General features: G+C 32.8%; 6 protein-coding genes and 1 pseudogene across 10 annotated transcripts; 3 read left to right on the top strand and 4 right to left on the bottom strand.

Moving 5' to 3' along the window:
- Window positions 1–19376: 19376 nt before the first annotated feature.
- Window positions 19377–27731, bottom strand: LOC144575831 (sec23/sec24 transport family protein). Its single transcript, XM_078326076.1, has 15 exons — window positions 27294–27731; window positions 26498–26566; window positions 26263–26316; window positions 25831–26003; window positions 25646–25724; window positions 25429–25539; window positions 24794–24939; window positions 23638–23792; window positions 23246–23327; window positions 22837–22952; window positions 22666–22740; window positions 22218–22341; window positions 21369–21643; window positions 20615–20829; window positions 19377–19822 (listed from the first exon to the last, which is right to left on the bottom strand). Exons 1-15 carry the CDS (start codon window positions 27628–27630, stop codon window positions 19608–19610), a joined length of 2226 nt encoding a protein of 741 aa, XP_078182202.1. The 5' UTR covers window positions 27631–27731; the 3' UTR covers window positions 19377–19607.
- Window positions 27732–32298: 4567 nt separating this feature from the next.
- Window positions 32299–35512, top strand: LOC144575940 (F-box protein At4g22280-like). 3 transcript variants are annotated; one of them, XM_078326197.1, is made up of 4 exons: window positions 32299–32465; window positions 33246–34224; window positions 34668–34817; window positions 35159–35512. In XM_078326197.1, exons 2-4 carry the CDS (start codon window positions 33283–33285, stop codon window positions 35345–35347), a joined length of 1281 nt encoding a protein of 426 aa, XP_078182323.1. In that variant the 5' UTR covers window positions 32299–32465; window positions 33246–33282; the 3' UTR covers window positions 35348–35512. The 3 variants fall into 3 exon arrangements, with proteins under 3 accessions (XP_078182323.1, XP_078182325.1, XP_078182324.1); XM_078326199.1 differs by having other exon boundaries at window positions 32325–32465; window positions 33276–34224; XM_078326198.1 differs by lacking the exon at window positions 32299–32465 and adding an exon at window positions 32472–32594.
- A 2127-nt stretch (window positions 35513–37639) lies between these two features.
- Window positions 37640–39506, bottom strand: NF-YB11 (nuclear factor Y, subunit B11). The gene is made up of 3 exons (XM_078325669.1): window positions 39141–39506; window positions 38582–38700; window positions 37640–37940 (listed from the first exon to the last, which is right to left on the bottom strand). Exons 1-3 carry the CDS (start codon window positions 39401–39403, stop codon window positions 37804–37806), a joined length of 519 nt encoding a protein of 172 aa, XP_078181795.1. The 5' UTR covers window positions 39404–39506; the 3' UTR covers window positions 37640–37803.
- A 7868-nt stretch (window positions 39507–47374) lies between these two features.
- On the bottom strand, window positions 47375–51298 carry LOC144575532 (GDP-Man:Man(3)GlcNAc(2)-PP-Dol alpha-1,2-mannosyltransferase-like). Of its 3 annotated transcripts, none has more exons than XM_078325712.1 (9): window positions 50996–51298; window positions 50782–50875; window positions 50395–50704; window positions 49814–50100; window positions 49143–49329; window positions 48941–49009; window positions 48552–48760; window positions 47941–48050; window positions 47375–47790 (listed from the first exon to the last, which is right to left on the bottom strand). In XM_078325712.1, exons 3-9 carry the CDS (start codon window positions 50680–50682, stop codon window positions 47552–47554), a joined length of 1389 nt encoding a protein of 462 aa, XP_078181838.1. In that variant the 5' UTR covers window positions 50683–50704; window positions 50782–50875; window positions 50996–51298; the 3' UTR covers window positions 47375–47551. The 3 variants fall into 3 exon arrangements, with proteins under 3 accessions (XP_078181838.1, XP_078181835.1, XP_078181836.1); XM_078325709.1 differs by having other exon boundaries at window positions 50395–50699; XM_078325710.1 differs by having other exon boundaries at window positions 50395–50699; window positions 50782–51298.
- A 3524-nt stretch (window positions 51299–54822) lies between these two features.
- LOC144575929 (GDSL esterase/lipase At1g28580-like) lies at window positions 54823–57777 on the top strand. Its single transcript, XM_078326186.1, has 5 exons — window positions 54823–55384; window positions 56128–56343; window positions 56612–56760; window positions 56906–57182; window positions 57331–57777. The coding sequence occupies exons 1-5, from the start codon at window positions 55084–55086 to the stop codon at window positions 57666–57668; spliced, it is 1281 nt and encodes a 426-aa protein (XP_078182312.1). The 5' UTR covers window positions 54823–55083; the 3' UTR covers window positions 57669–57777.
- Window positions 57778–58456: 679 nt separating this feature from the next.
- On the bottom strand, window positions 58457–60426 carry LOC144575263 (putative pectate lyase 12; annotated as a pseudogene).
- A 1125-nt stretch (window positions 60427–61551) lies between these two features.
- LOC144575832 (uncharacterized) lies at window positions 61552–62745 on the top strand. Its single transcript, XM_078326077.1, has one exon. It carries the CDS (start codon window positions 61658–61660, stop codon window positions 62495–62497), a length of 840 nt encoding a protein of 279 aa, XP_078182203.1. The 5' UTR covers window positions 61552–61657; the 3' UTR covers window positions 62498–62745.
- The last annotated feature ends 9344 nt before the right edge of the window (window positions 62746–72089 follow it).

Genomic DNA, 72089 nt, shown 5'->3' with positions numbered 1-72089 from the left:
AAATTTAGCAATCAATTCAAGCACAATTCAAAAAGTGCAATTACTATAATATTGACTATAACATCTATAGACCATAGTATACCCCAACTTGAAGTGAACGGATCTGATTAAACTATTAAACTACGTATATTCAATAGGTTGTTAGTAAACCGAGCTAGCTCGTGCTGAAACAGGTCTAATTCAAACTAATTAATTTTGGCTCGAGTCTATAGCGAGCGGGCTCGTTTTAGCCCAGTCCACTAATGAACAAGCTATTACCAATCGAATCACATGCTGATACCAAGCGACCCACGAGCCACGAATTTTTTTGTCAACCCTAATTCTATCACCCCCACCAACCGGTTAATTTGAAATGATCTAAATAAATTATTTGGTTAATTAAAAGCTGGAATTTTGTTTTTCTTTTCAACTTGTCTACTCTGTGAAGCCCGTAAGATCAGATTTTGGATTTGAACCGGAATTCCAGTTTACTTAGCTAATTTTAGCCGAAGCTCACTAGATTTTGATTTAATAAATAACATGCAGTAATAGAGGATATATATTTTCTTCCTTCCATTTTTATATGTTTCATTCTTGTTTTATATAAAACTGACATTTCAGATTTACCGGCTAATGTGATATTCTCGAATTTTAATAATTGATAAAGAACATAAATACAATTTTATTAATTGAATAAACATAATTATCTGATATTTCTGGTAATATGTTTTTTAGGCCAATTATATGGAAGGAAATTACATGTAAATTATAATATTATGGATCAAGATGCTATTTTAAGTTGTAGGAATATTTGTACAGAATTTTATTAGAGGTGATTTGCTCTAATTTTCTCTCTATTATTTCTGAAAATTGCTATTTATGCAAATTAATTATTTTGAGAATTCACTCTTTCAACTTTTTCTAATTTCTCTTTGTTATTTACAGAAAATGTTGTTTTTAGAAAACTGTTGGAAGGTCTTAATAAAGACGGGATGATATATATAGAATGAGCATCCATCAATTGCTCATGGGCATTCAGAAATGCAAAAAAGAAAAAGCCCTATTTCTTTATCTTTCATAACCTGCTAGAGAGAGAAAGTGAGGAGGAATTTTAGGAAAATATACAGGAGGGGATCGACTGGTAGTTCGTGGTACTAGTATATTGACTCACGAAATTCCAACCGTTCGTGTGGAACTTCGACCATTTTCCCAACCTTCAAAACGAGAGGAGGAGAGAGGAAGGCTATAATTGCGGTGCTTAATTCTTTACACTTCTAGTGGTAAATTATATCTTATCTCATTTATACAAATGAATCTTGTTCCGTATACAGATTTTCTACTATCTATTCAATTTTCAAGTAACATGCATATGCATAATCATATATACTAGCGATCCGTTTGCATCATTAGAAAATATAGGACTTTAAAAAAATGCAATTCTGAAATCCATTTCTTACAAATTAATAATGAAACTCAGATATTTTATTATGTTAATTTGATTCCAAATAGAAATAAGACATATAATTAAATTGATTGTCCCAAAATCAAAATACAGTTTCCAAATCAACGATAGATATAATTAATCTAGCATGGTAATTGATTAGATTCCCAATTTAGAAATTGCTTGCGCCATCTACCTCCTAAAGTCCTAATTAAGGGAATTGAAAAGGTGGAGCTCCAATCTCTCTCAAAATTACATTCAGTTCATAAATAGACCCTTTTAAAAGCTAAAGGAATATATATATGAGGAGGGATCTAATTACACCTTGCCTTAACAACTTAACAAGTATTCTAATATACATTTATTATATTGGAAATTAATAGGTGATTATATTGATCAAAGAAGGTAGTAAATATGGTCTGGTGTGGTTTGAATGATCAACCTTGGCTGATTGGAATATATGGTTCAGATAAAGAAACTCAAACCTTGATCAATCCCTTGAGTGGAAGTATTGAAGAAAGAAAAATCCCTGAACTGGAGAGGCAACTATGCTTGGCTTACTTTGAAGAGTGGTTATTTTTAATCAGCGATCTAACTGACGACTGTTTATTGTTGAACATCTACTCGCTTAAGAAGATTCATCTCCCGCCTATTGATGAGGAGTTGTTTGCATCCCTTGGAAAGTGCATTTTAACATCATCACCAACTTCTCCTGACTGCACCATTATATTCTTTGGCGAAGAAGATAATTTTCTTTTGTTTTGCCATCCGGAGGACAATGAATGGACTGAGTTGCCTGTTGACTTAGATGTCACTCATGTAACGACGATGCTCATGTACAAACAAGAGTTATATGTTATGCTTCTAAACAGTATAGAGATAATCGACATAACATCCCTTTCGACGAACGCCAATACTACTCATGTGGAAACTATAAGCATGAATAAACCTAATCACTTTTTTTCCTTTGGAATTGGAAGTCTTGAGCGCTTGGTGGAGTCATGTGGAGATCTTTTCATTGTAAGAACATGCTTTCCTGGTTCCACAAAAACTGTTATTGATCTAGATATTTTCAAGTTAGAAGAAACAGAAACTGATGATTGGGTGAGAGTAGAGAGCATTGGCGATTGTGCATTTTTTCTCGATTCGCATGGTAAGGGTAGCCAGTCGTTTCATGCACATGATGCTCGAGTGGACCGAAATTGTGTTTATCAAATGCTACCGTGCTATGATGGAGAAAGGCTCTACAAAATATGTTTGGATAATCAAACCATCAGTTTTAAATTACTATCTAAAGAAGCAATACATGGCCAATATTATTGCTCTTTCAGTTGGTTACTACCTTCGAGGTATTTATATATATGTCTCTATATCTTTTAAAGACTGCATGCATAATTTTTTCCTTTTTGCTTGGTGTTATTACATAAACAAACTAACTATAATTTTAATTGTAGGCAACCTGTGCTCAAGCCTGAGCTCAAGCTTGAGCTTTGTATTTCATCTGAGATCAATATGTTTAATGTTGAGGTATGTTTAATTATATTTGTTCCTATTTTATTAGTAACGAAGAAATTATTATTCTTATCGTAATTAATTAGTTTGTAATTACCAAGTTAATTTATTATATTCCAGCAGGGTTCTAAAAAAAGCTCACAGTCACAGGTAAAAGACCATGAAAATAAGGAAGATGTTATTTCTTTGCAATTGGCTAATTATCTGCCCATACACATGGTGGAGTTAATTTCAGAAAAATTACCTTTGAAAGATTCTGGTCGCCTTCGAGTCGTTTGCAAGCCATGGTCGAACATATTCAATCCGATCAAAGAAGAACGAGTATGGCTTATGTATTGTCCACAAATATCTGGTACATGTCGAATGTACAATCCTTTCAAAGGCAAAGAATTTAAGCTAAATGTTAAAAAACTTAATTCAAATGAGCCAAGCCGCTTGCTCTTCTCCAAAGACGGGTGGGTTCTAGCACTACAAGGTTACAATCAGCTTTGTTTGCTAAATCCGTTCACCAATGATTTTCATCAACTCCCGATATTAGAATATCCTTATTCCTACGGTGGTATCGCAATGTCTGGTGCGCCAAACTCTTTGAGTTGTGTGATATTTGCACTTGTTGGTCCACCTGAACATACGACAATTATCACATGGCATTACGGACAAGATAAATGGTGTCGTATGGAATTCAACAACAATTGCCTATTCTCAGTGGCTGACAACAATCCTGTTTTCATTGATGGGGAATTCTATTGTTTGGGTAGATTGGGTAGCCTTGGTGTTTTTAATCCAGAAAACAACACTTGGAGAATTCTCGATAAGCCGTTGCCTATTTATTCAGATCTAGATCAGGCACCCGAGCTTGCCTCAGAATATTGCTATTTGCTAGAGTGCAATGGTGACTTAATCTCCGTGTTTCGAGCAGTTAACATGGATTATATCCGAGTTTACAAGTTGGAGAGATCAACGATGTCTTGGACTCAACTTGAAGATTTAGGGGACCTTACATTATTTTTGGATTTTAGAACTTCTATTGCAAGAGCTTTACCACGTAAGAGTTATAATAATAAGTTGTACTTGCCACGGCTTCGTGATGAAACCAGCACAACAACATTTTACTACAACATGAAAACCAAAATGCATAATCCTGATTTCAAGTGTTTGAAGGAACTGTACAATTGTGTTTGGTTAGAACCCAATTTACGTAGTTATATATAAATTTCCAATTAGTTTATATAATTTTTTTAATTCTGTTTTGTTGGGTGTGCTTCAATTAATTATATTGGAGGTCGGTACCTGAAATTATTTATAGAAAGTGTAATTCTATAATTTTGTTATTTGGATTTATTTCATAAATTTAATTTAACACAATTTGAGTTATATGTAGATGTTTGAGAATCAACGAATATTGATTTCGGGTTTTTAATTTGTTGTCAAAATAGATGAAACACAATTAGTAAAAAAATTGAAAATTAAAAATTTTAAGCCCTCTAAACGGTTTGTGATAGTCCATAATATATAGATTCCATCCAATGTTCAAACAAAGCTGTGATAATCGGAAAAAGAATTTGTCTTAGTTTCCTTCAAAAAAGAATTTAGTTCGTCCTTTCCAAAAAGAATTTTAGGTCATAGTCCATAATTAACAATTAACGTTAGCGGCTTTAGTTTTTCCTTCCAAAAAGAATTTGTTTGGGAAATTTTACAATCTAACCCACCTTTCGAAAAAATCAAACAAAATGTCCTCTTACCAAAATTCTTGACAAAATAAAAATGTGAGCTTAACAACTGAATAATTTTCCTGCCGTATGATCGTGCGTTCGTCCTTTCCCATCTTTGTCAAATTTAATTCGAAATCGGTAACTACAACAAATGAAAGAAGATTTCATTAAGGCAAAACAAACAAGACAAAATATTTTGCAAAATACAAAATGGCATATGCAGAAGTGCGAAAATTAAAAAGAGAAAGATGGACAAAGATTTTTTTTTATTATTTTGCGTGAAAAAAAATATTAAGAATAATTTGTTTTATTGAAACATGTTACCTATTAAGTAGCAATAAATAAATAATATTAAGATTAATAAAGAAACAAATTAAATAATATTAAGCTTGTAGTTAATGTTACCAATTAATTAAGGATTACATTTCTGCACCATTGGATTAGCGATTTTCAAAATTGCTTAATAAATAGTAAAAAAATTTCAAAAAATGTAAAGTTTGGTCTCCAAGCAGATATTAATATGGAGAATAAGATGAACGGTTCGGATCGACCGTTTGGATTTTGAAAACTCGAATATTGAGCCGTAGCATAGAGGCCACTATGCTATCCATAGCACCCCAGCCTAACTCTATATATATATATATACATATATATAGAGTTAGGCTGGGGTGCTATGGATAGCATAGTGGCCTCCCGTGCTACGGCTCAATATTCAAGTTTTCAAAATCCAAACGGTCGATCCGAACCATTCATTGTTTAATCCATATTGAAATGTGCTTGGAGACCAAATTTTACATTTTTTGGAATTTTTTTGCTATTTATTAAGATGGTTTAAAAATCGCTGTTTTTATTAAAATTCTGCACCACTGGAAAACAGCGATTTCAAACCATCTTAATAAATAGCAAAAAAATTCCAAAAAATGTAAAATTTGGTCTCCAAGCACATTTCAATATGGATTAAACAATGAACGGTTCGGATCGACCGTTTGGATTTTGAAAACTTGAATATTGAGCCGTAGCACGGGAGGCCACTATGCTATCCATAGCACCCCAGCCTAACTCCATATATATATATATATATATATATAGAGGTTGGCTAAGATCAAAGTGGTAGTTCCTGAGCTTTGGTGCTACCAATTCGTTTTTCAATTTTCAAAATTTAAAACGTCGATCCGAACCGTTCAAGTTGTTCTCCATATTAAATTGTGTTTGGAGACCAAATTTTACATTTTTCTGAATTTTTTTACTATTTATTAAGCCACTTTGAAAATCGCTGATCCAACGGTGGCTTAACAAAACAGTAAAATCAGAAGCCACCGTTGGATCAGCTGTTTTCAAGGTGGCTTAATAAATAACAAAAAAATTCAGAAAAATGTAAAATTTGGTCTCCAAGCACAATTTAATATGGAGAACAACTTGAACGGTTTGGATAGACGTTTTAAACTTTGAAAATTGAAAAACGAATTGGTAGCACCAAAGCTCAAGAACTACCACTTTGATCTTAGCCAACCTCTATATATATATATATATATATATGTATATATATATATATATAGTTAGGCTGGGGTGCTATGGATAGCATAGTGGCCTCTATGCTACGGCTCAATATTCGAGTTTTCAAAATCCAAACGGTCGATCCGAACCGTTCATCTTATTCTCCATATTAATATCTGCTTGGAGACCAAATTTTACATTTTTCTGAATTTTTTTACTATTTATTAAGTATTTTACAAAATTGTTGATCCAACGGTGGCTGCACAAAACAGTAAAACCGTTGGATTAGCGATTTTCAAAGTGGCTTAATAAATAGTAAAAAAAAATCAGAAAATTATAAAATTTGGTCTCCAAGCAGATATTAATATGGAGAATAAGATGAACGGTTCGGATCGACCGTTTGGATTTTAAAAACTCGAATATTGAACCGTAGCATAGAGGCCACTATGCTATCCATAGCACCCCAGCCTAACTCTATATATATATATACATATATATATATGAGTGAGTCTATGGTACTATGCATATCACGGGTTGTTACCGTGCTACGGCTCTATATTCAAGTTTTCAAATCCTAACGGTCGATCCGAACCGTTCATCTTGTTCTCCATATTAATATGTGTTTGGAGACCAAATTTTACATTTTTTGAAATTTTTTTACTATTTTTTTAGATATTTAGAAAATCACTTGATCTGAAAATTCTGGACCATCCAAAAACAGTTATTTTCAATAAATCTAAAAAAATAGTAAACAAATTTCAAAAAATGTAAAATTTGGTCTCCAAAAACATATTAATATGGAGAACAAGATGAACGGTTCGGATCGACCGTTAGGATTTGAAAACTCGAATATAGAGCCGTAGCACGGTGCCAAATCGTAATATGCATAGTACCATAGACTCACTATATATATATATATATATATATATATATATATATATTCATTGTTGAAAATTTCTTAACGTAACATTAGCAATCAAAACTAATGACTAGTCAGTTTTGTCCTAATCTTTGTACTCTTTATGAAAAATAAACAATTCATTTATAAAATTTTATCACAATATAACACCGAAATATACTTCATTATATCATATTATATAAAGTGTTGAGTACTAGTTAGTTTTTATCACAATATAACACCAAAATATACTTCATTATATCATATTATATAAAATATAAAGTGTTGAGTACTAGTTAGTCCAATACTTGAGCATGTTATGCTATACTATATTAATCTTCAGCCATTGTAAATATATCAGTTTAATTATTGTATCATAATAATAGCATTAATATGCCATAATAACATTAAACAATTTTATACTAGTCTTATTGATAAATGCATTTTATAAAATAGAATATTTACTTTATCAGTAATACAATCTTTAGTTGAATATCATCTACTCTAATATCATTACTATAGATAAATAAAAAATAAAATTTTAATCTCGTAATATCAAAGGTTATTCCTTTCTTCTTTGGTGATCAGTCAAAGAAGAAAAGATATTTGTTTCCATTTATAAAATTAGTAATCAAAACTAATGACCAGTTTGTTCTGCCAAAATCTTCATATTTCTATGAAAATAAACAGTTTACTTCTAATAATTTATCACAATTATAGTAGCGAAATATATTTCATTCAATCATATTATCTGTACAATTGAAAAATACTGATACACAGTAAAGATTATAATCTTAATTAACCATTGTTAGTTTAATATTAGTTATTGCAAATATAACAGTGTAATATATATTACATGTAAAGTTCTACATTAGTTAATCAATAATAATTGTAGACATAACAGTGTAGTTAACATATTATGTAATACATTACTACATTTTTTTTTCTATTATTCAAAAGTAATAATACAATATAGGTTACTATTATTACCAATTTTCTTTGATTCATGTCAGAAGGCAGTAATACATCAACATTAACTAATACCAGTGTCAAGATAACAGTAACCAGTACAGGAAGAGACACTTAGAAAAAAATATTACTATAAAACTGAATTTTTTCAGAAAACTATTATTCTCACATTTACAAAGAGAGGTTGCAACCTCTTACAGATTAGTTAAGAATATAACTTATCAGGACAACAATTATCATCACTTTCAAGTTTCTCAGAACAATTGTTCTTAGCTTTTATAATACATTTTCAATATGCTTGTAGTTCATACTCAAAATCTGAATGCATTTTGATAGTCATTCAAACTTGCTTGCTCTTACAATAAATATTATAGTACTTGCCACAATTGCTTATCATAAATCTTAACCCATTATGCTTCTTTAAAATACTTATCGCAACCTTTTTCAAAAATTTCAATTACGCATCTCAAATTATAATAACTAATTCATACAGAGAACTAGGATTTCAGTCAAAACCCTAAAATTTTAAGCCCCCAATCCCAATAGAAATGTAATATTGAAATCAAATTATTATAAATCCTATAGACATAAATCACAGGTAATCCTTTATACGGGTCCACACAACTTTTATTTCCAACTCACACCGTAGTACTACTAGTTTGTATTTATATATAACCCTAAGTAATTGGTACACAACCGGTACTAATAGAAATACCCAAAACCCATTTTACCAATTTACTCACTCAAAAAAATCATATTCCATAAAATAAATAAAATAAAATAAAAACTTTAGATGTGAAGGACAATATAAAGTTTAAAATTATTCATTACCTTTCTATTTGCAGCTAGAAACTATTTAATTTCTAATATTAAAATATTTCTATTTTTTATTACATCAATTCATCTGTTAACACTAAACGATTACATATTTTGGATATACACGAATAATTTCTTCTCATTTGGTTGTCACTACTAATGCCATACTTATTTTGTAACATAATTATATTATTAACAATAAACAATATTTACTTCTTGAGATTATCAGTACTTATCCCTTTCTTCACTAAATGGAGGTTAATAGGGATGATCAGTATTCATTTTCAAAAATTATAAACAATATTTTCCTTGCAAAATGTCGAGTACACTTAACTTTAATTAATATTTTCTATATCAATATTTTTAAATTAAAATTTTCAGTCCAGTTGTTTCGATAAGATCTAATCAGAGAACCCTATATAAAGTACCTCAGTAGATATTAATTTTCATAGTTTGATCCTAAACAAATTACAATCCATATTAGAAAAACAAGAACAATACCAATACTAACTGGTGTCAGTGTCCATAAACAATATCATAATGAGGAACTAAATATACAATCTCAGAAGGAATCTAGACAGAAATCTGAGATGATATAAGAAATCAGAAGTCTGTATCAAAGTGACTACTTTGATAATTCAGTTTTAACACTTGAAAAATCATTCTCAATATATATCATGTTCAGTTTAACAAGTTTAGTGTACTTGTATATTCAATATACTTTGATAATCAATTATTTCAGATTTATGCACTAATTTATCCATGTTCAGTTTAATAATTTATAACAACATAGTAGACATTTTTCGCGAGAAAAAAAACGCATTTATGATAGTACTCCGTCGCGAAAAGTACCATCGCGAATAGAAAAAGCAGAACAATGACGGTACTCCGTCGTGAAAAGTCACTTTTTTATCCTCGCAAAAAGTGTCTCATTCTTGTTGTCATTATGATATGATTTAGTTTATAATATATTTTCATATAAACATACCTATGTCATTCATTCCTATAATTAATCGTGAAAACTACACTTTCACATTCATTTCACTAATTCATTAACAATAGTATCATATTTGTAATAATTTATGTTTATCGGATGTAACTATTAATTAATCTGATCCGGCCGATTTTTTCTTCTATGGTCTAAAAAGTCATTTGAACCGCTCATCGTGATCCCCATATAAAAATGTGCTTAGAAGCCGAATCTTATATTTTTTTTAAAATTTTTTTACTTTTTATTTAGATAGTACAAAATCATCTTACCTAAAGATTTTGAACCACCCAAAAGTAATAATTTTCTACCTATAATACTTAGATGTAGATCCATAGTTCAGGTCAAAGTGCAGTATGCATAGTACCATTGTCTCACTCGTAATGTAGCATTACGTAATGAGCCAGCATTGCAAATAAACTTGGTACAAAAATTGTTTTTTGTGTTTTTAAATTACAAATGGTGCATCCAGAATGTATACTTTTGTCTATATGTGACTTAAAATTAGTTGCAATTGAAGTATGCAAAATTATGGGTTGAGTTATGTTTATCATGTTGATTGATTTTTTTAGTTAGTAGGTTTAAATTTGATTAACTATTTAAATCTAATTAATGTTTTATCTTGACAAAAATTCTAGAATCGATCTTGAACACGGCACGTGACAAATTGACTTGATCACAGCACAGCATATAACAAAAGTCATAATCTAATAATCATGGCACGACACGTCTTTTTTTTTCTACTTGGTAGTAGGAAAACTAAAAGAAGATATATATATAACACCAACTATACCACATAAAATGTATTATATTTGACAAGGAAAAATAATTGGAAACCTAAAAATATGACACATCATGTTTTTTCTACTTAGTAGTAGGAAAATCAAAAGAAGATATATAACACCAACTATACCACATAAAATAAATTTGACAAGAAAAAATAATTGGAAGCCTAAAAATACGACACAACATGTTTGTTCTACTTTATAGTAGGAAAATTAAAAGAAGATATATACACCAACTATACCACATAAAATATATTTGACAAGGAACAATAATTGGAGGCTTCAAATACGTGACGGTGGCACGACACATCACGTTTTTATCGTTACTTATTTATTTTTTTGGTATCTGTTACTGTTATATTTTTGTGTTGGTTTTATTATATCATTCTATTGCATACTTACAACAGTTAACAATAGACAATTAATATACGAAATTTGAAACGAACAAAACTTCAAACAAATGACATTTCCTTTTATCACATTGAATTTTTTTTATTTAATTAAAAAAAGTTCAACCTGTCCGCCCAATTAAATTGGCAACCCGGTTAATGAGTGGGTCGCCAATTTAACAATTGGCAGACCGATATCTGGGAAAAATTCTGATTTAAAAAAAAAAATAAAGTTATTTGATTTGTTTATTGTTTGAGATGGTATAATTAAAAAAGGAAAAAATCGGATTCAGATAATACAATATATATTTTATTTTTGCTTGAATAAAAAAAATATATTATTGTATCTTTTTTTTTTATTATTCTACAATTAATATTTGTGGTATCTAAGCAAAGGAGCTTGACACCTGTCACTGTCAGCGGCTATTTATATAAGGTCCTTCAACTAAAAATTAAAATTAAACTTCTCACTTACTGTTTATAGAAAATTTCAAGATGGTGAACAGACGCCAAGCGTGCAAGAAACCAATATTGAAGGACCCGAACAAGTCCAAGGAAGAGCCAGTACTACACTATAGATGCGACCGCTGCTCTAGTAAATTCGACAAGCTCCAAGAATTGACATTCCATCGTAGCATTTGTTCGACTGCGGAGCCAGAGCCAAATAGCAAGAAAGGAACCAAGAAGAAATGATCTAAATATTTTCAGGTTTTGGTTCGATTGTATTAGCTGGACCACTGATGTAGACTTCTAATTGCAGTTCTAAACTAGATTTGATTCTGTTGTTAGGTCTTCATTGTATACTGTTTAACTGTTCCAAAATGGTAGACTGATTTGTAGTATGAATTTGGTTAAAAAATGGTGCTCTTTGATTGTTTCTTGATCTTCTTTCTTATATTTATATTCCTTTTTTGTTCTCGATCCTCATCTTTGACTAAAAATATTCAAAGATTCATTATTTCAAGAATTTGTGCAAACACATTTCTTGATTTGGGTAATGATAATTAATGAATTGCTAAAAATGAGGTTGTTAAACCCTGCTTCCTGTTCCTAGCTCTGTCTTGTGACTTGCATGTTAAGATTAAATTGTCAATTAAATGGATGTGTAACGTTTTGGTGTGATTGCAGAACTTTTTTTTTTTTTTATTATTATTAAGAGATGGTTGTAAATTTGTAATTGTGAATTCTGTGGATGCTGCAGCGATTCACCAGGGGCAATTTTTTTCTCTGGTTTATGTGCTATGCATATGGCACCAATTTGAACAGTGGGTTCATTTTCATTATATCTTTGTGAGGATAGATTCATTAATGTAATATAGGTCGATCGGTAGTGTTATATCTTATATATACATTTAATTACGAATTAGTTTTCCTTCTTTACATTGAATTACGAATTGATCTTCTCTCTTTCGGGCAGAAGCGCCTCGGTTAAAAAATTTCGATCCGTCCTATTGTTGCTTTTAAACTGTTTAATTATGCATTTATTAGTGAACTTTTTTAAACCTTAATATGCATTTATTACTGCAGCCTCGCTGTAGTTTTTTTTATTTTTTTTTTAAAAAAAAATCTTCGCAGCTGTGAAGTAATGCGCGGAACGAATTCTCGAGCGCTCGAGAATTGATCCACTAGTGAGCTTTGGGTAGTCAGTCTTAAAATTATTTTTTTTCTAAGCAACTGTACTATTGTTCCAAAGTCATACTGTTAAAACGCTCTTAAGTCAGTCCAACTTATAGCCTCACCAAACCTTTCCCGACACAACATATCCGTTTATGGCAGCTATATCTAACTGTGCTCTTTTAAGTCTTATCTCCTCTATTCTATCTAGTAGGGGTGATAACAAGCTGCTAAAAAGTGAGTTAGTTCTAACTCGTAATTAGCTTGTTTATTGATTAAACTGAGCGAGCGAATTTTGAACTTTTAAGTCCCGAACTGAAACTGCAGTTCAAGACTGACTCGTAACTTGCCATGCCAAACTGAACTGGCACATTACCAGCTTGGTACACAATAGATATGGATTCAGTAATTGACAATTTAAGATTTAATTATCTTAATAAAAATAATTCACATCTTAATAAAACCAAGTACAGTCTTACTCTTCTATATCATATATACGAATGCATACCAGATCATAATTCATACAAGTTAACTTGCTTACTTAATTCATACAAACATAGTTTATATCAAAATATGAAATCTTCAAATTCATACAAATATAGTTCACAAAAATAAAATCATGCATATCAAAATCAAACAAATTCATACATATTAACTTAGTTGATTATAATTAATTCGCACATAGTCCATACTATAATTAATTCACACATAGTCCATACAAAATTACCAATCAACTTAAGCACAGTCCAAAAAGTACAACTACTATAACACTGGCTGTAACATCCATAGACTATAGTATACCCCAACTTGAAGTGAATGTATCTGATTAAAGTATTAAACTACGTATATTCAATAGGTTGTTAATGAACCGAGCTAGCTCGTGCTAAGCCCGACCTAACTCAAACTCATTAATTTCGACTCGAGTCTATAGAGCGAGCGGGCTCGTTTTAGCCCGGTCCACTAGCGAATATTCGGCCGACTAAACCGACTTTTAAAACACTGAGTTCATTAGACTAATTTAAATTTGGTTTGTAACTTATAGATCAGATATGTGACATATGAATTTAATGTAGGAAACACCGAATTCTTAGGTTTTTTTTCATATTTAATTTGAATGTCTCTTTTCTGCGTCAAAATAAAAATTCAATATATATGATTGGTTGCATCAGTAACAAAAGTGTGCGATTAAGGAGATAATAATTTGGGGCTTTTAATTGGTTTCTGCACAGCGAGTGCAACTAAATGCTACATAATAAGTTTTAATTGGTTAATTTCTAAGATTTTCTTCATCATTGACTCCAACATTTTAATTTAGTTTAATGTGTTGAAAAGTACTAGGCATGTCTCTTGCCATTATTAGCTTGAGTTATAAAAAATTATATTCTTTGACATATATGTTAGTTTTGTGATAATTAATAATTTTAAAATGGATTAATTAACGATAAATAATATGTAGTTAGTAATAATTGACTTGACAGATGTTACGAATGAGTAAAAAAAAATTAAGGTATTTAAATCCAACGTACAAGTAAATCAATAATAAATTAGGAATAAATAAATTTAAAAAAAACCTAACAATTTAAAGTTGTGGATAAACGTAACTAAGGCTTTTTTTTATCTATAAGATAAAAATAATCTCAAATAATGTAAACTGAATAGCATTTAAATGAAGGGATTAAATGTCTAAGCAACAAACACTTAAATACACGGAAATATGAAAGTTAAAATCAGATTAAGGGAGTCCCATGTGCTTCATTTCAGATCGGATTGATTCGGATTCAAATCGGACGGTACAGATCTAAACACAAAAATTAGGTTCCATTAGGGGATCCGGACTCTCCTCTGCTCCCCATTATATATATTCCTTTTGTTTCACGCTTGGGGGGTGGTTTTTTATTTTTTTAACAGAAACCCTTAGGTGTAATTCAGTAATGAAAATTGTCCAAAGTTACATCAGAGTACATTAAGCTTACAAATTTATAGATAGGTCAAATTAAAGGAAAGAAAAATTAAAACATCCAACCACGGGGAGCCTCAGAGTCTCCTATTTAATCCATACAAACATAGTTCATATCAAAATCAGTGTTGTAAATAACGGTTTGCGGTCGTCGGACAAACAGAGTACCGTCAAGCGATTAATTGAAAATAATAGAAAATAATCAACCGATTAGTCGGAAAAATTCATGACGGTTTGGTCACCGCCAACGACTAATTGGCCGATTAATCGGCCTAAACGGACGTTTTTTACAACACTGATCAAAATATCAAATCTTCAAACTCATACAAATATAGTTCACAGAATAAATTCATGCATATCAAAATCAAACAAATTCATACAAATTAACTTAATTGCTTATAATTAATTCACACATAGTCCATACAAATTTACCAATCAATTCAAGCAGAGTCCAAAAGATACAATTACCATAATATTGACTATAACATCCATAGATCATATATAGTATACCCGACTTGAAGTGAACAGATATGATTAAACTATTAATTGCGTATATTCAATAGGTTGTTAGTGAACCGACTAGCTCGTGCTGAACCATGTCTAATTCAAACTCATTAATTTGGACTCGAGTCTATAGCGAGCGGCCTTATTTTAGCCCGATCTACTAACGAACAAGCTATTACCGATCGAATCACATGTTGATACCAAGCGACCCAAGAGTCACGAATTTTTTTTGTCAACCCTAATTCTATCACCCCGCCAACCGGTTAATTTGAAATGATCTAAATAAAATATTTGGTTAATTAAAATATGGATTTTTTTTTTTCTTTTCAACTTGTCTTGTCTCTCTGAAGCCCGGTAAGATCAGATTTTGGATTTGAACCGGAATTTCCACTTTAGCTAATTTTAGCCGAAGCTCACTAGATTTTTGGTTTGATAAATAACATGCAGTAATAGAGGATATATATTTTCTTCCTTCCATTTTTAAATTTTTTGTTCTTGTTTTATATAAAACTGACATTTCAGATTTACCGGCTAATACGATATTCTCGAAATTTAATAAAAGTCGTATTTTATTGATAAAGAACATAAATATAATTTTATTAAATGAATATACATAATGAGTAAGGCTATCATACATTGCAATGTATAGGCATTTTTGTACATTAGACTATAATTAAATCAACGGATTCAAAGTCCAAATAACTAATCCTAACGTTAATCTTGTTCTCCGTATTAATATGTATTTGGAGACCAAATTTTACATTTTTTGTAAATCATTTTTTTTTAGATTTATTGAAAATCACTGTTTTTTTTTCTTAATGAGGAGAGATAATTTAAATCAAATTTGTAGAGAAAAATAGTTAAATACTATATTTATCTACAAGATAACACATGTGAACTCTAGTGTAGTGGTAAGAATTTTGGCACCAATAGAATCCAACTGGGTTCGAATCCCGCCTTCAGTAGAAAAAAAGAAAATTTCAGCAGAAAAAAAAAGAAAAATTCCGCCTTCAGCAGAAAAAAAAGAAAAGAAAAAGGGTGCGCGATGCACAGGCTCGGTCCGCAAGTGTCGTGCATGGTTCAGAGGCGCGTTCCATGGGTGCGCTGGGATCATATGCAACCAGTGCATACTTAAGTGTTGAAGCTCATAATTTGGAAAATTCATCTATGTGCGATCTGAAAATTCAACGGCTGAGCATCATTCCGAAAAAAAACAGTAAATCAGGACCTTTGCAGGATCTAGACATTAAGCTCCTTAATAAGGAGGATATATATATATATAGAGTGTGGCTAATTTGCTACCGGAAGCACTTCGGCCGAGGTGCTTCCGGGGTTATATTTTAGTGTGTGATGATCAAACAACAAATCTAAACAGTTAGATGTTCAATCTATTATAAAATCTGCTTGGAGACCAAATTTTACATTTTTTGGATTTTTTTTACTATTTATTAAGATGGTTTGAAAATCGCTATTTTTATTAAAATTCTGCACCATTAAAAAACAGCGATTTCAAACCATCTTAATAAATAGTAAAAAAATTCCAAAAAAATGTAAAATTTGGTCTCCAAGCAGATTTTATAATAGATTGAACATCTAACGGTTTAGATTTGTTGTTTGATCATCACACACTAAAATATAACCCCGGAAGCACCTCGGCCGAAGTGCTTCCGGTAGCAAATTAGCCACACTCTATATATATATATATATATAGGGTCTGTCTAAATTGCTGCTGGCAGCATTTCGGCAGAGGTGCTGCCGGGGCTATATTTAGTCGTGTGATGTCCAAACAACAAATCCAAACCGTTAGATGTTTAATCTATATTATAATCTACTTGGAGACCAAATTTTACATTTTTTGGAATTTTTTTACTATATATTAAGCTGGTTTGAAAACCGCTGATTTCAGTAAATTTCTGCAGCATTGAAATCAGCGGTTTTCAAACCAGCTTAATATATAGTAAAAAATTCCAAAAAATGTAAAATTTGGTCTCCAAGTAGATTATAATATAGATTAAACATCTAACGGTTTGAATTTGTCGTTTGGACATCAAAAAATAGAAAAAACAGTGGCAGCACCGCCGACAGAAATGCTGCCGGCAGCAAATTAGCCACAGCCTATATATATATATATATATATATATATATATATATATATATTGTGTGATTATTAAAATTAATATATATATATATATATATATATATATATATATATATAGAGTACGGCTAACGCGCTTCCTCTAGCATATGGGCCGAAATGCTTCCGGTGGAAAGTTAAAATTTCAAAATCCAAAAAGTCGATCTAAACCGTTCATCTTCTTCTCCATATTAATATCTGCTTGGAGACCAAATTTTACATTTTTCTGAAATTTTTTACTATTTATTAAGCCATTTTGAAAATCACTGATCCAACGGTGGCTTACCAAACAGTAAAAATCAGAAGCTACCGTTGGATCAGCGATTTTCAAAATGGCTTAATAAATAGTAAAAAATTTCAGAAAAATGTAAAATTTGGTCTCCAAGCAGATATTAATATGGAGAAGAAGATGAACGGTTCAGATCGACTTTTTGGATTTTGAAATTTCAACTTTTCACCGGAAGCATTTCGGCCCATATGCTAGAGGAAGCGCGTTAGCCGTACTCTATATATATATATATATATATATATAGTGTGATTATTAAAATTATCATTTCGAAATTTATTAAATCTTATTACCTATTCCATCCTATATTTTGACTCCGTAAATAAAGTTTGTACCGAGTTTCGGTACACTACCTCTGCCTGCCTGACCTGTTCTGTGATGTTCTTTTCATCTCAGACAAAGTCTCGCATCCGTTTGGACTTATTTAGTTATTAATATATACATTTTATACTATTAAAGAATTTATACTTGTGGTAATTAATATCATAACAACGAAAAATATGTCAGTTTAATACGTACATTCTTTTTATACATATGTTTAGTTATGTTCCGACTTCATGGCTTGAATAGCCGACTAGATAAGTTAAAACAGTGGATTTTACTTTGATTATATTTTTATTAAGCATGGAATAGAAAGAAATTTGCAAAGGAAAAATATGTACTTTTTAATTCAATATTACTATTTAGGCACTTACATATAGGTCCCTAATCTATTTTATAGTAGGGCTGTAAATGAGCCGTGTTTGAGCGAGTTATCTCCAACTCGAACTCGGCTCATTTAATAAACGAGCGAGCCAACTCGAGTTGAGATGATAATAACGAGTTGTAGAGCCAATTCGAACTTAGCTCGTTATCAACTCGAGTTGGCTCACAACTCGTTTATAACTCGTTTAACCAGTGATAGTATTACAACACAAATTCAAACTCAGCTCGTTATCAACTCAGGTTGGCTCACAACTCGTTTAACCAGTAATAGTATTACAATACAAATTCAAACATATTTTACACGAATCTCAAAGCACAAATAACAGTCTAGAGATTCAGGTTTGATTATTTTGAGATTTATTGTGACCAAAATTATGTAACTTTATATAACTCGAGTTATAAATGAGCGAGTTGGAGCCAACTCGAACTCAGCTCATTTATTAAACGAGTTGGTCAACTCGAGTTGTAAATGAGCTGAGTTATAAATGACCCGAGTTAAACGAGCTGTAAATGAGCGAGTTACGAGTTCGAATTTTTTTGCCCAGCCTTATTCTATAATTTCTCTTTCACAAATATTTAATCAGGAAAATAAAAGCAGACACAGGCCTCCATTCCTTGTACTTAAAATCAGCCTACTATCAGGTCCCGACTACCGAGTAGGAAAATCAGGCGAAGATATATAACACGAGTAAAGCTAGCGTGTGACATGCTCACCAAGAAAGTTTGGTGAGCATAACTTCAAAAGTATATCGGATCGACATCAAATGCCAAATCCAAACCATTGAAATCCATGTACTTCATGAGTGATGCATATACATGCAAAATTTTGAAAGTTTCGAGTTTATTTGCTACACGGTCAAGTGGTCAAAGAAATGAACATTTTATTATAAGTTATTTTATATATTCAATTTTTATTATTTCTTTGACCACTTGACCGTGTAGCAAATAAATTCGAAACTTTCAAAATTTTGCATGTATATTCATCACTCATGAAGTACATGGATTTCAACGGTTTGGATTTGACATTTGACGTCGATCCGATATACTTTTGGAGTTATGCTCACCAAACTTTCTTGGTGAGCATGTCACACGCTAGCTTTACTCATATAACACCAACTACCAACTAGACCCCATAAAATACATTTGATAAGGAAAAATAATTGGAGGCCTAATAATCAGCCTATGAACAAGTAGAAAAAAGTTACTAATTTATTATCAATGACTTTTGCCTTGGACAGTGTACTGATAATACAAAAAAAAAAAAAGAGTATATATGAAACTCTACCACTAGGGAGGGTTTTTTTTAATGACAAATAGATCATCAAATGAAAACAAAACTTCCATTGACAAAGAAAAACACTAATTAAAGCTACAATTCCAGACAAGATTTATTACTCTAGGACCTAATTAATTAATATTCAACTTTATTTAAGATATTCCAAAACTTCTCGCAATATATCTTGCAGAAAGGAAACAAAACCCATCACATTCACTGCAGGAATGGATCCATCGACCTCTTGTTCTTCAATGAGAAAGTTTTCAAAAAGAGCCACATCATCTTTCCCTCCCTGGATAAATGTGAGCTTAGGAGTAATACACCTATCTTGCTTTAGCTTGTTTATGGCTGCTCTCAGAAGACCTTAAAAGTTAAAACACAACATATCAGTAACATGACCAACCAACCAAAAAAAGGTGGGAATTTCATGTATATCCCGCAAAAATCTCAAGATTACGTATTTCCCCCCTCTAAAATTTGATATCATATTTACCATTCTAAATTTCAGAAACTCAAAAATTTACCCAATTGATTGGCTTTTCTATTAAAACTCTTTCAAATATATGAAGTACCCATTTTACCCTTCATTAAAAAATAAAACTTTTAGACTTCAAATGTGACTCCAATTATCAATCTGCCTACCACTTGTACCAACTCAAAGTCACTTTCTCCATTTACTGTGCAAGTGTTATTTTGCTGGTACGTACCAGTCACGGTATTTGAGGGATTCATTTTTTTTGTTTTTTAAAATGGTGCTCGGGTTTGGAAACTGCTGCCAAAAGATGCAAGATAAAAACTTGTGTTGTGGGTGTGTGAGTTGATGAGGCAAGCATACAAAAGTTCCCCTCTGGGCTATTGGTCGATGGCCTTGCCTTTTTTGTATATTCGCATCAACTATGTAAAAGAAGTCAATGAGTGGATTCTTGTCCTTCACAAAAATGGGTACTTCAAAAAATTTAAATGAGTTTTAATGGAAAAGTCAATAACTTGGTAAATTTGTGAGTTTTTGAAATTTAGAAGGGTAAGTATGATTCTATGATTTCTAGAGGGGTTTTTGAGGGGTATACATGAATTTCTTCCACAAAAAGAAACTATATATAGAAGTAAAACCAGACTTCCACTTGTTATTAGAGCGAGAGAGAGACTGGTGCTTACAATCATGAGGTGGAGGGAATGGGAGAGAAGGGTCAGCGGTGGAAGAGTAGTACACAATAATATCAGTGAAGGCATCTAGAAGAAATATAGGACTTCCACTTGTTATAAGGGCAGCACGACTCAGAGAGTGCCGAGGGTATGCCTGTTTATCTGGCGAAGAGTATGACATCAGCACTGGATAGATTGCTTTGTGAAGAGATGATGGCTCTAAAGCACTACAAGATAACATCAACAGAAATTTAATTACTTTAAAAGTAATCTGTAATGATAGTTTTAATTGTACCGTCTGATCTTTATGCACTGTAGAATGGTAAAAGGTTTTTAATCAGTGTTTTCTTTAACTGATGTAGCAATTGGCATGGTACATTGGTACAGTTCCAAATGTCTGTTGACAAATAGTCCTTGATCCTATAAAAATCAAAGAGATTCATGATCATTTGAGTTCATAACTCATGCTGGTACGCATAGCGCACTTTCGTCCGTACTATGGATGTATATCTCAATTTTCAAAGTCCAAACAATCATTTCGAACCGCTCAACGTGATCCCCATATGAAAATGTGCTTAGATGCCGAATTTTACACTTTTTTAGAATTTTTTTACTATTTATTTAGATAGTACAAAATCAACTTACCTAAAGATTTTGGACCATCCAAAAGTAGTGATTTTCTACCTATAGTACCTAGATGTAGATCCATAGTTCAGATCAAAGTGCACTATGCATAGTACCATAGCCTCACTCATAATGTAGTTACCTAAAGAGGCATTGCAAATAAACTCTGTAGTCGGGATGGATACCCTCCTCATGCAAGCGAAGAAGTGAGTTCCTCAACAGTGCAAAAATCAGCCGAGGCAGCGGTTGTAACTCGGGACATTGTGAGAATGACACATCTATTTGGGACATCAAACTCCCATTGTTATCACTAACAGAGGGTTTTTGTGTCTCATACTGAGCCGTCAGAATAACAAGCCAATCAGTCAGTAGGTTTCTCCCTTCCCTCACCCCTTCCTCCAATGATGCCAGGATGACCTACAAGACCCAAATTAAGACAGACATTCAGCACTAGCAGAGAGTTAGGTTGTAAGTTAAACAGGTTTCATGTCAAAAGAAACGGGCTTTTAAGCCTTTTTCCAAAAACAAAAAAATAGCAGAGTTAGGAGGGTTAGATTCAAGTTGTGAAAGAAAATAAAGACAGGAGAAAAGGAATTTGAAGTTTTAAGTCGTGGCGTCCAGTTTTCTTCACAATTCCATTTACTTTCACTTTAGGCCGTTCTCCAGACAAGGGGAGGGGAGGGGAGGGGAGGGGAGGGGATGGTATGGGAGGGGAGAGAGGCAGCGAAAATAGTTTACCTCCTCTACACCCGATTTGAGGGTCATAAAATTTGAATAGTTTGTATATAGAGTTCACCTCCTCTCCCCTTCTCTTCCCCTCAAAATTTAGTGTTCTAGAACAAGTAAACAAGGATAAAGCAAGTCCGATCTCCCCTCTCCTCCCCTTGTGTACCCTCTTTTGGAGTACACCCTTAAGGGTGCATAAGAAATAAAAGATAGCAGGAACCTTTATGGTTTTAAAGATTATCAAAATCAAGGCTGTCAGACGTACCTTGTGAACGAGAATAGATAAAATTGCCTCGGTGTCAACACTGTCATAGATTTCATGAATATTTCTTGCTACTGCAAATTGCAGTGTCCTTATTCTCAACCTTCTCTTTACGCAAAACTTGAAGCTGCATGGTTAGCAAAAATTAGTTGACTTCAAGATGATAAAAGTTTGTGATTATCAAATGGCTAAAATACCCAGTATATAAATACTTGCAAAACTCCTTTCTGTATTAAGAAAATCTTGAGATATTACTTTTTTAAAAAGAGCATAAGTGGGTTTTTCCCTCTCAATTACTACTACAGTTGTAATTTGTCAAGTGGATGGTGTATATCAGACAAATAGACCAGATCAAAGAGAAAAAAGAACACTGAAACTATCCCGCTGTCAAAAAATAATTAAGAAAATGATGTACTGTCAATTAGATCTGATTAGTCGGTTATTATAGTACCTCGTAGAACTCTCATCCACCGGTTCAATAACGCTGTATTGGAAAGCCATCTGCACTATAGGATGGTCACTGTGTCTACAGCATAATTTAATTTAGCATAAGAACAAATTTGCACATTTGCCCATTTTAGGAAGAAGTAGAAGAGAAACTTGTCAAGGCAATCTTTAGTACCTTGAAAATCCCTCCTTATTGTCAAATGCAAAGTCATATGCATAAGTAGCAAAGGAATCACAGCAGATGATATGTTGCACATTTTCATACTGTGGGTCTGGGAAGAAATGACCATACTGCCCAAAAAAGAAATACGGTTAGTGAGAACCAACATGGCTTTTACAGGAAAACAACTTTGGATGTGCATAGAAGTGCTTATTTTGCAAATGTACTTTTGAGGAAAAACACAACAGAAGTGAATAAATAGTTAACTGACATCTTATTGTGTCCTTATAGAATTAGGCTCCTTTTCTTCATTTTTTTTTAATACTATTATTATTATATTCATTTTTCAGTTATTTATTTATAATATTTATTACTTAAATAGTATGTATTTATTCTGGATTCAAGTGTTGTTATTGATTCTTACAGCATTGCCAGGCTTGTAATCAGAAGATGTCCTTAGCCTCAAAATGCACCCAAATGCATAAGGTCGACTTAACATCCGATACCTGCTCAGATAACCAAACAATCAAATCCCTCATTTTTAAGGGAATAAAGGCATGCAATCATAGTAAATACATGTATTCTCACGATGGTAATATGACATGTTTTTCGAAATAAGGCATGAATTCCCTTGGTGAGGATTACATCACCCACGCTTTACTCATGGCTCAATCCATTGATCTTATGATAACCTACCAAAAATGTCTTTTAACTCAAGCAGTACACTGCAAAAATGATCATATTACACCATAACTAAACCCATTGATGCAGTACTGAAGCATTAAAGTTGCAATTTTGGTATAAACTTGGACTTACATGTCTTGGGGTAATGTGGAATCATCAGTGTTAGAGTAATAGAACAAAGACCCGCCACTTTCTATGCTGAGAAACTTGAGAGATGCTAAATCAGTATACTCATCTGTCACCGCAAATAAATCCACACATACTCCTGCTTGTACTGCATCAGCTGCCTGAAAATGTACTACATCTTTTCATAGTGCATACTATTGACTCGTGACTCTACCTAATGCACGCTCTTATAAAGTTACATTTTATACATAATTCTTTGAAATGTCCACAAGACTATGCTCAGCCTTTTTAAGGATGTAATAATGGACCATCCCACTAACCAGCAAACTCTCCAATATTACCTTCTTAAATTTTGTATGGTATATATCAGAACAGTTGAGCAAATAATGTCAGCCTGGCAACCACAAAACTGTTGAAAGCACATCCTAAGAGGACGAGCTAAACATTTACTATGAATTCCTTGATGAGTGAGGCTATGGTACTTGGCAAAGTGTGGATCGGTCCATGCTATGGATCCGTATCTCTGTTTTCAAAGTCTAAGCAGTTGATCCAAACCGCTCAACATAATCTCCATATGAATATGCACTTGGAGATCAAATTTTACATTTTTTACTATTTTTTTAAAAAAGGTTGAAAATCACTAATTTCGGATGGTTCAAAAAAATTTAGATTGGATGATTTTCAACCTTTCAACCTATCTAAAAAAATTGTAAAAAAATTGTAAAATTGTAAAATTTGGTCTCCGAGTACATTTTTATATAGAGATCATTTTGAATGGATCGGATTGAACATTTGAACTTTTTAAATGAAAATAATTGATCCATAGCACGGACTGTTATGCGCTTTGCAAAGTACCATAGCCTCACTCTTCCTTGATTACTTTCTGTAGAAAATTACCAGATCTCAGTAGAATGGTGTTTGTTCAGGGAGCAGAGCACAATCTGCATATCTACTTGCATATGTACCAGCCCTAAATAATCTTCATACGAAATGTACTTGGAAACCGAATTTTACATTTTTTTAAATTTTCTTACTATTTTTTAAATAGGTTGAAAATCACTATTTTCGAATGGTTCAAAAATTTTAGATCGGGTGATTTTCTACCTATCTAAAAAAAATAGTAAAAAAAAATTCTAAAAAATAACTTTCTGAAGGAAATTACCAGATCTCGGTAGAATGGTGTTTGTTCAGGGAGCAAAGCACGATCTGCATCTTCACGTCGGCTAGCATACTGCTCACCATAGCGCTTGGTATCTAACTGTCCTGCTCCATAATCTGGCGCCCCCGATAGAAATGCAAATACTCTTGCTGCTCTTGTTCAATTATTTAGAAAAGAGTGACGCCATGGTACTATGCATAGTGCATAATGGTCCGTACTATGGATCAATCTCCATTTTCAAAGTCCAAACAATTGATCTGAACCGTTCAACATGATCTTAGTATAAAAATGTAATTGTAGATCAAATTTTACATTTTCTAGAAAAAATTTACTAGTTTTTTAGATAGGTTAAAAACTACTTATCCAAAACCTCTAGACCATTCAAAAGCAGTAATTTTCTACCTATCTAAAAAAATAATAAACAATTCTAGAAAATGTAAATTTAGTTTGCGAGCACATTTTCATATGGAGATCACATTGAGCAGTTCAAATTGACTATTTGGACTTTGGAAACGAAAATATTGATCTGTATTACGAACCACTTTAGAAAATTAAATTGATTGTCTATGTTAGATGTGCCATTAAAAAAATGCACATAAGTGCTTTAGATACAAGAGTATGTATTAGAGGTCTCATACCCAAAGCAAAGGTAGTCCCATATTCCGAACCCAAGTAGTCAATAAGTGCAGTCATGGTCGAACCAAAACCTCTCCCACCAAAATACACTCCATCTGTCTCTTCTGCTGTAGCTGTTTGGCATAATTATTTTGTAATTTTTAGTACATTTGGAAAGGCAAAAGGGGAAAACTGAATAACAGAAAAAAACAAATAAAATAGGACCAACAGAGATTTTACAAGGAGCAGCTCTCTCCCATGATGTGGTTGGTCTTAAAGTCTCCAGGGCAGCAACTATTCGATCCTTACAAGTCTCCACCTGTATCCATAAATTTCTTTAGTCAATTCATGATACACTACTTTCCTAGCATGTAATGTCATCAATATACTGCTTCAAAGAAAACTTAGACAGTTTGTACATGTACCGGGGCAAGAAAGGAAAGCAAAGGCATGACATCTTGAAGGGGCATAGGTAATGGGCTTTCTAAATCAGGCAGCATGAAAACATTCTTCACAACAGGCATAGGTCCTTGCACATCATATAAGCCTATTTTGTGGCTGAAGGTTACCAGCCCAAATAGGGAGCCCGGTACAAGTGCTGTCAAGTACAAGCAACATAAGATGAAAATTTGTTATCAGCAAAAATGAATCCCGAAATTTTGTTTCCGAAACAAAGTTCTATTTTGCATGCCACACAAAAAAAATGAAGTCTCTTATATTTATTTTTGTTATACAAACACAAATTATACTTAAGGGGATGGTTATAGAGGAAATTTCTATATCATCACAAAATTAGAATAAAAGAGCTTTTGAAAAATAAGGTCAATTTTCCTAGAAGTATTAGATGGAAAACAAACCTTCAAGTGCAGCCAAAAGTGCACTCTTTATTAGTTCTATGAATTCCTCAGAAGCTGTAAATATAGGAAAAAATAAATAAACAGCATTTCTTAAGGACTGTAATTTTGCATATCTTTATCAATGAGCAAAAAGAGGTTAAGAAAGATACCAATTGAGTCTATGGCCAATAAGAAAGATACCAATATAATGCACTTAACTTGGTCAATAACAAGTGCATGACAAGAAAGCACTTACAACAAAGGTCAACAACGGCCACATAAACAGGTCGGGCCTTCAACTCGATGTCTCCTGATTCATCATCACCTTCCTCAAAAGAAAACAAGTTTCCGAGTTAGGAAAAAGCATCACATTTTTTTAGTCTTCAACCAATATTTATAATTATCCCAACAGCCACTTGCTTTGGGGTTGCAAGGTTAGGTTGCAGCTCGTGGCTCACTATTGTTCGATTCAAATCTAGCTTGAGTTCAACTAGTTTGATTAGAACTCAAGTTTGAAATCATTTTTTTTTCAACTTTCTCTAAATTGACTCGAAATAGCTCGATATTTAACAATTTGTTATTCAATTTGGTGTTACCTAACCTTTAATATAACAGAAGATGTTCATTCTTTTAGATGAAAATTAATTTTCCAAATTTTATTATAAAATCAATAAAGCATTGGTAATTGAATAAATTATATCAACAAAAGAACAAATGTTAGTTATTTATAGTTTAATTTTTTTTAATAGTACAAAAATCAATGCAAAAAGTCCAATAATTGAGCTTGTGTAGAGCTCGAGCTTGGTTTGAGTTAGTCCAAGCTTGATTGTTATTCAACTCAAGTTTGACTGGTGGTAAATTTCACTGAAAATAAGGTCTTATTCTATCTGATGATCAAGTAACATTTCACATATCAATCCCTCAATGCTTTTCAATAAAAAGGCTTAAATTTTAATGACATAACTCAATTGCTTTCAACCTAATTCACACGAACTAGTTTCTAGAGAGACTACTAGTGAAATTTTTTCTGCACCAAAATCAGCAAAAAGTACCTGTTGGTTCAAGCTCAAGATCAATAAACGAAGATGACAACTCGGGGCAATCAGAAGAGAATCGCTTGATAGAATCGGAAGTGAGACCGTTGTAGTTCCCACAGAGAGCGCAGGTCCAGGCCCAGTTTTCCAGATCACAGTACGTGCTGAAATATGCCCAGCAATGCTCACACCGAGGCAAGATCCGACCACCGCCGTCGGCTCCGCCGCGGATGGGCGGCGCTCCGCGCTCGTCGGTGGCGGAAAAGGGAGTAACAGTGATCCCCCAGGGCAATCCGGATGATTCCTGTTCCTCAAGGTTGACTGGAAAGCGCGAAATGCTCGATCTGACAGCCATGGAAGGTGAATCGGAATTCGAGCTTCTAATAACAGAGACCGGAGGAGTTAGCCATTACTGTGATCTTGCTCTCCCGAAGAGACTCATTGCACAGATTTGTTCAATTTACATCGATGTTTAGTCCCGAACTAGAATTTACATTCGGTGCAATACCTGACGTGCAATAAATAGATCTGGACCGTTGTTTTCATCTGGCACGAATCTCAAAATAGACCCCTGGTTTCTTTTAATCTGGACCGTCTGTTTATTATTGCACGCTCTAACGTATTGGACGTGACACTCACTCCCCGTACTGGGCCAAAATGTTCAATTTGTGGGCTATAGCCAATAGGCCTGAAATTATTGAGTGCTTCGGTCAACCTGTGCATATGAAGTTAGATGGCTATTCCTACGAAGAGTGAGGCTATGTTGCAATGCATAGCTCATCTTATAGTCTGTAACTATTTACTATAAATTAATATTTTATTTTCAAAATTTAAATAATTAGTCTGAAAATCGTTTAATATAATTTCTACATAAAAATATGCTTATAGATCAAATTTTACATTTTTTTTACTACTATAGATAGGTATAATATTAATTGATATAAAAATACTAGATCATTCAATATAGTGATTTTCTATCTATTTAGAGATCATGTTTAATGGTCTATATAAAAATACTAAATAATTAGTATTTTCATATAGAGATCATGTTTAACGGTCTATATAGACTATTTGAATTTTGAAATAAAAAAAGTTGAAGACTTTCACCTTACTTTCTCAAACGCTACTGTGAGTTCCTTCCGTTGGTGCCTTCCTAAGTCCGTAATACAGACCAATTTGCACTATACATTAGCACCAAAGCATCACTCCAATACAAGCTCCAACCTGAAAGCGTAGAAAATACATATACCAAAAGTTTTAAAAAATAAAATTCTTTATTGCATATTTCAAGCCCGCAGGCCAATTGACAGATTCGAGACAAACTTGCAAATACACCCTCAACAAAATAGGAAATATTACATCATTTTAATGACAGATTGAGCGACGGTGTTTGAAAAAAAAAAAAAAGGTAACTTTTCGTAATCCCTACATATTTCTCTAATTTCTTATACAATAAATTTAGAGTTGACCATAGTTAAATCTATATATACTGGTGGAGAATTAAGGATTTTTTTAAGAGAAAATAGAAAAATCTTAGACCACTGATAAAAAAAGAAAAATCTTAGAAAAATCCCTACATACTCTTCTCTCTAATCTCTCTTAGACCGCTGATAAAAAAAATCTTAACTCTGTCACTGTTCAGCAAGAAGCTTACTGACTGGTGGAGTTTTTTGTATTGCTAATTTACATTTGCTGCACTTGTTTGAGTTTATAATTTTCTTATTATTCTCTTGATCTTGTATGGTTCACATATGAAAATGACTTTACAAACATAATGACAACGCTCGTGAATAAGTACGATTTTATATTCTGACAAGCAAACCGACAAATAATTTGTTAATTTGCAAATTATTCATTTATGCATAAATTATTCTCATTTTTTTTTTAATTATTGCCACTCTCTACTTGAATTGTTAATATATTGCACACAGTTTCTATAAAATATCAATATTCTTCACATTCACAGCGATCCGTGGTGAAGGTCAGCATACTTATTCTCATTGTATTCTCATTGGTAGCACCAGCTTATGGAAAAACTAAAATAGCATGCATAAAATAAATACAAGCTGGTATAATCAAGTTTAAGCTCACCAAATTAAGCTTCACACGAGCTTAATTTCAATAACTTTCGGATCAACTTCAGCCAACAAATCCAATATGGTGACTTGATCTACTTTTCAAAGCAAATGTTTATGTTTTGATTTTTGTTTAGTTTGTTTGATTCAAAGGTTAATAGCCGGAAAACCATTCTAAAATAAATGCTAAAAAAGTATTCATTAATCAGCCTCTTAATTTCAAAAACTTAATTTACTATTAATCAGCCTTTTTAGTTTATTTGACATATACTAATCGACAAAACTAAGTGAAGTGAGGGGTGCTTAACCACCCCTATAATTTTAAAATATTTAATCATATTTATCGAAATTTATTTGAATTTCTTTTAGTTAATTATTATATAATTCAACTTTCCTCGTAAATATTTAGTTTCAGCTCTCAATCTAAATATTTTAGCTCCTCACATGCATAAATTTAGGGGGAATTTCACGTATACCCCTCAAAAACTTCAAAATTACGTATTTCCCCCTCTAAAGTTTGAAATTACGTATTTCCCCCTCTAAACTTCAAAAACTCACAAATTTACCCATTTTATTGTATTTTATATTAAAACTCATTCTAAAATCTTAAAATACCCATTTTACCCTTTATTAAAATCATATAAAGCCCATCAAACTCAAATTTAAATCTAAAGGGTTCATCTACCGTTTGATCTGTGTGCATCGCATTAAGATCTGTGCATAGTGCTTCAATTTTGTGTTGATCTAGCATGCACGGATCTTAAAGCAATATTGATTGGTGCATATCACATCAATATACGTGCGTGTTCGCATCAAGATTTGTGCTGATCTTGCGCACGCATATTTAAAAGCAATTTGGACGGTAGAAAAATTGTCCATATTCAATTTTGAGTTTGATGGGCATTATATGCTTTTAATAAAGGGTAAAATGAGTATTTTAAGTTTTTAGAATGAGTTTTAATATAAAATACAATAAAATGGGTAAATTTGTGATTTTTTGAAGTTTAGAGGAGGAAATACATAATTTCAAATTTTAGAGGGGGAAATACGTAATTTTGAAGTTTTTGAGGGGTATACGTGAAATTCCCCCATAAATTTATTGTGATGTTTATATGTCCACTATTTCACGAATAGATTAAAATGATTTCAGTATTACTTTTCTACGTCCTACGACAAGACTGAAATCATCGGACGCTCTTAATAAATAGTGTCCTTTAATTATTATTTTTGGACACGACACAAAATTAGCGTTCATAGTAACCGAGCGCAATATATATTAGACAGTTGGAATTAACAAAGATATATATTGGATAATCCATGTGAATGAATTTAGAAAGAGCAAATATCAATGCATTTTCGGGTGCCCATTTTTACAGCACAAAATCTTTGCTATACAGCACAGTAAAATTTTAGAGACGAAAATACCCTTACTTTTATTTCCATATCCCAGCTGTCCGTCTTTTGTGCTTTTCACCTTCTTGACCCGTGATCCGTTTTCTCCCAATGTCTTTTACCTTTTAATCTTTATCTTTTAAACTCCACTGAAAATAAAAGGAACCAAGCTTTCGGCCGCCGTGAAAAATTGCTTCGCTAGAATTACACTGACGCCCCGCAGATGCCCTTGAGATTGTCTAAACAAGCAAGAATATTATCCGACTCATAGAAGAATTGCTTCATTCCTTTCTTCCTTTGAAGTAATAATTTATTATACTTTGTTTTATACCATTTTTCTTTTGAAGTAGTAATTTGTTACCTTGATTTCCATTTTTTAACAGAAAAGGTAACTCAGAGAATCTAGCAAAGTTAAGCACTGTTAATTTTAGTGGGGCAAATAAATGATGTTAATGGGGCACAGTCTAATAGAGTTAAACACTGTTAATTTTAATGGCCCAAATAAACAGTGTTAATTTTAGTGGGGCAAATAAATGCTAGTTTTTTTGTAATGTGAATTGAACTATGCACTATGTTTACTAATTAACTACTCTTTTATTCTTCATATCTTGTTTTATTGGTAATTTTTAACAATATGAAATATGAATTATGAATTGTGCTTGCTTAGTTCTGTTGTTTCTATTTTCTCTTGTGTTCATGTAATTGTGTTCTTTAGTTCCTGCTGATTCACTTCATGTTTAAGATATCAATTCATTTTTCAAATTTTGTCCATTGTCTAAGATATCAGTTCATGGTTCTCTTTATTTTCACTGAACTAAGAGTTGAAAATGGTGAAGGTAACAGACTTAATGGAAAAAAAAAAAACGGGTTATGAATCAGGAGGGTTAAAAGGTATAAAAGGCAAATAGGAGTGCAGAGTTGTGCTATAGAAATAAAAGCATGGGTATTTTTGTCTCAAAAATGTTAGTGTGCTGTATAGCAAGGATTTGATGCTGTAAAAATGGGCACCCGCATTTTCGGTGTTGCGTGGAATATTCAATATTGTCGTGCCAATCAATTGGAGTAAATATTTTAACAGAGTAGTTTTAGCTTCAGGCAGCGCACAGACTATATAATTAAAACAGCGCTGCATATGGTTCGTGCGCCAATAGATTGTCACGACTTCACTGGACGTACGAGTTTACGACAAAAAATTAGAGCAAATTTATATGACAATCAGTCAATCAGATATGCAAATAATCACAATTCATTCGATTATCGCGTTTTACGTAAACGGGCTAAATTTGGACAATTTTAGACGGCCCGTTAAGCAGCTCAAACTCTTATCTATTGAGATGAGAAACCTGTTTGTTTAGCCAGAGTGCCAGACGGACGAGTCCGCGTCCCCCCTGGTACCGGAGGAGCAATTGAGAAAAAATGGACGGTCCAGATTAATTCCAATAAAACCAAACTTAATCCGGTGGCTGTTAAGGTTGTAGGGGATCTGTTTTGAAATTCCTTCCAAGTGAAATGAACGGTCCAGATTCACCACTTGCGTGATACGAATTCCGGACGAGTCATCTCATCCCTCCTATTCGTACTTTATCCATTTTTCTGTAAATTTTTCTCGCAAAAGCAAAATTAAATTGAATGGTGGATGGTGCAGTCGCGGGACCCTCCTATGCAGAACTGAGGGAGAGGTGCTAGATCGAGACCCTCCTTTGCACGATTCCTCTTCATATTGGTATAATTTCTTTTTTCTCTTATAAGTTTTGTTTGATTTTGGGTAAATTAAAGCTTGAATGCGCGCTTACTTGTTTGGCCTTGCTGGATCAGGAGGCTGTGCTCAGTTACCTTGATTTAATTGGCCTCGGTATATTTCTGTCATACTCGTAGCTTTTATATGATTTTTTTTATGAAATTGAAGATTTGTTCTTGATGCTATCCGAGATCTGGGCATGGTCCAAATTGTATAATTTTTAGAAATACGAAATTTTAAGTTGCATAAATGCATATGCAAAATAAAGGTTTTCATACACTGTTTTTTTGTTTGAATAAAAGTGGGTATCCCCACCGATTTCCATTAAGAAAACCATAGGTTCAAGTGGATTGGTACCAAGCTGGTACCAACTCACTCAGTGTCTTACAAACCTTAACTCCATCACCAGTATTACAGAATTAATTCTATTAATGGAAGGGTCTTGTGCCTATTTTTCACAAATATATATATATTACGGAACTAAAAGCAATTAATAGAAGAAAAGAAGGCTTCAAATTGAAAGAAAAACTAGAAATTGAAAAAAGCAACTAATAGAACACAGTTATTATCAGAAATACTCTTTCTTTTTTCTTATTTGGAATATTTTCTTAAATCTTAACTAACTTTGTGGTTGAGAAAGGTGGGAACCTACATCACTGTTGTACTTGTAATACTTAGAATATGTTACTTCCTTTTTAAATTAAGATATGTTCGCCTTTAATTCTTGAAATTTGAGAAGTGATTAACTTTGTGCAACTCGTGCAGGGAGGTGTTTGAATGAATGTTTTTGTGAAGGTTATAGATGATGAATACCAATTGTTGTGGTAGCGAGAAGACTGACGACATTGATAGGATCAGTAGTTTGCCTGATGATATTCGCACGCATATCCTATCTTTTCTTAGTACAAGAGAGGCCGTGCAGACATGCATCTTGTCCAAAAGATGGATAAATTCATGGGCTTATGCACCGGATCTCAAATTTGACATTGGAGAGTTTGAGTTGCCGGATTTTGAGAATTTTTATGAAGATGTGGCTGTAGAATTCGTGACCAAATTTGAACTACTTATGAAAAGTGTGTTGGAGAAACGAGAGACATCCTGTGCTAACATATTTCAACTTTGGTTGCACTCTGGGGCTTACTGGCCTCGCACTCAAGTTGTTAACAATTGTATTGATGATGCGATGAAGTTAGGGCCTCAAGAGTGCTCAATCATACTGTGTTCGTGTGAAAATTTAAATTTAAACACCGATCTCATTTTCACTTGTGCATCCCTAACATATCTCCAGCTATGGCTCTTTACACATGCCGGTCCTTTTGTAGCTATAGAACCCAACTCAATAAACCTTCCTTGCCTTAAAATCCTTAACCTTGATGGTGTTATAATGAGCGATGACTCTTTCAAGAACCTTTTGTTGGGGTGCCCTGTGCTTGAAGAGTTAGTGCTAGAAAATTGTTGTATCGGCATTATTGAGATATGTTCCAACACTTTGAAGAATTTGGTTCTTCATAGTTGTTTTTGCTTAATAAGATTGAAGATTTCTACGCCTAATCTCTTGTATTTGAATATTTTGGTGGTTACGAAAGAAATTATCTTGCTAAATATGCTATCGCTAGTAAATGCCTCCATCAGTGTTCCTAGTTGGTATGATCATGATAAATATATTACCAGGGGACGTGACCTTATTCACAACCTTTCAAATGTCGAAAGCTTACAACTTGAATTCAATTACCCCGAGGGAAAGGTACTTTTGCATATATTCGTTTTTTTTTTTTTAGCCTTATATTAGGTACTTCAGAATTAAACAAAACCATGCTCCTGCTACCTAAGCCCGGTACATGCCCTCATTATTTATTAAGACATTTATTAAATTCAATGGCGTGACATCATTTTATATAAACATATGAGGACCTTTCACATGTTACAACAAAATTAAATTAGCATCATTTTGAATTGTTTTGTTCTTGATGTTGTCTGCCATATATACAGGATGATTTTTGTTTTTAACTAGAAATCAGATACAGTTCATAATATTAAGTGTACATGATATTTGTTTGTGTTCTTGGAGTAAATGCATCCTATGGCTATAATAAACATCCAAAGTTCTCATTTGTAATTAGCTTTGTGAAATTTCTTTTTTGTTTTTCTCTGGAGCATAGTTTTTATTTTACTTTGTAATGAAAATAGGCACCGAAGAAGGATTTTTCTGATTGCCCAGTCTTCAACAACTTAAAGTGCGTGAAACTTCTTAGTTATGGTTTGTATGACTTTGATCTTGCACCATTTTTCCTCCTCCACTCACCTAAACTACAAGAGCTCATCTTAGAAAACAAGCATGTAATCTCTCTTTCTCTCTCTTTTTTTTTTTTTCTAAACTTGGCAGTGGCTGCTACAATCTCTCTCTTTTGGTATTGTTACTGGTAATTATTTTTCCATGCAACGATTAAGAGAGGCCCCAACTTGTTTGGGAATAAAGGCTTGGTTGTTGATTGTTTGTCAATTAAGGGAGACAAACAAAAACAAAGTCAATTAATGAGATAGTAGAAAATCCAAATCAAGGAAGTTAACAATATAATAAAGGCTGTGTAACAGATGCTATTCATATTATCCCCCTTCAGCCCTTGTAGAAGGATATTTGATCAATATAACGTATATAACTTGTTTTGTAACTACTGAAGGGACGAGTCACGGAATTTTTAGAAGATGAGACAGCTCTGGAGGGACCGAGAGATGCATTAGTCCAACGGGAGTTCCTTAAAACTGTTAGAATTGTAGGATTTCAAAATGATAATGGATTTGTTGACCGGCTAATCAATATGTTGCTTATCCATGTTAAGATCATTGGTGATATTGTTATTGATCCATAATAAGATAGTTGTCGATGGTAATTTGGGGGAGTTTTCATATATGACTCATTTGTATGAATATCATCTAAAATGTAATATGTTGTGGGTGCTATGGAAAAATTTGAACCTTACTGGTGGCTTCTTTGGGTGTGTTTTGTAATTTCCTACTATTTTGTTGGTGTGGATGTAATTTTGGGATGCAGGGGGGCCTTAATACAGAATGTGTGTAAAATAAGTACGAGTGTAGTAGGTATAATCAAGTTTAAGCTTACCAAATCGTTAGCTTAATTTTAATAAGTTTCGGTTCAACTTCAGCCAACAAATCCAACCTGGTGATTTTGATTTATTTTTCAAAGCAAATGGTCATTTTTTTTAATTGTTTTTTAGTTTTGATTTTTCAAAGATCAATAGGCCGAAACTTATCCAAAAGTATTCATTAATCAACCTCTTAATTTTGCTAACTTCACTCGATTAGAACAGTATGACGTCCAGTAAACCATATAATTATCGGCAAAAAGTTTAAAAAGCATTGCGTCATAGCAGAATTGCTAAAAAAAAATAGTGCTATGTTCATATAGCGCTGCTATAACGTAGATAGCATCATAGTTTTTATGGTCCGAAAACACTATAACAGTGGTATAGTGCGCTATTTAGAACCTTGATTATTGGTGATGATTATGTCTGCAATTGCATGAATAGATTACAACAATTTTCTCTATTGGTTTACATCGACCCGCGACAGAAATCAGGGCCAATCCGATGCTTGGTCGGAGTTGTTCGATCCACAATAAAGTTTGCACGGACTGCTTTAAGATTTGTGTGAATCCAATACACACAAATATTGATAAAGATCAAACGGCTCAAATCATATATCAAATCAAATTTAATCCAATATTATGGGACTGCCTCTGACAATACAGTCATAGGACGCTCTTAATAAATAGTGTCCTCTATTTTATTTTATTTTTGACGCAATTCTAAATGCTACTCCTTTGGGCTAGATTTACATACATAAATAAGAAGCCATTTAAGCCGAAAAATCAATATAACTTACTGTCGTTATTCACCGATCAATATGACGAACTTACTCGACTAATAAAAATAATTATAAGTTTCAAAACCTTTCTTCCCTGAAAAATAAATAACAAACAATATGTTCGTAAAAGAAACGGAAACAAATGAGAGATGACCACCGAAATAAATTAAGTTTATCTTTACCAAGCGAGGGAAAACAATGTAATGGGAATTGAAAAGAAAAATAAGCTGTAAATCTCCAAAACTTTGATCAAGAGTTTTCTCCAATGCCAGTTCTCAGTAGCATTACTTAGGGTATTCTGTTCTCATTCAGAGATGAAATTAGAAAATTGAGATAGTAGAGACTAAATAAATATATGTCATATAATTTCATTTTATAAAAGAGATTAATAGTAATAATATCTTTAAAAATTAAAAATCATAAAAAACAAAACTAAAATTTTTCAATTCATAAGTATGACTTAGCTCTCTTTCACTCCCCCATGTTCCCATTTCTCATCGGTGCACAAGACCTAGAAGCAAGCAAACGTAAACCTAAAGCTAAACAAAATGAACGGATCTATTTAGCTTCACTCTTGTTGTATTGCGCCAAGTCAAAATAGTTCTTTCAAGTTTCGATATCTTTACCCTTATTAATAACGTCTAACTTTGACTTCGGAATTTTCACCGAATCATCTGACACCTTGGTTGTTCCTTGCACCAATAACGTCTCACTCGGAATTTTTCAAAATTTGAATAAAAAAAAAACTAGAGGACATCCATCATCTTATCTAAATCCATCTGCACCAATGTGTTTGGCACATTTCTTATGCCATGAATTAAATTTGTATCCGTTCATACTTCTAACTGCAAGTAAAAACATTTCTAATTTCTTGACATGTTGTTCAATGAATTAATTATGTGTATCCAATCTATATTCACGTATCTAACTACAAGTAGATAAATTTCCTGGAGATATATTTGCTCCGACACTATTACAATGATTAACGATTTAAAACTGGCGAAGCCAATAATCTTCACATATTCAAAATTGATTCAATAGTTTCAATTGAATTTTTATTTTTGATAAAATTCAATTGAATATTTAATTCGAGAATTTTAATACCCGGTGCATAATAAAAAAAATACGAATAATTAATAGTTGGCACCAAGGACCAACTAAATTTCGGACCCCAATCAGCATGAATTCTCTAATCATTATCAGTTATGGCAAGAAAAAAACCCTTTCCAAAGTACCAATTAATATTTAAAGCATTTTTGTGATAGTAAAGAGCATAATTTTTCAGAGAAAATTTATAATTGCATATATAGTACATGACAAAATAAATCATTTGCAACACAAATTGCATAACGGGACACCATCAAAATATGACTAGTTAATCAGAAACTGTTCACAAATCAGTAAAAAGAAAGGATACAACAAGGTTGAAAAAAAGGTTGAATTAAGTCTCAACCAGATTTTCCTCTTGAGAACCCGTCTTGGCCTGACTCTGAGTTAAATCCTGTTCAGCTTTCCTTTTCTTTTCTGTCTCTTTTGCTTTGACACCAGATCTCTTCACAGCATTTTTCTTTCTAAAATCTAATCAATCAAACAACAAAATTCAAAATGAGAGCGTGAGATCCATATCAGGAGAAGTATTGAGCATGAAACCAATATCAGGAGAACTGAAAGGTGTCAAAGCTGTCAGTACTTCCTAAAGGATTTGATACTTCTAAAAATATGAACCGATAGGATCGAAGCCCAACCACTTTATAATTAAATAATGAATTCGGCTTTATAAATTTTATTTCCATTTTTTCCCCTATATCACCTAATGAAGGCTACGGCTTTCTAATGGCCAGAGTAGGGCTAATGCAACAGACATTAGATACCCTGAATCATCCTAGTGTATGAAAAAACAACAATTTTTTAACATAACGAAAAGTTGAAATTATTCCTAAATTAGTCATATCATAGTTAAATGGATTGAATGTATCAATTTTTGGCCTGTCATCTGACCTAATGTAGCCTGCCTTGAAACCTTTTTCCAGAGAGAGTTGACAGTAAAACTCCAAAATTTAACAAATAAGTATTGATTACTTGCCAACTCATGAAGACTGGCACCAGGACTGAAATCTCTGGCTATATGTGAATGACTATTTTGTAACAACTGCCTTGTACACTAATTTCGCTTGCAAATATTAATATTGAACTAAAGAAAGGTTAAAGAAAATTCAAACCTTCTAAAGCAGGTTTAAGAAGCTCAATGAATTCAGGGAATTCAATCTCCTCAAGTGCTTTTAAAACATCCTCTGCGTTAATCGTCTGTCTCTTTGATTCCTTGCACAAGTCATTAGCCCTATTTAACATAAATAATTTTTCTTCAATAAAGGAAAACATGAAATTGTCAAATTCGTAAGAAATTAAAAACAATATACACAGCTTTACCCAGAATTTTTATTTCATATTATTAATACTTGCAAAGATTTTTCCTTGTCAAGCTTGTTGATTATGCATCTTCACTAAAATCTGAACAGATAGTAGATCAGGCTAAACCAAATTACAGGATTTATGTGGAGCACAAAGACAATTTTCTTTCATGTCAAACAGAAACAAAATGCCAGAAGAATCCCCTTTCTGAATAATGAAAGTGGGTGATGGTTTCCATTTCCCCCATTTTAAAATTTGAACTCCTAAGGAAGCAATTAAGTTCCAGGAGGCACAGTCCTTCATTCATAGATCAATCAATTTAGTGTAGTCAAACTAGCACTAGCACCAGAGAGAGAGTGAGAGGGTTACGTGGCAGAGAGATAGTGGATGAAGATCCGAGCGCTCTCTCCGAAAGCGAGAAGGGCGTCTTTATTCACATTTACGTCCTCGTCTCCAGCTAGCTCTGACAGCTTCTCCTTCACCAGCCGTCGCACAATAGACCGCGGCAGCTCCTCCACTTCCGCTTCCGGCACTGGTGGCGCACGTGGAGCTACAGGTGGAGCCTCTACCGCGGCCTCAGATCCCGACGGGCCTGCAACTGCCTCAGCTCCTTCCACTCCCTTCTTCGCCATTCCCTTGCCTATTTCTCTCTCGCGCCAAATGGTAAAACCCTCGCGCCAAATGTACAAACCCGGGTCCCCTCAATTTGTAACATTTTCCAGTACTGTTACGTATAGTTGTTTCGGGCTGCTGGGTTCCAAATACCCTAAAGTAACCCAAATTTTGTGTTTGAATATAAACCGTCCGATCAGAATTAAGATCAATCCGGTCCGCGGTGGAAGGTAAGGCATCCCTTTAATTATCGTGCTAGAGCAGATTGCACGGTCCAGATTTAAGCTCAAAATTTGAGTTACTTTAGGGGATACTAATTTGGTCTGTTGGGCCTGAGATGTTATCACTTTGAAAATGGCTCATTAACACCTTCTCAATTGGAAAGTTTGAATTATAGGACTTATTTTCTCAAACTATTGGGCCTTAATGGGCTAAATCGATGGGGTCACAAAGCATATTCGTTGTGCCTACGATGTATCTAATAAATTTCTTTAATCCGATGATATGATATGTCAACTTTTGATAAGATGATGCAGATGAGAAAATAGTTTTATTTGATTAGATAATAAAAATATGGATAACAATTATTTTATATTGGTTATTTTATCGATTAATTGACAGATGTAAAATTTTATGTTTACACAAAATTTATATATGATATATTTTTAATTTATTTGAAGATGAGATCATATAGGTAATATTTTATTAAGCATTGCTTGGTTGTTATTCAATGTTCTTCTCTCTAATTCTTTTTCTCATGGAGAATAGAGATCTTGACCTTTCACTTGTAGATGCCTAATGACTTTTTATCTGATCGTTCAATCAACAACATATCCGGTAGGGGTGTCAATGATACCCTTTTAGCCGTTTATCCGACCCGTACCGTATTCAATAAGGCGGGTATGAGTAAGGAATTTTTTTTGTTAGCTTATTGGGTATGGGTATGGGTAAGGAATTTTTTTCGTTAGTTAAATGGGTAAGGGTACATGTAAAAGCTAAAATTCGTACCCGTTACTCTATAGGATAATTATATAATAATATAATAATATGATAATATTTGAGCAATAATTAGTGATTACTTTTATTATTTAGTGTGTTATTTTTGTTGTAAGAAAAATATTAAACATATTATTTTTATTTGTATGTTTTGTTCTTTAATTAAATAATTAATTTTTTCGAAAGATATATTTTTGTTTTTGAATTTTCTTGTTTTATAAAAGAATATAATTTAGTTGAAATTGATTGCACAATTATTTTTATTTTATTTTTTATTAGTAATATCATTGTATATGTACAAAATAAATGAGTTTTGATGTTCTATTTGTAAAATATAATAAAACTAATTATTATAGTCGTATTATCCGTTATTCACCTGCTACCGTTTCGTTACCCGATAATTTTAACGGATAAGGTAGAGTAGGGTAGGGTAAGGTCAAATCTTAATGGGTAAGGTCAAATTTTAATGTGATCTATATTGTGCAGTTTAAATTTGAAGGTGCAATCGAGACATAGAAATTGATACAATTATACTCTCAAATAACAAATGCACGACTTTTTGATATATTATATAAGGCTCATGTAGTAGCTAGGCTCCATTGGTCTATTAAAATGTACTTATTTTATAATTCATTCAGACTCCGATTATATAGGTTGTTAATTTATTGAACGGGATTAATATCCGAATAAAAAGTCAAAAGTCGGTGATTGGTTAGGTTTATCACAAAAATGCACGAATAGAATGGTTCAGGCACATATTTAATAGCACTTCTACTCCTTACAATGTTGTTTACTATTCCGATCATTTGATCTTTACAATATATGTTGTTTATGCATGTTACTATTCCGATCATTTGATGTTGAAATGTTCTTTAGTGAAAACAATTTGGTTCTGGATAGGCAAATGCCAATATTTTTTTTTTTTGTGAGTAAAGGTTGGAGGTCAGTGTCAAGACATATTTTATCCTTTGTTTACTATTTATCAAAATTCAAATAACAATTTTTCTTGATCATGATGAATGCTGATCTATTTGGTCTCATAGGAATGAACTTAGCTTTCTTAGAACTTCTAGGATTCAATCTAATAGAGCTCCGATATTAAATATTGATTTCACTATGTTGTATTGGTCAGGAGCTGTAGATGACAAGGTTAAGGAAGAGCTCAAAGAATGGATGCCAGAAGACATTAATATTACTGCATTCCTTTGAAGGTGTACAAGGAAGTGCCAGTGGTGATGATTAAATGACATATACAATTAATACTCTGGGATCTTTTTGTAATTAAGGCTCTGTTCGGCTGCTAGGTGGAAACAGGAACGGGTCCAATTTGAATGGCCGAAACACTGTGCGCGTGGAAAAAAAAATCCACTCTGATTGAATTTTTTTTTCTCACGAAAACAGTGAATGGCCGAACAGGACCTAAATATAGTACTTCCAGTTACATAGTTTAGTACTGTTTTTGCTGCAGTCGGTTTTCTACATGTTATATGCAGGATTTGCTTTAGTTTATGGTTATTAACATCTTTGTATAGCTGCCTTTTGCAAATTCTGTTGAACTTGGTTTGAATATAGGTACTATATATATATGGCTTGTAATGACACTTTATGTTTCCTCAATGAAACGGGCTATATGTCTTTTCTTCAAAATATATATATATATATACATATTACTTTTCCGAAAGTGCTCAAATTAAGGATCAATGGGGGATTTTTTTATTCATAAATAATATATTATTTTCTATTGAAAACGAAAGGAGCCAGATGGATTTTCGAAAAATACATGACGCCGAAAAATTATGACAGTGTAAATATGGACATGTTATTTGCACCTTAGAAAAAAAATTCAATGTGATAAATTTTTTCCACCCAACCACACAACATTATTGAATAAACTCTATTTTTACAAGTAAATATGATATAAACATGAGTACATTAAATTAATTGCTTACATCATGAAAATTCTACTGTCACCGTAACAATTTTCTGAGGTTAATTATTTTTTCGAGAACTTACCCGATTCTTTTTCTTGTCAATAGAAAATTATATTTTATTTTTAAATAAAAAAATCCGCTAACGGGTCAATCTCCTGGCTGGTGCGTACGACTCGTGTGATTGTCAACTATATTTAAATTAAACGCGCGTAATTTCAATTTTCCCACCCTCTTGATTCCCAGGTACCAAGATAAGCGACCTTTGGAGAGATCGCCCGAATTATCGTCTCAATCCTTCTGGAAAAACAAGAAAATTTATATAATTTTCATCGATTGTTATAACGCTTCACCTCCTGGTCGAAAATTACTGGCAATTTAGTTTCCAAATTCGTTGACTTCTTTGTTTATAGAAATCTAAAATTGTATATTGACCAAATAAAAAGACCCCACCTAGGCACCCATACCATAGTCTTTGCTTTCTCTAACCACTAAACCCTGCTTCTTTTTTATTCTTCATCCAGACTACGACACAAGCCATACAATCTCAAGGCGATCGGAGCAAATGTCAAGAACCGATTGGAGCAACAGTGAATCACGACATACAAATATCTCAGGCGAGACAGAAACGGACGACCCAGATTTCCCGCCAGATTCCATAGTCATCCCGATCACAGAGGATAGCCCCTGGCAGTACTCAGCCTACGACAGTGGAGAATCGCAAAGAGAAATTACCAATCCCAATCGCATTCTAACCCGTTTCCTTGGTCCAAACCCGGACCCGCTTCGAACCAGGTCGCTGCCGCAAACTTAAATGCCGCTGCACGAACTCCGATCATGGGCATTCCTGCCAAGATGAAACTACCCGCATTTGCTCACTGCCAAGGCCCGCCTTCGATTTTTCCAAGGTGGCGTAATAGTAGATCGAAGAGATCAGGTTTGGCATATACCGAACCCGGATCGCCTAAGGTGTCTTGCTGGGGAAAAGTTCTATCAGAAAGAGAGAAGGAGAAGCTTAGGAAACAGAGGGAGGCGAGAAGAGAACTAGACAGGAAGAAAGAAGTGCCTTCTTGCTGTAGCAGATTTTCTGCGATCTTTAACTGTGCTGGTGATCGTGCAGCAGGGAAAAGAGGGGACTCTCATTTTCAGTTGGCTAAAGCTGAAGTCCATCCACCGCATTCGGAGAGGGACTCGCTACACAAGAAAATTATTTGAATTGACGAATTAAGCTGGATCCCATTGCTGACGTGGCTGAAGGTTTGGGTGTCATTTATTTTATTTTTATTTTTTTTTTATTTTGGGTTTTGCGTTTTGCGTTTTGCGTTTTATTTTTTTCGCTTGAGGAAATAAGTTTATTTTTGCTACTCGTTTATAGTTAAAATAAGATGTAGTTACGGGTGGCGGTTGTGCACTAATGTGTACATAATCTAAATTCATTCTTTAAAGATCTTTTATTTTTTATGTTCTTTTTATTGTGAATCAACTTTAGTTTACTTAATTTTGGTGGACGAATTTTGAAGTTTCATACTCATTGTAAATTTGAATGGATAAACAAACGATCGTTTATTTTGACGAAATTCACAATAATCAAATATCAAGTTTTAAGAATAAATTACATTGTAACATTTCGTCAAATACAAAATATGAAATTGATGATAAAACGCCTGAGTGAAATTTTAGGAAAAAATAGAAAATATTCAAGAACAAATAAAAAATTTCTGAATAAATCAGTAAGATACTTGAGAAAATTTATGAATCATTACAATAAAATGTTCATCATAATCGTGAAATTTTGAAATATTTAGAAACCCTTGGACTCTGAAAATCAAGGATTTAAAATGAAATGTACATGCATGAATAAACAAATCAATCAAATTAAAACAATTAATTTATTTACAAATGGAACCCTGTGTCATTTTTACCCGACTCTCTCTCTCTCTCTCTCTCTCTCTCTCTCTCTCCCGCTCACCTTGAACCTACCATTTACCTTTCTCACTACATCCACTTTCTCTGATTTTTCTTACTATTTGCCTATTATGAAAAAAATATTAAGCTTACGGTTTTATATTTTTTGTTTTCCGAAAAAGGTCTTTATAAAGTTAAACCTTGTGACATAGGATATCTGCATACAACACCTTGTATTTCTTATTTTCTTTTATTGGTGAATAACGCACAGTGTTTTAAAATGCGGCCGCATATGCGTATGCGGTCGGCAGCCGTGTTCAGAATACCCATGCGGTTTTGACCATGTGGCCGCATATGCGGTCATGCGGAATAAAAAAAATGCATATGCGGATTAAAAATGCGGTCATGCAGTCCGAATATGCGGCCATGCGGACTGAAATATGCGGCCATGCAGTCCTTCCATGCGGTTTTGATAATTTGATTATATTTTAATTAAAATTTATGTGAAAAAAGTCAAAAAAAACTATTGTTGGTTATGTCATTATGTGAAAATAAATTCAAATATATGAATATAAATATATATATATATATATATAGAGAGAGAGAGAGAGAGAGAGGTGGGCTACGGTGAGTTGCGAAGTAAAGCGGCTATTTTACTTCACGCTCATATTTTGCGATTTTAAAGTTCAAAATGTCGATCCGAACCGTTCATCTTGTTCTCCATATTGAAATGTGGTTGGAGACCAAATTTTACATTTTTTGGAATTTTTTTACTATTTATTAAGCAATTTTGAAAGTCGCTGATCTGATGATCCAAAAAATTTTACTGTTTTGTACTGTTCACAGCAAAACAGCAATTATAAAAAATGCTTAATAAATAGTAAAAAAATTTCAAAAAATGTAAAATTTGCTCTCCAAGCACATTTCAATATGGATTAAACATCTAACGGTTCGGATCGGTTGTTTGGACCTTCAAAATAAAAATACGGCGTGAAGTAAAATAGTCACTTTACTTCGCAACTCACCGTAGCCCATCTCTATATATATATAGAGAGAGTTAGGCTGGGGTGCTATGGATAGCATAGTGGCCTCTATGCTACGGCTCAATATTCGAGTTTCCAAAATCCAAACGGTCGATCCGAACCGTTCATCTTATTCTCCATATTAATATCTGCTTGGAGACCAAATTTTATAATTTTCTGAATTTTTTTACTATTTATTAAGCCACTTTGAAAATCGCTAATCCAACGGTTTTACTGTTTTGTGCAGCCACCGTTGGATCAACAATTTTGTAAAATACTTAATAAATAGTAAAAAAATTCAGAAAAATGTAAAATTTGGTCTCCAAGCGTGTGTGTGTGTGTGTGTGTGAATTTTTATTTTTAAATCCGCATATATAAATCCGCATGAAAATTCACATATGCGTCCGCATACCGCATATCATACCGCATATGCGGTATGCAGTGGTCTTCCGCATGCATGAACAAAACCGCATTTTAAAACACTGATAACGCATAACGTTGTGTGGACAAGATTTTTTTTTTTTTGTGCATTGTTTGACTCAGAGATGATGACAGGGATAAATTTTATGTAAATTGGCATTTAAGACCCCAAGGTCAAAATTTAAATTAGTGACAAAATGGAAATTGATGATATTTCAGTTACTATTTTGTGTAACATTCTGATATAATAGTCTAATTATGTGTGTGAAAAAATGTTCTTCAATAACAAAAATGTTTAGGCATCAAGCTTTATCGCATATGTGGTGACATCTATCTTTTCAGTGGCCCCTGTTCCAAAAGAACATCCAATGAGAAGATAAATGAACCATCTCCCTAGCCCAGTGAAATCCCTCGAATTCTTTTATTTGGGCTCTTGGGCCTGACGTACTATATTTAGAAGTCACATCCTCTCCAATACCTGATAAGGGAATCTTTTACGATTACTAGATCTGAACCGTTCTTTTTAACTTGGCACGAATCTCAAAGCCAAAAATACTGCCTCCTATAGCGGTCTGAATACCAAATCGGTTGAAATTTAATCTCAATCCGTAAAGTGAGAGTGATCCTCTGCAATTCCGGAGAGAATACGGATTCCCATATTTATCCTGGGGCCCTCTTATTCGCCCTTTTATTCTCGGTTACTTCAGTATTGGCTACATTATTTATCGTAAGCAGGTTAGAGGTCCTCTTTTTGCCTTTTTTATGGCAAGTCACTCACAGATCCCTCTCCTATATTAATAATAGTAGAAGAAAGCCTTTGCTTCAAATGGGTTTCTAAATTGGTTTGCTGCATCCTGTATACTGAGAATATTGCGTTGTTTTTGTGAACTTAGTAATGTTGGCTTTAGCCTTTAGCGTGCTTGAAATATCACTAGTTAGTACCTGGTACTCTCTTGTTGACTTGTTGTATGTGTATATTTTTGTTTTTTGAAGTGCTACGTACTACCTGCGCTTGCTTTTCTGTTTTTCTATGGTTTGTACTGTAACATTGCTTGTCCACGTGTGGTTTTTCTCAGTGTTGTAAATGCGGTTTTGTTCATGTATGCGGAAGTACATATGCGGTTTTATTATGATTTGTTAAAGAAATATAAATAAAATAAAACTAATTTATATCTAAAGACTTGTTTAGTCTGATAGTTTGTGATCTATATTATATTATAAAGGTTATAGATTCTAATTTCCTCCAACACAAAATAATTTTTAGGCTTTTTTTTTTCAAGTCTGCATAGACTGTATATGTACTCGTATGTTTAAAACTGCATGAACTTGACTGTATGAGATTTTATATGCAAAAGACCACTACATAAACATATGCGGCCACATATGCAAATCATGCGGCCGCAATTTACAACACTGGTTTTTCTGGTGAGCATGTAAAGTTATTGTTGAATGTTTACAAGTTGGAGGAAATGTCATTGTATATGATATCGTTTTAAATTTTCATGCATGTTCGGCCATGTAATTCCTTCAAATTTTGTTCATCAAAGTTAGGTTTTTGTTCCAGGAAAAATACTCGTAGAGATTACTAGGACATGCAATTGAGAAAAAAGAAAACATCTCCATGAAAAACAGAAATCTATTGATTTGTGTAATTGTCAGGAAAAAAATGGAAATGTTCTTATTAAGCTAAATTATTGTCACCTGTATGCTCAATACAAAATTGGTACTGTTAAGCTAAACACTTGAGTAGATTTCCAGGAAAAAAATAATAAAACAACCAAAAAAAGGCTAAAAAAATACAGAGAAAATCCTGTTCCTAACTCATCATCTATAAACTATAATCAATTCTAAAACAATGACCACCCAACTAATGCACACAAAAAGTTGCATCATTTATTTAGGCACCCACAAAAAGTGGTCGAATTGCATCCTTAATATCTCGGTTAAATCTCTGCTCAGAGAACCTCTGTGCACGGTTCCTTGCCGAAGAAGCAATCATCAGCCTATCTGTGTCTGACATCATCAGAACTTTTATTATTGCATGAGCATACTCTTCTATGGTATTGGCTAAGAACCCAGTTTGTTGTCCATCTTCTTCTAATACTATATCCATCCTAGGACCAGCCGAATTATGTGCTAGAGAATTAAAATTGAAATGATTCATGAGTTTGTAAGTGGTGATTCTTTATTGCTATATATATATATATATTTTCAGTACTGGTATGTAACTATGTATCATCACCACTTAATTGGATAGAAGTATTACATGGAATTAGCATAACTCACCAATTGGAATGGCACCAGCAGCCATGTATTCCACTACGCTAATTCCAAAATGCTCATCAACCATCGAATGAAGCCCAGCTATAGCACCCCCTAAAAGTTTCACTAAATCCCTGATATAAATAGTCAAAACCTATGTTATTGCTAAATTAATACATTTTCTCTTCAGGAAAACATAACAGTGACATTAATATTTGGATCACAAAGGTGAATATTCAAGATAAAATAGGTTATATTGACAACAAACTTATTTGACAACCGTGAGCAAACCGATCAATGGTTATCAAAACAAAAGAAACTAAAATTAAAGACACTTTTTTCTATAGTTTAGATAGGTTGTGTATCAAATTTGGTGGAGTTTGAGAACTAATTGGTCATCAATCAAACAGTTTGAAATTGACGGTTCAGTTTTAACCGGTGCTTGATTGGTGATCAAACGATTCCCAAGTCTAACCATATTTTTGATACACAACCTATCTAAACTGTAGAGAGCATATTTACCATTTCAATTGTGATAATTATTTTACCTGTTATCACAATTGTCAAATAAACAAAATTGTCAATATCATCTCATTAGAAATATTGTTCAATTTTTAAAAATTCAAAATAAGTACCTGTACAATACATTACTATGAAATTCGACAAAATCATCCAAATGAAGTTCAGTGCATCTCTCTTTAAGCTTTTGCAACCTATTTTCATCATCTTTATTTCTACAGCTGCCAACAAACTGTAGCTTTGGTCTCTTTTTGATATTATCCAACGACTCTGAACTAAGTCTCTCCAGAGCTAGTGCAAATGCCTCTAGCTGGAGCCCATGTGCCTGAAAATTATATGTATAGTTACAAATCAATTATTAGGGTCTTAAGTGTCTATCAGTTAGGACCTCTATTAAAATTGATCCATTCATTCATACCGAGAGAGATGAATTGAAATGAAATTTAGCATGGTTTGAGATAAGAAACATTGACTTTAAATAAACAGAAAAGTTATGAGCACAAACCTTTTCTGGCCGAAATTGTGCAACAGATATAAAGATAAGCAGCTCAGCTGGCCTTTCCAGAGGAAGCAGCTGGTTCAACAATAAGAAATCTAACAATTACTCTAAACAGAATTAAAGAGAAAAAAAAAAATAAGCCTCAACTGCTGATCATTTCATGTAACCCCGCAGACAATTTCAAAGAATGGAGTTTCATAGCATGTACCTGTAAAGATGAGGTGTCACAAGGTGGGTAGACCTTTCTGGTACGACCAGGTATCTTCCAAAGCTTTTCTATGTGGGATGCAGTCCATGATGAATTCACCACTGCTAGATGAGCACAGGACCCCACCAACCCATACAACCAACTGAATATCGAGTAATATATCACTTTACATCTTGATAGCCATACACTGTCATCATAAAGAGTTATACCTTGTCAGGAGGCCATCTTCCAATTCTAAATTTTTTTTCTGAAATAATTTGCAGGGACTTGAGAGTACTGTACAAGAGTTTCATACCAATACTACACAGTATTCAATAACTGTTTTTTGGTGGACTGTCAAACGCATAGCATTTATATTTTGCTCTTTGCTGGCTTTTGAGCTTTTTCCTTGGCTGATTATGAACAATTATCAGTAGTATGTAATTTACCTATCATGTTTCATATATGAAACAGGCACTTGTATGCCTTTTATTCAAAAATACTACACAGCATCAACAGGTCTTGGTTTTCCTTGTTTTTTTTATTGCTATCACCAAATGTGTCAGTACCATATCTCAACTCAATCGTACCAGGTGAGCATACATAAGACCTAAACATATTAAAATTATGTCTCAACCTAATAAAAAACACAATAAATCAATGAGGAATAACAAATTAAATATCAGCCGTACCTTTTGGCAATTAGAGGGTCATTATTATACATAGAGCTGCGACCAGTAACCCGCGCAACCATGTCAGAACTAATTGTCGGGTAGTGAGTGTAGCATATCACTTTACAACCAAACAAACGGGCTAATGGGTAAGTGAAAGCATAACCGCTTGTGTCAAAGTAAAATTCAGGGTTGTATTTGCATAATGCTTCCCATGAGAGATAAACTGACCCAAGGCTCTGTCCGATCATGGTAAACCGGGGATATGTTTTCTCATCAATCCATTTCCTTTTAAACAAGCGAATAACCTAGGAATTATTTATTCAAATAAGCCATCTCATTAAGAGCTATTGTTAAATGAGAAAATAAAATACCTCTTGATTTTGCAGAGTTTTAAATTTTGATGAATTTATTACGTAGGAATTTCATATTTTTTTTTTTTAAATTTAGTTGACCTTTTGAAAAAAACTCACCTTGAGAGTTAAAATTAGTAACTAGACCACTATTTTCCATTGGTTCAGAATTATCACATTGAATGATTGAATAGTTGAGCCTAGAAACCTAAATTAATATGAGAAATGTAAAAAAAGTGTGGACCTGACCTTAGGTGCACGCAATAGGTCTACGCCGAATCTGTCTCGAGCGCGAATGGAGAGGCTCTCAGGCGAGGCATTGTCTCCGGTGAACACGGCACACTCTAAACCTGGATTCTCCTCTTGTATGGCCCGTACGGCACACCACAACACTCTTTCTCCACCTCCACCGTCGTTGGTGTATGGATGAAAGAATCCGACGGATTTCTTCCGAGTTCGCCTTGACCATACTACGGTTAGAGAGAGCAAAAGGAAAGTGGCAAGTAGTATTGACAATATTGCAATCGCAATGGCCATTGATGGAGCTTTGGGGTCTGATCTGAAGTGCGAAATATTAACATATAAACAGAGGTTAACAGATAAACCATAGTTTATGAATTCTGGAACAACAATCACCTTGTGTGCGGAAACCACTTCGAGGAATTGTGTCAGTATCACCTGTATTTTTTCCAGAAAGGAAGACCTTCCAGTGAGTGTTTTTCTTCCATTTCTAGCATAAAAGATAATATTATAATTTCTAGGACAACAATTAATAATAAAATTAAAGAAGTACCAAGCGATTGATTTAAAAGCTGGAAGCATGAATCGAAAAAAAAATTGTTCAAAGTACCTTGCAAGATCTGATCAATATTTACAGCCCTGCCACCAAGCGAGGCAGACAGGTTGGAGACGGAAGGAATGAACGGGAGCAGAGGCGTCTTCTCTGGCGGATGAAAGAGAGTCGAAGGAGAAGAGGTGGAGGCCGCGAGAGAGAAGATGCGAAAGCGAATTTCTAGGTTTTTTTCATCCGTCGAAGAGGAGCGAGAGTGAGAGGGAGGAGGAAATTCTCTGATCGGAACTCCAAGAGCGACGGGAATTGATTTCGTTTGAGGAGATTTGGAGAGAATTTGGCTCCGGCGAATTCCATCAAATTTAACGAGAATTGATTTTGACGAAAAAATCGACAGCGGCTTGTGTTTTCAAATAGGAAAATTTTATAAAATATACTTTCTTACAAAATTATTAAACAAAATATCCTTCTTCAAAACTTATTGATATAATATTTTTGTGGGCTCTTACTTTTTTTCTCTTTTTCCATCCCTCTTCCTTTCAAATTCGGTACAATAAAGATGTGCTTCAGAGGGAAAGAAACTCTTCATCAAAGGAAAGGAAGGTGACACGTCCTCAGTTCGGAACTGTCCGCGACATTCACTCGCTTCAAAAGTGAGGAGATCGGAGAGGAGAGGAAGGGAAACTCACCGTACAAAAGCTTTGAAATCTATCCCCCTGATTCGAGATGTAGAGGGAGTAACACGCGCTCATCTTCCTTCACCTCTGGAGCACGTCCTAAGTAAATCTGGACCATGTTTTTAACTTGACACGAATCTCAAAGCGGACCTCTATAAGTATCCTGTATCTATAGACACCGAATTAAATTTGGGGACCATGTTTTTAACTTGACACGAATCTCAAAGCGGACCTCTATAAGTATCCTGTATCTATAGACACCGAATTAAATTTGGCTCAGCTAAAATTAATCTGGACCGTCTATATATATTGCACGTTAGATACCTGAGATACAGACTCCCTACTCTCACTTCCTGTTCACTCCCTTATATATTTTTGACACTTTCTACATTTAAATTAATACTCTTTAAAAATCTCATGACAAAGAAGAAATTGTAGGTAGGTTTTCATAATCTTTTTGTATTTGGCATTTTTTTTTCTGTTACTGGATATACAGTTTGAATATCATATACATATCGTGGTTTGGATCATGACTTTCTCCCTTTTTTTGCTTTTTTTTTTAAACAAGTCATGTTCACTTCTTTTTTTAACAAGTCATGTATTATATAATAATCAAACTTATATGAATATGTGGAAAAGCGAGATACATCATGATCCCATCCCTTTAATTTGTTTATTATTTTCTATCATTTGGTTCGAATCCGTTTAGCAACATAATGCCTTTTCTACATATTTGTTTGATATTGCATAAATATGATTTATGTTTATTATATTCTATCATTTGGTTCTAATCCGTTTACCTACATAATGCCTTTTCCACATATTTGTTTGATATTGTATAAATCTGATTTATGTTCAGCTCGACCATGTTACCAGTACTCATGCATTCTCCTTCCACTATAAAACAGAACCTAAGTAGAGAAATTTATAATAATAAGAATTATTTTTCGGAATTTTGACTGAAAATAAAAATAAGTTGCAGACTATTTGTTGACCCGTCAACCTGAATCATTTCCTTTGTAATATATGTTTTAATTTAATTTTCTGTAGTTGCATGTTGGTCTGATGCATTCCGTTCTGTGTTTAACCCTAGCAGGCTAGATTCATTACCAGCATATAACTCACAGTTAGGCTTCGTTTGCTGTTTTGAATCTTTTGATAAATTGAAAGAGGGACTCATGCATGTTTCAATTTTTTATTATAATTGAATGCTTGAATTGGTGTCTTGCTCTCTATCTGTAAACTGTTCGGCGTTCTCACTGGTACTGTTCGAAAGCCTGATAAAAATCCGAGAAAACAGATCAGCACCTAAAAATAATTCTCTAGATAGAAAAAGGTTGTTTTTGGACGGATTCTGGGTCATAAAAAACAACGGTTTTCTATCTATTTATAAAATTAGTAAAAAAATTTCAAAAAATATAAAATTTAGTCTCCAAGCACATTTCAATATGAATATCATATTAAGCGGTCCGAATCGACTGTTTGATTTTCTAAAAAGGAGATATAATTATGAAGTAAAACAAGATCTTTATTTCGCAACTCATCAGAGACGGATCCACATTGATCAGGGAAAGACAGTACTCTATTTTAGAATTTGAAAATTAAATTTGATCCAGAACCCTTTGCCCACCTCTAGAAATGAAATTGCCCTACCCCTGTCCAGTCCAACTTCGAATTTCTCAGCCCAAACTCAAAGAAATGTTACAGTCCATTTTATGACTGTCGCAGCCACTCTGAAAGAAAGAAAGCGAATCCCTCTGCTCTGTGTCGCACATAGGGAAAAAGCCCAAGGGCATTCAATTCCAAAAAAATATATAGAGTTAGGCTGGGGTGCTATGGATAGCATAGAGGCATCTATGCTACGGCTCAATATTCGAGTTTTCAAAATTCAAACGGTCGATCCGAACCGTTCATCTTATTCTCCATATTAATATCTGCTTGGAGACCAAATTTTACATTTTTCTGAATTTTTTTACTATTTATTAAGTATTTTACAAAATTGTTGATCCAACGGTGGCTGCACAAAACAGTAAAACCGTTAGATTAGCGATTTTCAAAGTGGCTTAATAAATAGTAAAAAAATTCAGAAAATTATAAAATTTGGTCTCCAAGCAGATATTAATATGGAGAATAAGATGAACGGTTCGGATCGACCGTTTGGATTTTGAAAACTCGAATATTGAGCCGTAGCACAGGAGGCCACTATGCTATCCATAGCACCCCAGCCTAACTCAAATATATATATATATATATATATATATAGAAAAAAAATAAGAGCGAAAAAAGATATAATTTTAGGGACTGTTTCATGAACTTAAAAATTATACATTCCACTATGCCTTTGCCATCAACATAGATTTTCTTTAATTGCATACAATTCATGATTTCGAACAAACCAAGTAAAATGAGAGATAATTGTCTGTCTCAACATGATATCCATTTAGCAATTATTTATTAGAACTATTATTTATTTAGATGGAATTGAAATAAAAGATACCAAGGTTACCTCAAATATTCAATTAGTAGAGCTTTCATACTGATAACGTGTTATAAAAAAAAAAAAAAAATAGACAAGATAAGATTAAGTATAAAGGATGGCAAATATTTTTTATTCATATATTTCTCATGTGTACAATACAATATTACAAAGGTTCTATTTAAAAGCTATCTAAATTAATTACAATAAAAAAATGAGAAAATGAATTTCAATATTAATGGAGTATGAATTTCAATAGTAATGAAGTGGAGAAATAAATATTGATAGTCATGACTCATGAATATCTACATTAATAATTTTATTCATAACATATAGATCTTTATAACAAATCCAATAATTTTTAAGTCTAATTACTTAACTCCACCTACTCTGCATCTTCTTAATGGTCCCCAATCAATTCAACGGTTTATTCATGTGCATTGAAGTGCCAATAGGAACTGCACATGCCATGTCTTTCTTATATAAATGCAACATCGGAAGCCAATAATTCAATATTCATTATTTTATTTTATTTTTGACAATGTTGGCAGAAGCTACCAAATCAAAATATGAAACAAAAAATAATAAAAATTATATCCATTGCCTCTTTCATATCTATCTCAATTTGCCCTTGCAAATTTCATCCACAAAATTCCCTCCTCATTAATTCGATCAACTAAATTCATTGAAGGTGACACCTTATTCCTTTGCTTCCACACAAACCACACCATACAATCCAACCTCTTTCATTTTGAATTCCATCTGCCATAGCTGAATGCTTAGACCTTAACCAAGTCTGCTCAATAGAATCTCCTAACACCATTAGTCTATTCCCAAGTGATTAGACAATCGGTTCCAAACAGACCTTGCATAAGCACACTCAAAAAGTAAGTGGTTAGCAGTTTCACAAGCACACGTAGTGCAGAGAACACACGGCGGCTCACAGTGAATTCCCCTTTTATCCATTTGATCATGCGTGAGAATTCTTTGTTTCAATGCCAAGTAAACAAATATCCATTACTCCTGTTATCTATATTCATTACTTCGTTACATCTGCAATGAAGCTAATGCTCCTACTCCTGTTGTCTATGCCATGTCTTAGCCATTGCAAAACACATATAACATCAATTTTTAGCTTCGGCAACTCATACACCGATACAGGAAACATACTTATTCTAGGGTCACGGAATCTGACACCTGGGCCAGTCGTGTCAGGGTACCCACCTTATGGTATGAACTTCTTTCATCATCCAACCGGTCGCAACTCTGATGGGAGATTGATACTGGATTTCATTGGTAAGAGTTATTTTTTAGATATTTCATGCAATGCAATTAATCAACAACATTATTCATTATTGTTGTTTGCGGTACAACTAAAACATAAGGATTAAACAAATCAAAGGGACAGTTATACTCCAAAGCCTTGGCATAGATATTTGTTTTTGTTTTTTCCCATTTTTTTTTGTTGATTTCACATATGCATGTTAAGTGAAAGAAGTTGGGGAAAAGGATTAAGGCTTCATATTAATTCTCTGTGATAGACACTGAAATCAGCAGCATCATAACCGTTCGTTACAGCATCAGATGATATGAAGTCGATGGATCCTTGGGAAAAAAATGGGGGCAAAAGAAGGGATATTTGACACTTTATGGATCTGTGGAAGTCCAACAATTTGATCATATATGAAAAAATGTTGATCTGACAAATATGCATTGTGTAGTATTAAAAACTCTTTTATTAATTTTCTTCTTTTCTTTGTGGTCTTTCTGTGCAGTTTTTAATATAAATGTTCATATCTTCTACTTTTCTTGATCAATTTAATTTTAGGGATTGTTTCATGAACTATTTACTTTTCGCTATCAAGGAGATAACATTTAACTGCAATAAATAAAAAATTATACATTAATTCCACCGTACCTTTGCCATTAACATTATTTTATCAATTGCATACAATTCATGAATTGGGACAAACCAAATAAAATGAGAGAGAATATTGTTAAGACTATAAATTAGTTTTAATATTGTTTTATCTAATCAGCCCAAGCATTTGATCTACCGTTGGTTCCACCATACTTGGCTCACAATGGAAGCTCTCAGCATGGCATGAACTTTGCAGTTGGCGGTGCAACGGGACTAGACTATTCCTTCTTTGTGAAAAACAATATGACATTTCCTTTTCTTTTAAATACAACTCTAAATGTTCAACTTGGATGGTTCAGGGAGTTGAAGCCTTCCCTTTGCACTTCATCTGAAAGTATGTATCTCTGTTTTAAAGTTGTATCGCGGGAAATTTGAATTAGTCAAGTCATCAGGCGGTTGATCGCCTGGTAAAAGCATGGTGTTAATTCATGATAGCATGTGAGCAACCGTTTATATACAAAGTATAATAGTTCAGCGAATTGACCTAACCAATAATGAATCTAGCTTCTAACTGAACCAAGTGGAATAGCTCAAGACCCATAAGCAAGCACACTCTCATCAATTATTTAACGAATTAATCTTTCGTTTAATTTACTTTTTAGCTTGCAGGAAATTCTTTCGTAAATCACTCGTAATTGTTGGAGAATTTGGTATAAACGACTTTGTCATTGCATTTTTTGCTGGGAAGTCCTTTGCTGAAGTTAAAAGCTATATTCCATCTCTTGTTAAAGTCATTTCAAATGCAGTTGAGGTTATTATTGAATTATCTTTTCCTCTTCTTTTATTGGTGTTGTCACTTATTTTAATGTTTTCTTCTATAAGTTCTATTAAATATAACAGAACACTGTAAACTCAGTGGTACCGTTCAATCCCTTAAATTTATTGTATTCTTGTAGAGACTAATCTGGGAAGGAGCATTAACTATTGTGGTACCAGAGAATGTGCCATATGGGTGCTTACCAATGATTCTTTCAACACACCAGAGCAAAAATGAAACAGATTATGACACTCATACCGGGTGCCTAAGGAAATACAATGAATTGTCACTGTACCAAAATAAGCTCCTGCATAAAGCCGTCAATCAGATTAGGTTAAAATACCCGCACGTGAGACTCATCAATGCAGAGTATTATCGTCCCATAACAGATATGCTCAAGTCCCCTAAGAACTTTGGTATGTTATCTTTTACCATTAATGTTGTAGGATTAAACAATAGCTTCGTAAGTTCCTCTTTCTTACCAAATTTATTAATCTGGAATTAAAAACAACATGTGTGAAGTTATTTCCCGATCAATTTTCATTATTTATCATTATACTATAGGATTCATAAACACACCACTACGAGTATGTTGTGGAGGAGGAGGTCAGTATAACTACAATGTAAGCAAGGGATGTGGCATGCCGGGTGTAAGCGCTTGTCAGGATCCATCGACTTATGTGAATTGGGACGGGGCCCATTTAACAGAGGCTGCTGCTCGCTTCATTGCCCAAGGTTGGCTTAGAGGTCCTTATGCTGATCCACCTATTTTAGCTGCAATTCACACTGAATTACCTAAACCATTGGGTCATGAAAATAAGTTACCAAACAATATCCTAAATAATTATTCAATGGGAGAGGATCTATCTGTGGTACCAACCAGATACTTGAATGATATTTAGTTCAGAGTAGATTCTGAAATTGTTTTGTTTTCAGAGCTGAATAATTATGAAGATCTGGAATCGAATGAATTTCTTTTGTTAATAGTACATTCATTATATACTGAATTAATCACTTCGGGCACAAAAGCTACTTAGCTACATATGATGCAAAATTCTAAATATTCATTATACACAACATAACACGTTAAAACATGCATGCAACTTAAATATAAGCATATGGTACGAATAATCTTTCAGAATAGCATGTTACAAAATAATACTTTACTTAATTCAAAGTGCAAGTGTATCCTTTAAGGACATAAGTGTCATTTCTACTCAAATGAAATCATCTCTTGTATGATGTATACTTTCTAATCAATAATTTGAGATGAAGTCAATTATTCTTTATTTTGATTCTGATCAACTAAGTTTGATTAAAATTCATCTCTATTGAATTGAAATCAATTGAACTCAAAATTTATTGTGTTCTGAAGGAGATAAAAGAAAGAATGTTAAATTTCTATAAAAACATTAGATATTAAGATATTTTTATGGAGAAATTAGATACTTTAGAAGTTTTCAAGGATACACTAGAAATTTTCTATTTTTTTAAGGGAAAATTTCTAGTGTCCATTGAAACTTTTGAAATAGTCAATTTTCTCATGAAAAAGTCATAATATTTAATATTCCATATATAAAAACTTCACATACTTTTTTCCATCCTTATTTTATTTTTTAACCTTTATTAATGTAATTTAAAAATTAAATTAACCAATTTACCCCTTAATTTAATGGAGGTATAATTTATTCTAATTGTCTTCTTCCACTTCTCCCCTCCCCTCCCCCATGCTAAAATGCTTCAAGTTAGCAACGTCACAAAATGAACAGAGAAAAAGATGGAAAAGGTGTGAATTGAATGTGTTGATTAGCTTCAATTTGTGAACTAGACGCAATAACAGCTTTTGGCATATTACAACCGCTGTTCTTGTTTGTATTCATTCAAAATTTCTTTTGTGAATTATTGGAAAAAAAAGACAACAAAGGAAAGAAAAAGATGTATACCTCCTTAGCATTAGGATTAGAGGGGGCAATTTCTTTGGTGGTTAATTGTGGGGTTTGTGCTCCCCCCAAATTGCATACATATGCCCCTCCGTGTAGTCTTTGGTCACTATATGTGAAAATACCCAAGGCAACATGGTGGCATTCGCCGCACCAATCCGTCGCCAAAATGGTTGAATGAAATTGTAACTTGCATCCTAGAATCCGGCGAGTAATTGTCACCATGACCGACCAACATCACCTCATATGGTGCATAAAGTAATTGTTTGAGATAGTTTTTTTTTTATTGAACATTGGTACCAGCTACCAAATTACAAGAATTAAGATGTGTTTAAAACTACAACAGCCAACTAAAACTCCAAAAAAAAAACAAACAAACAAAACTACACAGTATGCCTCCGACCCAGTATGCCTCCGACCAACTCCCTGAGCAATGCCTCGTTTGAGATGGCTATGGCATGTGGAACCATAATTGCATCAATTAACCCATCGGTATAGTGGGATAGTGAGCAGTGATCGACCCAAACATCACGTGCACTGTAGAGAGAAATGCCATCGCTGTCGGATTTTATTCTCTAGCCGTAGTGAATTGGAGAAGACCGAACATTCACATTGCCGGCCAGTACACAGTCGTGCACATGGATGTTGTGGATGATGACGTTGGATACATACTGTGCAATTCACAATGTTTTTGGTCTTATGATATTACAAGATGGCACTAGAAATGTATGCTATTATCTCTGAACAAAATGAGAAAAAAAATGATGCCTTCGCACTTTCAGCGGTCATGATCTAGTGCTTTGTTGGCTCAATATCAGAATCGCACTTTTAGTTTTTTGAGACTCAATATTGCATTGTTGGCTTCTAGAAATGTTGTTGTGTCAGCAGAATTTTAGTTACTTTCTTGCCTAGTATAATTAATTTTAAATCATTTTGGTAATGAATTGGTTTTTAATGGAATCTACCCTTGGTTATTGCATATTTTTTCATATTGAAATTAAGGAATAAAAAAAAACTTTCATTTTTGCATTTCTCATTTTTGGAGGCAATCAGCAATATCAGCTTTGATTGCTGACAAACACATAACGAACTAAAAAATGCAATTCTTTCTGTGCACCACACAAGTTTATCTCAGCTACAAATTGCGATTTTGGAGTGTTAAATACATACTGCCATTAGACACATTGGTACCTGTAATCGTGAGGGGTCTAGAGTAACACGGAGACCTGAAGTTGTCGTAAGTAATGAAAGCACCTGCAAAATTTGAAGGTACGTCATACGTGACACTTTTATTTAAATTTAAAAGCTATATTGATTAATATAATTCATCCATAATTATCAACATTTTATAAGGGTGGGCGAACCGGAGTCAACACAGCCTCACTGCTTGAATGTTTAATTTTTTTTTTAGAGAGTTGTGGAATTAAATTCACTGGTTTCATTAAAATCATATCGTCATGTCCAACAATTACAAAACATACTGTTTAGAAAGATAATAACCACAAACAACTTAACAGCTAGCTGCACCATAATTTACCAAAATTCACAAAAACCAAATGAAAACATAAACACAAACCAAGCATCAGTAATCAAGCAAATTCCAGTCAACATCTTCTTCATTCAAGGCAGCGCCAGACATTAGATTTAGCTGGTTGTCAGGCCCAGAAACCTCCCTGATACTGGTTAAAGACAACTCTTGAACTGGGGCCTCCTCCGCCATGAACACCGGGACCTCCACCGCCGTTCCATTAAGGCAAACTTTGTTACGTTCAAGCCAGATAGTTCACAGAACTGCCCCTCATAATAATTCAATTATTAATATGTCCTTAAAAGAAAGGACAAATCAAACATCGAAAGATCACTAATGGAATGACATTGAAAAGAAAAACCTTTTCTCTTTTTTTACTACCTACTTATTGTTGTCTCGAAGATGAGAAGATCTTTGAGAGGGCCCAATTAGCTTTATATATTTGTTATTACTGATATCACGCTTTTACCGAGAGAAATAATTCGTTAGAGATACTTCGGGCCCAATGAGATCAAGCCCAAAGACTCTATATTATTTTTGTTACCAAGTACCAACAGCACGTTTTTACTCGGATAAATAAATTAGATTGCTAAAGACCTTTACCCAATTAACTATATACATTCGTTGCCTACGGCCCATTCTAAAAAAAAAATTATATATTTGTTATCACTGATAGCACGTTCACTGAGATAAATGATTAGTTCGCTAAAGATACCTCGTGATGAAATTTAATTAATTAAACCTAGTATATCGGCTGTTATGTAGCTTGCATCTCAATTCTCACATATCGGATGCCCTGCATGTCGCAAATCATTACCTTTGCACTGTTCATCTGAAGCTGAACAAACTTCCAACTTGAACAATTTTCAAAAAGAAGGAAAACAACAAAAGTTTCTTTAAAAGAGCAGTTATGCAAGTGACGTCCGTGAATTCGGATTATTTGAAACATTTTTCTGTGACGGACTATGTCACAATCTAATTGTTTGGTATAATGATAAATTTGAAATTTAAATACATTAGGCGATGTTTAAAATCATGATTGAGATATAATGCTATATCTAGTTTAAAAATATTTTATTATTTTATAAGACAAAATAATCAGCTGATCAGGAATTGGAAATTCCATTGGCGCATTTCTCAAGGGACGGGATCACGGGATCCAATCAGTACAACACCGCTTTCATACACCATTTCTTCTGTTAGACTGACCATTGGGTCCCGTTATATATCTAACAAAAGATAACCACTTTCATTGTCTCTTTAATTAGTATTTACCTCATTAATTAATAGTTCCGTATTTAATTTATTTGTTCTGCTCGCTCGCTCGCTTTCTTCTTCTCTTCTCTAGCCCCACTATTACGCAAACCCCCCTGCCTTCCCCTATAAACCTCCTATCTCCTTCTTTCTCGACACCCCAAATCAGATGGCCAAAGCCGATTCGAGCCATAGCGAATCCGGCCGTAAAATCATAAGCGAGAACGCAAGAGACGACTCAGATCTCCCGCCGGACTCTGTAGTTGTCCCTTATTCGCAAGAAAACATCTGGCACGATTTCGGCACCGCTTACGACAGTGAAGATTCGACCAGAGCATGTACCAATCCGAAATCCAACTCCAACCCGTTTCCTTGGTCTAAAACTGGCTCCGCTTCCAATCGGGTCGCCGCCACGAATCTCAATTCTACGCCAATCATCGCTCTGCCTGGCAAGACCCATCGGCCCGGATTCTGTCACCGTCCGCCATCAATCTTTCCTAGAGGTCGCAATACCGGGTCCAAGAAGACGGGTCTGGCAGATTCTGAACCCGGTTCACCAAAGGTCTCCTGTTTGGGGCATGTTTTATCCCAAAGAGAGAGGGGAAGGCGTAGGATACAGAGACAAGAAAGAGGAGAGACAGAAAAGAAGAAAGGGGTTTCGTGCTGCGGTGGCTTCAAATTAAAATTACATCGTGGCGGCAGCAACAAGAAGAGAAGAGAGTCTAAAACGGAGGAGTCCGAAGTCCGGCAGCCACCGCCGGAGAAACCTCAACCATCTACGGTGGTAGAAGTCAGGAGATCTACTTTGGAGGAAGTTCAGCAACCAGAGAAAGAAGAAACCAAGCCAATCCCAGAGGATGTTCAACCATCGCCGGAGAAGTCGGAGGTGGAGGCTGCACCTCCGGCGATTTCAGGGATGAAAAGGTTTTCTTCGGGGAGGAGAGCTGCGTCGTGGGGTGATGACGTGGTGGCTGAGAATCAGGGGCAGGAGGCCCCAAAAAGCGATTGACTTGGCATGAGGCGTGGAAGTGGGGACCACGCTGACTTGGCTGAAGGTTTGGGTTTGAAATTCTTCTTTTCTGAGGTTTAATTTGTGATTTGTTATCCTTTTTTGTTAGGTAAGAAATATATTTTCTTTCAGGACCTTTTCAAATTTTTCATTAGATATATTACAAACTGATAGCGATTTCGGGTGGTTTTGTATAAAGGTTTGTGTACATAATTTGGATTGTTTAAAGACTTCTATTTCTACGAGCAGGTGGGAACCGGGAATTGCTTGCCTTTATCTTTGATTATTGGAAAAAAAAAAAACACTAGAAATGTGAGTTAATGTCAAGGAAAATTTGAATCGTCACCCTCAGAATCTGTCCACTTGTTGCGGGCCCACTTGTTGCTGTGTCTCTCTCGCCGGTTGCTTCATTGTTCATTAAAAATTAGTTATAACTAGTTAATTATTAAGTGTAGTTATTTATTTAATAAAGTAATTGTTGTGTTAATAATATAGCAGTTTAAAATTTACAATTTTAAAATTATACTAAATAAACTTTTTCTGTTGTGAACATAAAATAACTATATTATATATTTATAAGTAGAGGAGGGATCTTTCTACAACATTTGTAAGTTACAACATCTTACAATAATTCAGTTTCGTAATTTTTGTAGTCTAAACAGTCAATCCAATTCGTTCAACATGATATCTACATTAAAATGTGCTTTGAGATCAAATTTTATATTTTTATAAATATTTTTACTATTTATTAATTATTTTGCAAAAATGTTGTTTTTATATAATTTTGGACTACTGAAAAACAACAGTTTTGTAAAATACTTAATAAATAGTAAAAAAAATAAAAAAATATATAAATTTGTTCTCCAAGCACATTTTAATATATATATCATGTTGAACGGTTTGAATCGATTGTTTGAACTTTAAAAATTATAAAACTAAATTATTGTAAGATATTGTAACTTACAAATATTGTAATTAGATCCCTTCTCTTATAAGTAATATGATTTGTTAATTAAATATAATTATATGTTAGTTAAAATGTCATATTTGTTGATAACTTGATATCATAAAATTAATTTGAGTCTGATGGATAACATATTTGACTTGTCTTTTCATTTGGTTCGTCTGAAAATAATGATGACCAAACACATAAGCTTCGTACAATATAACAAGAGAGTCTATGCTACCATATCAAGGGTTAGTTTGTAATACTGATTAATAGTTTTATTTTCAAAATCTTAACTGTCGATCCGAACTGTTCAATATGATTTCTATATGAATATGTATGTGCAAATTGAATTTTATATTTTTTACAATTATTTACAATTTTGTAAGATAGTTAGAAAATCACTTGAAAAAATAGTATAAAAATTCTAAAAAATATAAAATTTGGTATGCAATTACATATTCATATGAAAATCATTTTGAATGGTTTGGATTGACTGTTAAAATCTTAAAAATGAAAATATTAAATCAAATCGTCATGTGCATAGTACCATAGACTCACTCATATGACAATTAACTTGTCTTTTCAGTTATAAATTTATGCAAATTTAAATGATGTATGAATGATTGGCAAATATATGCGTCCAATTAATTAGTACTGCTCATTCATAATATTTAACTAGATATTATCAATATTAACTAGTTAAAATTTAAAAATTGAGATCTAATAGTTAAAATATAAAATAGGTGGACAGTGAATAAATATGATTTTGATGGATATTTAGAGAATAAATATGATTGATGGCATTTAGATGAATTCTAACGATAAGTATATTTCAACAATCAAGAAAAAGTGGAAAATGTGTCTGCGTTTATTGCAAATTAATTTGATGGCGATAACTTCAAAGTAAGAAATTAAGGTGAAAGAAGATGATTTTAACGCAACTATATATGTTACTAGCTATGCTCGCTAGTAGTTACATAACCCATTACTGTCTAATTTACTATTACAGCTGTGTAAAAACCAACGCAAAAAAACTGTAATTTATATCTTATCCATAATCCATAGACAATAACCGAGTCTACTGAGGTCATTTCTTTTAGTTCAGACGGCATGATACTCTAGAATAATCTAAAAACGCATGCACATTAAATATTAATTATTTTATTATCCATAAGCCCGAGTATCGTCAAATTAATCATGCTGCTAAAACGTGTTCGTTTTTTGAGAGTTGATCTGACTGCAACTCCGTCTCTCGAATCTCTCTCAATTCGGGCGCTTCTTTTTGTTCTTTTCTTTTTGGCAACACATTTGGTTATTATTGTAGATAATTGATAGTGTAGTATAGAAATCAGGTAGAAACAACCACAAGTTATTGGGGGTGAGGAATTGAGGATGTGTGTGTGGAGGGTGATTTAAAGTGTGAAGACAACTATTTAATACTATTTAGGGATGTTGTTGTGTTTGAACTTTGAAATTTTCGATTGGATTTTTTTTTTTTTGTAAATATTAGACGTTAGAAGGTTTGTTCTCATCTGAAATTTTAGTTGTGATCTATCGGTACAGATCGACTTTGTCTCTCTCTGAAATTATTTTTGCCTCTCTCTGGATGTTTGATTTGTAATTCGGGTTAAATTTAGTATTAAAATCAAAATAAATTTCTTGAATTATGATTGGTAATTAGAATTATAAGTTAAAGCATCAGAAATTATAAGTCAGAGCATTAAAAATATAAGTCACAACATTTTTTTTATTGAGTACTTAATTAGTTAATGGGTTTAAATTAAATAAGTTATTTAAACTTGATTTGATATTTTTTTTGCCCCCACCCCCCGAAAATCCTGGGTCCACTCCTGCATAATCGTCGATCATATAGCACAAATTTGACCCCCAAATATGCTGATAGAGAATGCATTTGTTGTGTTGTGGAAATTTTATAAAAACAAAAAAAATCCTCCATGTAGCTTGCTTTATAGTGACAAATTCGTTTTTAAGAAATATTTTAATTATATTTAAAATTCATCATTCATTTACAAAATATATATAATTAGGAAATAGTCTGTTTATATATAAATACAAATAATATATCATAATAGTGACATTTTTTGTTATGTAAATAAATTATAAATTTTATTAATAATTTTGAATAAACAGTGTGTTTTACTAGGTCATTGACTACCGTGAACGGAGTCATGTTGATTGAAGGAATGGTGTCAATTAATTCTAATTATTATTTTTTTCAAAAACTTTATACTTTATCTTATTTTATGTATAATTTAGAGTAAAATATTATAAGTAGTAATTATTATTTACTTTTGAATTCTATAACTTGAAATTTTGACTCAACTCTTGATTAATTGTAAAAAAAAAAAATGTGTTAACCGTAATCGAATATAATTCAGGAATATATAAATATATAATACGAACATATGTTCAAAACTTTGTTATTGTAATGATTGTCAGAAGCCGTGTAAGGGTGTGTTTCTAATTTTCTATGATGTAGGCATGTAGCATGCTTCTTGGAAAAACAAAGGGAGATAAGACTAGAGTTGAAAAGGCTCCAAAAAGTGATAGACCCAAATTGTGAAAACGAGTCAACAGCGATTGTCAAAAATTATCGATGGAATCAGATGCCCATTGAAAGCTGAAACACCAACTAACCCAATAATTAAAAAAAATATATCATATTGATGATTAATTTTGCGAGATTTTTGTTTATCCATTTCACGAGTTTATGAACAATTATTGAGCACCAAATAAAAATTTCCGATGTTTGGTTGGAAGTTAGTGCTCTAAATGTTTTTCTCAACTCGTCCAGCTCTTTTGTTAGATGGTTATAAATTTGATAATATAATTTGGCAATTATTGAAGTCCTATTTTGCAAGATTGCAATCCTTTAAAATGTAATTTGTTGATTTGTTAGTCCAACAAATCAACGACCAAATACAAGATAAAGAAGCTTATGTCTAGGTTTCCATAAAAATAAAAATGTAGATAAAAGCATTTAAGTGTAATAACTATCTAGATTATTCTAGAGTCTTTATCGCAAGGATATTATTTCCACAAATCGATTGATGACGTCACGGATGGAAGCACGCCCCATGTTGAATTTATTTTATTTGTTTATTCTAATTTCAACTTTCAAGTAAGGTATCCTGTCAATTATCAACCACAAACAAAAAAAAGGGCCCGTCAGTCTCAGTCCGTGTCGGTCGCTGTGCGGAAATTTTTTGGAAATTTTTTATTAATAGAAATTGAAAAAAAAAGATAGAGAGAGAAATAGAAAGAGTGCAGGTTTTATGATATTGATAGAAAGATCGGTACAGATTTTACCGATTATAACAATCAAAACAGTTAGGATAATCTCTACCCATCCTAATATATTCTGGATTTTCTGTGACACCGTCTTCAAAACAGGAATAGCAACAGATCAATTCTTGATCTTCTCAGGCACCGTCTTCACAGAAGATCTAAGATAAGTTAGGATGGATATAAATTCTGCCTATCCTAAGTGTTTTGATTGTTATGATCGATAAAATCTGTACCGATCTTTCTATCAATATCACAAAACTTGCACTCTTTCTATTTCTCTCTCTACCTTTTTTTTCAATTTCTATAAATAAAAAATTTCCAAATTTTTTTATTTAAAAATAATAATATAAATAATATAGAAAATGGATAGATGACTGTAGTATGTAGATTTTATGGACGAAATCAAATTAATGATTTAGTTTCTTTGATATACTGACCTACTTTATGTGTTCTGTCACAAAAAATCTTTCCAACCACTGTGTTATTTCTAATGAAACACTTAGTGATGAGTCTGGCTATTATTATATATTAGTCTCATTTCAGTCTATATAATATTAACTCCAAAATTTATTGAATCAATTTCAAACGGTGAATCCAAACTGTTCGAACCGATCTACTTCATTAGTTGTGCATTTATATGTAAAATTTATAATATTTTGAATTTATTTGATATCAAGTCAAGCAGTTAAATGTGTGAGTTTTAAGTTAATTTTAATACATTCATTTTTCAACATTTTTACCACTTAATTTGATACTAAAATAACTCGAAAATATAAATTCTTTTTGCATGTAAATGTATCACTCATAAAGTAAATTGATTTGAACGGTTTCAATTAGTCGTTTAAAGTCTATTCAATCAATTTTGAAGTTATTGCTATGTGACAGCGATGTCATACTAGCCGGACTCATTATTGATTTGATTTTTTTTGAAACACTCTAAAAAACTGAATTAATAATTCTGTTTTTTTATGAAATCAAAATTCTAAAATAATCCATTTATTCTCAAATAATTCATTTATTTTTTTAATAAATTTCTATAAAATAAAAATAAAAATTCTGTGTTGTGCGGTAGGGGCAGAATTTAGATAATATTTTGAGATTGAATGTGTATAAATTAATTCCGATACAATCGAACTATGTATTATATGGTTGCCTGCGAATCAGTAGAAAGATATAATGTTTAGGTTTATTAAAAATTGTTCGTAAAATTGAGATATAAAACAAGTATAATATTTAAATATTTGTAAAATTTATTTTATTCATCAATTCATTAGAAATATTACCGAAAAGAATAATAATACGGTATTAAAAAAACATTAATATGTTAATAATTTAGAAAACCACAAGAAGAAATTTTCTATCAAGAAAATTACAAGGAAACTTAGTTACTTAGACTTCAATATTTAAGATGCATTAAAAACGGAAAACTAAAAACTGTCTACATCAGTTATTTAATTATATTAGGTTAACTACTTATAAAAATGTGAAAATATTATTCTCATAACGCAAAGCCAACCAAACATGTACCAACATTTACCCATTTCACGAAACAAGAACATAACTAAAACAAATATATATAAATTTGAAAATCAAAACTTAAATTACACATTGTATGATTGAGATTTGAATCTGAGTCTCCGCAATTATCAATTAATGTTCTAACCGCGAAGCTACATGCACACATTTGATATTTTATAAAAAGGACTAAACAATATACAAACTTAAAATAAAAATTAAATTTAAATATACATCCTTACAGAATAAGAATTTGCATAACTGATACATTAGTTTAAGCGTTGGATCTATTTAAAATATCTCCATTTGTTTCAAATATCACTTAGTTATATTTTTTACCACTTCTCACTTCTTAAGATTTTTAGTTATTGAAAGAATAATTCTAATTTACTTCTAACGCGCGATTAGATCGTAAATATAGAAATTTCTATAGTGCATTCAACAGTTCAAATTACATTATGGTAGATGAATTAAATTTTCAAATAACATCACTAAACATCGAATTGATATTATTAATACATCTTGAGTATTATTTATTGCATTTAATGCGGTCAAATCAGGTATAATATCAGATTCATAATGTTTAACCAAAAATTATTAATACATGCATCTTGATTGTCAATATTACAATGTTTAACCAAAAATTACTAAGATGATAACAACAATAGTAATCACAGTTAAAAAGTTAGCGACATTTAGGTTAAAATATCACTGATGTCATGATAGTTGAACTTTAAGAATTAATTTCTCATGTACTCGAGTTATTCAATTTCCTAATTTTTTGCTCTGTTACTTAATATAAATGGCGGTGTTTGTAGGGGTGTCAATGGTACCTTTTTAGCCGTTTATCCGACCCGTATCATATTCGATAAGGCGGGTATGGATAAGATTTTTTTTTCGTTATCTTATTGGGTATGGGTATGGGTAAGAATTTTTTTTCGTTAAATAAATGGGTAAGGGTATGAGTAATGACTATTTTGTACCCGTTACCCTATAGGGTAATTATAAAATTCAAATATATATTCAATTTAATTTCCAACCCACTTAAATGTATATTTAATTCAATTTCTAACCTACTTAAATGTATATTCATGTTTTTAAATTTTTATTCTTTATAAAAAATAATTTAGTTGGAATTGATTGCACATTTATTTTATTTTTTATTAGAAATGCAATTATATATGTGTTAAAATGAATGAGTTTTTGATGTTTAATTTGTAAAATATAATAAAACTAATTATTATACTAGTATTATCCGTTATTCACCCGCTACCGTTTCGTTACCCGATAATATTAACGGGTAAGGGTAGGGTAGGGTAAGATCAATTTTTAATGGGTATGGGTAGGATATGGGTAAGGTCAATTTTAATAGGTATGGATATGAAAATGTCTCCACCCGACCCGTACCGTACCCATTGACACCCCTAGGTGTTTGTCATTCTTGTCAATTGTTGCCTTTCCATACGATTGAAAAGAGAGACTTGTTAACAACGTTCTCACGTGGAGTTGTTTGTTTAGATGCAAACCGAGTCTCGGCACACACTGTTTTTTGGTGGGGCTCATTGACTAGATGCAGTTAGATCATTGACTACATGCAGTTAACGAGCTGTCAAGGCTCATCATGACGACTCTCTGCAGGTTCTGGAGAAAATTCCTCGAGGTATATATGCCTTCTATCTTGTTTTCAAAATATTTTTAATCACAAATTATCTATTTTTTTTATTCAAAATCAACTGAGCACCAAAGTATAAACTATAAAAACTTTTCCATTAAAAAAAACTAAAGTATTATGAAATAAACTATCTATCATTTTTTATTTAAAAGTAAAATTAATTTAAATCTTGAAAAAAAAAAAATCTTGAAAATAAATTTTCAGTTTAGACCTTTAAATAAAAGTCTATATAACATAGCGTGCGTCATAGTGCGTAGCGTGTAGCGCAACTATTACCACTATAGCGATCGTAGCTCAAATAATACACTTTTATCTTATAGCTTAGCATTTAAGGTCTGAAAACGCTATAACGCCGCTATTGTGTAGCTATAGTGCGTTATTTAGAACACTAAAAACAATAGATTTAAATGATTTATTTAATTATGAATAATTAATTTTGTAGGCAAATAAGAAAGAAAAAAAGGTTGAAAAGTATATTAAATATAATAAAAAAGTATACCAATAATAAAATTGAAAAATTCTTTAAAGATATACATGAAACTTTCCCTTGACTAAAACGAGACGCAATGTAAAAATTTACACACAAGTCAAAATAAATAAATAAATAAAATCTTGGTGTCTGTCAAAGTCGCTATGCTTCCAAAATTACTGAGCCAATTTCAATCTCGCCACCGATTATTAACGAAAAGGAGGCGCAATGAACACATAGCCACTAAAATATGTAAATAGATATTATGTTCATAGGTCGCCATCATTTTAATTTCCATCAGTGACGATGTTCTTTTATCATCACAATTAATTTCAATTTTTGATGGCTTCTTTTCAAGATCGTCACTAACGATAAATCAAAAGTGTTTTTTTTTTTTTTAAATATAGTTCATCATAATGAAAAGAAAAATAAGAATATCGGTGGCGATGTTTTAATTATTTTAGGTTCTATTAGTCTATTTATCGATATGTCTTCTTCAAGCATAATGAAATTAAAAGGATCACATTATTATAGGCTCCAGATGTTTCAATTTTTTATTTTAAAATTTTAAAATTAAATGCAAAATGGTTTCATGAGAATTTGTGATTTCGGAGTTATTGTGATCATTCTTTAAGTAGTTTCTTTCTTTTCTTTTTTTCCCTGCCAAATATTTTTTTAGCACAAAGCACGTCGCCATATTTCATTTCACATATTAGTTCTACCAAATATTTGACAATGAAATAGAATATTGCAATAATTATTTGGTCTCCTCAAGATGATTCTTTTTTTTTCCCCTTAACATAATTAATCATTTGGTTCTCTCAATTCTTTTCTCAAATATATACAATTATTGTAACATATAAAAAATCCTCAACTAATTGCCACCTTATTAGCTCATCAAATAATTGCAACCGATTTTCTTACAAGGAGACTTAAATCAAATCAATAAGTAATTTATAAAAAGAGTAGGGTTGAAATTTCTCAATTCTTTTTTTGACCGAATCATGCCTTATATTTTTATCTCTATTTTCAAAGTTCAAACAATTGACCTGAACTGCTCAACATAGTCGCCATGTTAAAATGCACTTGAAGACCAAATTGTTTGTATATATATATTTTAAAAGTAATATTTTTAGATAGGTACCAAATTACTGTTTTTAGAATATTTACCATCCGAAAAAAGATAAAACTATTTTTTTTAAAGTAATAATACCGATCACCTTTTTCTTTCATTAAATTTCAAATTTAATCATCTGAAGGATACTAAATAATTATTGAAATATATTGACTGTGTTTTATAATAATATATATTTTTTTTTTCATATAATTGGACACCAGTTTATGGTTAAGCCAATCATACTCTAGTAGTTCCATACCACTTACTAGGTTAGCACTTAGCAGTTAGCTGCATGTTACACAAAATGGAATCTTTTTTTCTTTTTTCTTTTTCAGATCTTTCTAAGTTTTTTTTCTTCTTCTGAATCTCTTGCAAAACAAAAATAATTCACTTTTTACAATTCTGGAAAAAAAAAGATAATTTAGATCATGACCCACCTAATCATACTTAGAATTTAAGAAACTCTATATAGCAACGCATTTATTTAGATGATGATTCTTAGAATTCAAATGAGACAAAATAAGTTGTAACAATTTCGATTTATTGTAAAAGAATTGAGGA

Source organism: Carex rostrata, chromosome 24, assembly GCF_964058835.1.
Source record: "Carex rostrata chromosome 24, lpCarRost1.2, whole genome shotgun sequence".
NCBI classification, from domain to species: Eukaryota; Viridiplantae; Streptophyta; class Magnoliopsida; order Poales; family Cyperaceae; genus Carex; species Carex rostrata.
Note: the sequence above shows the minus strand (reverse complement) of the source record. Positions and strands in the feature narration are given on the sequence as shown.

Excerpts from the sequence above, each read along its gene's own strand:
- LOC144575832 (XM_078326077.1), top strand. The coding sequence starts at position 61,658 with ATGGCCAAAGCCGATTCGAGCCATAGCGAATCCGGCCGTAAAATCATA.
- LOC144575532 (XM_078325710.1), bottom strand. The coding sequence starts at position 50,682 with ATGGCCATTGCGATTGCAATATTGTCAATACTACTTGCCACTTTCCTT. Across the intron at positions 49,330-49,813 it reads GACCCTCTAATTGCCAAAAG|TGTATGGCTATCAAGATGTA; the intron begins GTACGGCTGATA and ends TTATGATGACAG. Across the intron at positions 49,010-49,142 it reads GTGACACCTCATCTTTACAG|CTGCTTCCTCTGGAAAGGCC; the intron begins GTACATGCTATG and ends TTGTTGAACCAG.
- NF-YB11 (XM_078325669.1), bottom strand. The coding sequence starts at position 39,403 with ATGGCGAAGAAGGGAGTGGAAGGAGCTGAGGCAGTTGCAGGCCCGTCG. Across the intron at positions 38,701-39,140 it reads ATCCACTATCTCTCTGCCAC|GGCTAATGACTTGTGCAAGG; the intron begins GTAACCCTCTCA and ends TATGTTAAATAG. Across the intron at positions 37,941-38,581 it reads TCTTAAACCTGCTTTAGAAG|ATTTTAGAAAGAAAAATGCT; the intron begins GTTTGAATTTTC and ends TTGATTGATTAG.
- LOC144575831 (XM_078326076.1), bottom strand. The coding sequence starts at position 27,630 with ATGGCTGTCAGATCGAGCATTTCGCGCTTTCCAGTCAACCTTGAGGAA. Across the intron at positions 23,793-24,793 it reads CACCATTCTACCGAGATCTG|GCAGCTGATGCAGTACAAGC; the intron begins GTAATTTCCTTC and ends GTACATTTTCAG. Across the intron at positions 20,830-21,368 it reads TATTTGCAATGCCTCTTTAG|TGCTTTAGAGCCATCATCTC; the intron begins GTAACTACATTA and ends GTTATCTTGTAG.
- LOC144575929 (XM_078326186.1), top strand. The coding sequence starts at position 55,084 with ATGCCAAGTAAACAAATATCCATTACTCCTGTTATCTATATTCATTAC. Across the intron at positions 55,385-56,127 it reads ATTGATACTGGATTTCATTG|CCCAAGCATTTGATCTACCG; the intron begins GTAAGAGTTATT and ends TTATCTAATCAG. Across the intron at positions 56,344-56,611 it reads CCTTTGCACTTCATCTGAAA|CTTGCAGGAAATTCTTTCGT; the intron begins GTATGTATCTCT and ends TTTACTTTTTAG.
- LOC144575940 (XM_078326197.1), top strand. The coding sequence starts at position 33,283 with ATGATGAATACCAATTGTTGTGGTAGCGAGAAGACTGACGACATTGAT. Across the intron at positions 34,225-34,667 it reads TCAATTACCCCGAGGGAAAG|GCACCGAAGAAGGATTTTTC; the intron begins GTACTTTTGCAT and ends TAATGAAAATAG. Across the intron at positions 34,818-35,158 it reads TCATCTTAGAAAACAAGCAT|GGACGAGTCACGGAATTTTT; the intron begins GTAATCTCTCTT and ends TAACTACTGAAG.